This window comes from Benincasa hispida, chromosome 8 (assembly GCF_027475165.1).
Source record: "Benincasa hispida cultivar pf3 chromosome 8, pf3_genome.v1.1, whole genome shotgun sequence".
Classification (NCBI taxonomy): Eukaryota; Viridiplantae; Streptophyta; class Magnoliopsida; order Cucurbitales; family Cucurbitaceae; genus Benincasa; species Benincasa hispida.
The window spans coordinates 62799499-62871587 of NC_143485.1; the positions used below are offsets into that span (position 1 = coordinate 62799499).

The window sequence follows — 72089 nt, forward strand, 5'->3', positions numbered from 1 at the left end:
TACTATCTAAGCAAGACTTTAATCAGATTTGAAATCAAGTACTTTCCTATTGAGTAAACATGCCTTGCTCTCTTTTTTGCTATCAATAAGCTGAGTATGTAGGCCTTCACTGTTCGTCTAATTGCCCTATCTAGGTCAATCATCTGTGAACATTTGGCCAAATGGGCAATCATGCTTCAACAATACAACATTGTTTATGTGCTGCAAAAGGCGATTAAAAGACAAGCGTTGGTCGATTTCTTAGCAGATCATTCAATTTCATCAAATTGGAAGTTAAGTGAAGACTAGCTCGATGATGAAGTTCGTTTCATAGAAATCATGGAGCCTTGGATCATGTTCTTTGGTGGTGTAGCATGAAGGAGTAGTGTGGGGGCATGCATCGTCCTCATTTCACCAGGAAAAACATGTTGCCTTATAGCTTTGCGCTTGCTAAATTGTGCTCGAACAATGTCGCTGAATATCAAGCTTTGATAATCGGCCTTCAAATGGCTTTGGAGATTGAAATATCGTAGATAGAGATTTTTAGTGACTCAAAGTTGATAATCAATCAGCTCATACTCCAATATGATATAAAGCATGATGACTTGAAGCATTACTTCATTTATGTTAGACAGTTGATGGAGAAATTAAAAAACGTGACATTGGAACATGTCTCGAGCATAGATAATAATAAGGTGGATGCCTTGGCGAACTTAGCTATTGACCTGACAATTTTAAACGATGTGTCTCTAAGTATATCACTTTGTCGAAGGTGGGTTATACCTCCGATCGAGACAGCATGTGAAGAAATGAATGTGTTATCAGTCTGCTTAATTAATGAGGAAGATTGGCGGAAACCCATTATAGATTACCTTAAACATGGAAGGCCTCCGGACAACCCCCACCATCAAACCGAGATTCAAAGAAGAGTTGCTTACTTCATTTATTACAAAGGTTTTTTCTTTGATTCCTTGGAAAGGAGGAATCGATGAAGGCTCTGGAAGCAGCATATTCAGGCATCTTTAGTGCGCATCAATCTGGACCAGAGCCTCAGTTCCAACTGAAAAGGATGGGTTACTGCTTATCAGGGATGATTCAAGATTAGATGGGCTCAGTTCCAACTGAAAAAGGATGGGTTACTTCTTATCAGGGATGATTCAAGATTAGATGGGCATGCAAAGAAATGTGAGGTTTGTCAATATTATGCAAACTTCATTCATCAACCGTCCGAGCCTCTGCATCTGACTGTAGCTTCGTGGCTTTTTTAAATGTGGGGACTTGATCTTGTTGGCCTTATAGCACGTAAGTCGTCGGCAAGACATTCTTACATCCTCACAACCACTGATTACTTCTCAAGGTGGCTGAGGCCATTACCTTGAGAAAAGGTAAGAAGGAAAACGTGGTGGACTTTATTCGTACTCACATCATCTATCGATATAGTATCCCTCATCGAATTGCGACAGATAATGAGGAGGCATTTTTCCAACGGCTTGATGGACAGGTTGTGTGAGAAGTTCAAGTTCAAGTAGTACAAGTCATCCATGTACAATGCTGCTACAAATGGATTCACAAAGGCATTCAACAAAACGTTTAGCAACTTGTTGAAGAAAATTGTCTCTAAGTCAAAGAGAGATTGGTAAGAGAAGATTGGTGAGGCACTGTGGGCTTATCAAACCACCTATCGTACCTCTATAGGTTACGCCTTACTCCCTTGTTTAAGAAATGGAAGTTCTCCTCCCTTTGGAAAGAAAAATTCCATAACTATGGATGGCAATGCAGGAAGGATTGACTACAGAGCACAATGCATGTTCCACCTTCAAAAGTTAAAAGCACTTCATGAAAGACAACTAGCAGCTCAACAAGCATTGGAGTGTTACCAAGAGCGAATGTTTAAATCCTTTGATAGGCACGTGAAACCTCGATCTTTTCAAGTCGATCATCTTGTGCTCACTATAAGAAGACCCATTATCACGACGAGGCATACAGGAAATAAGTTCACACCTAAATGGGATGGACCCTACATCGTCAAAGAGGTCTAAAAATGGAGCATATAAGATCGTTCATCAAGACAGATTAAGAATTGGCTCAATCAATGCAAGTTTCTTAAGAAATTTTATGCTTGATAAATGTAAAAAAAAATAAAATAAAATAAAAATAAAAATCTCTTATCGTCAGAGTATAAACTGCATGGTGCTCCTGACCCACATGAGCTTAAAAAGTGAATGACCCAATATAAGAAAAGAACATTCTCTATGAACTACATTAGAACTTGATCCCTGATGTTATAAAGGGCACGTGGCCAGCTTAAAGAAATTTAAGTTCAGTCGCGTGATCAAAAAAAATATAAACTCAAATTTAAGTGCAGTCTCGGAAAAGAAAAAATATATAATTTTATTTAATCAAAATATTTAAGGTTACACGTGCTAGACGATGAGACTAAATCCAAACCAAAAGAAAGAAAGGAAAGGGGAGCCAGTTAAAATCAAAGCTTCCACTTAAAGTCTTTTAATTCTTCGCACGCAGTTTCCATGTTTCTGCGAATTGTAGCCAAAGCCTCAATACCCGCATTAGTTATAATGGGAGTGCTCTCAAAAGTATTGATTTCTTCCTGTATTTTGGCAACTTCAAGTTATTTTTTGGTTATGGCCTCCTTTTTCTCATAGGATAAACTCGACAACTTCTTGGACTTAGCATCTAGACTTTAAAGTTTGGTTTCCAGTTTCTGTTTTTCTAAAGATACTTGGGCAGCTCGCTCTTGAATGACTTTGTCTTCCTCTCATAGCTGGCTTATCGGAGTCGGGGCTTCCTTCATGCGGGATGTTGTTTGGCTCAATCGATGGTCCTTGTCGGCAAAAGGAAATTGTGCGTAATATGAAGATTGCACCGCATTGAAATTATCTACCCTTTTTAGATGACTATTTACAAATTCTTGAAGAGAAGCCAAATTGCTCTTATGAATCTTCGAAATGCCAAAAAATATCATTGTTATTTTCGGTTTAAGGCTTCGTAGTGCTCAAAAGGAGTGCGCACAATCTTGTCTTGAATATCCTCCCACAAAGATAAGGTTACTTGCCGATAGAAGCTTGAAACCACAGCCTCCCCAAAATATAGAGAGGGTTCATGGTGCTTAGTAACCAGTTCACTGTCTGCACGTTGTGTTGGCTCAGAAATCCTGAGGGGACCAGGTAGGGGCATGATTTTTCTCATTTAAGGTACTTCAGAACGACCAACCTCATTAGGAGAATGGTTTAAAGCTTTGACATTTTTGACCCCTACTTTTTGTTTGCCACATCGAATTTCTTCAGAAATGTTAAAGGGTTGTGAGGGTTGTATGGGTGTTTCAACGAATGGCGATTTACAAGCAACGACTTTCTCAATGGATGAATCCAAAGTGTAAGCTCCCACTAATGATTCTTCGCTACACTACTCGGTAAGTTCCTGAAGATGAGTGTTCAATAGTGACTAAAAAAATAGTTTCTAAAGAGGTAAACGGAGAGAACATAAAGGAAAATAGACATAACAATGTTATAGGGCTACTAGGAATTGCTGAGGCACTTGGAATTCTTTCAAAAAAATTCATCACCAAGCGTCTTCACCTTCTTTGTAGGTCTTTTCAAATGATGATCGTTGTTGCTGCTATAACTTTCTTCCTCGTGGATAAAAACGTCTTTCTAAAGGTCGAGAGCTGCCTCTTTGATTAAATGAATTTGCTTGCCACCCTAGTTACTCCCTTTATTCTTGGGTAGCTTAGAATGCAAGGGGAAAGGGATATTGCAGCTCACTAAGTGACATACGCTATCCTAAAAATAACTCTTATATTTTGTCAACCACCGTTTTCTGTATCGTGGAGTAACGTGGATTCATGGATCCAACGTGCGGACTAGCATAAACACTTAAGACGATGATTGACGTCTAGTGTGTTGGGTTTTATGTCCTAAAAATCGTGGTTTGAAAACAATAAACTTATTCTGTAAATCCATAAAGTTGTTATTTAATATATGAATTGTTTATTTCATTTTAGAAATAAATCCAATAAATTAAAAGATCCATAACTATTACATGAGTATTTGAACTTTATAGAGACATAAGAGTGGATCAGGTTCGAGTAAATAGTCAAAATGATCTATAGTATACGAAAAAGGTTGATGCTCTATTCTGGTAACACTATCAGATGCAACCCATTCTATAGTTGTTACAAGAAGTTGTAAAGTGCTACAAATGAAGTGATCCTGATTCATTCATGTGGTGACATAAGAAGTAAGGGCATTATATGTAATGAGTTTACATAAGATCTGTCACACCCCCTCCCAGATTACCCTTCTTAATCCAGAAGTGAATGTGACGACAGTAGTTACCAACCCTTTTGTGGCACTTACTACCTAACTAACATCCTTAACCTGCTTAGATTCCTAGAGTACATATATAACATTCATCAAACTAATGAGACTTTAGAAATAACCTCAGAACACCAGGGATCAACAACAACATAATTACATCATATTAACACATACAGAGTTCAGCGGTCCCAATATATTTTACTAGTCCCTAATATGAGCAACACATGTGTACAGACATTTACAGAGTAAACACTTAAAACTTCTCTCTAGACTTTGGACTTTAAACTGAAGTCCTTGAGTGGCAGAGCAGGATGACAGCCCTCTGGGGAGATGACCACTACCTGGGAAAAAAAAAACATTTGAAAGAATGAGCTACTCGCCCAGTGAGTGACTTAATAAAAACATAAATCTCATGCTTAAACTGAAAGCTAGAAAACATAATACTTGAACTAAAACATGCCAAGCAATGTGTACATAAAACTTTTAAAACCATTGTATTTGAAAACATAGCTAAACTGATTCCCGATTGAGAGTGAACCCTTTTGCTCGATCTCTCAATGTCAGATATCATGTTTAAGAGAGACCCTTTTGTTCGATCTCTCAAACATAAGTCTGGGCAGAGGTGAGAATCCTTTTGTTCAACACTTAAGAGAGAACCCTTTTGTTCAATCTCTCAAACATTAGCCTGGCCTGGGGTGAGAACCCTTTTGTTTAACACCTTTTAGCCAATGCTAAGATTGAACCACGAGAACCCTTGTGGTTCAATCTTATCGTCGGGTATCATGTTTAAGAGAGAACCCTTTTGTTCGATCTCTCAAACATAAGCCTGGGCTGAGGTGAAAACCCTTTTGTTCAGTACCTTACAGCCAATGCTAGGAAAGAACCCTTTTGTTCAATTCTACTGAACTGATTAACTGTTATACGTGCACGTAGAGCAAACTGGATATTGATGTCAAGGATCATAACTGAAGCAGGGTACCACTACTTATCACTAAACTAAGTGAATTATTTTGATACCTTCTCTATGTACTTCAGCATCAGAATCGTAACATAACTGAAACTAGGTAGTACAGCTCGGATACCTTCTCCTTGTACTTTAGTATTGAGCTGAAAATACCTGATAGGAAAACATTTTCAGAAAACATGCTTACTAAAAGCTTGATCTCATAAATCATAGTTTTCATAAGAATATAATTTGCTAAGCATGCTCAACAACATTAAGAGCACATATGCTTTAAAACATAATACAAATACTTGTAACTTAAACACGTTATAAAATCTTCCTTGAGAACTACCATTGTTCAATCATTGTACCAAAGCATATTTCATAAACTTTGTAACTAGCATGCGTTTATAAACTTTAGAGAAATTCATTACTTGGAACTTCTTGTAAAATAACCAACATAAAATAACTGTCAATAAAGCATGGATTATCAAAATATTTATAAACCATTTATAAATCATTTATAGTCACTCATGGGTCCTTCAAGTTTGCTTCCTTAAGGCTTGATAGGCTTTTCCAATGGGAGTTGAACCTACACATATAAGCATACTACTTAGTGTTTACATTAGCCTTCCTTTTAGGTCTACTCAATAAATCAAGCTCACATGCCAAACCATCACATTGTACCTCCTACCATTCACTTTGAGGGTTGGACACTTAGCCAATTTGGAGGGATTGGATGTCAAAAGAATGCACCCTTTGATCGCCCACACTCCCCACACTTAGAAAAATTTTGGAGCATCAAACTGCAGATTATATTCCAATAATTCATAACTAAATTTCTAGAACTGATCTCAAGGAAATTCCTTCTACAAACTTGCTCAGAATCAAGTTAGAAACATTACCTTAAAATTTTAGCTCGAAATTCCACATTTTTTTATCTAGAGATTCAACACTTCTTCATTGGCCCCAATTCAAGCAGTTGCCTGCTTGTTCAACAATTTTCAGTTCAAATTTCAAAAATATATAACTCGATTTCCAGGCCTCATCTTAAAAAGTTTCATTCTACAAAATTGTTTATAACTGAGTTAAAAATATTATCTCAAAAGTTTAGCTCAAAAATCTTCTTGATTCGTCATGGAGCTTCAATTCTTTACTGATGGCCTAGATTCACCTGAGAAATAAACCCTTCGTCTTTATTTTGCTCCTTTGGCCTTATTACGGCAAGTTTTCCTCCAGCAGCACAGCCACAGAAACTAGACACATAAGCTTTCAAATTCCACTGAAATTACACAAATAGCCCAAGTAATTTGTTCAAATCAATTAAATGAAATCGGCCTTCCTGCTTACCACCGCCCAAAATCCTGCATGAAATCTCCTTGGGCCACTTAGCCCACTAATGAAGATTAATGGCTGAGATAATCAAGCCATTTTCCTCCCACTCCATCACAGCACAATTCAGCATTAAATCTCATAGGATAGCATGGTCTCCTCTTGGTTTCCCATACTTAGCCAAAATTTGACCATTCTTTCCTACATAGCCATTCGAGAGTTCTCTTGTTCTTTAGTTTACTTTCTTTCTCCATCAATCCTAACCAAAACCTAATCTCATTACAACTCATTGGAAGACATCACATAACTTATACTTGCTTACTTAAGGTAATTAGGGTTCGGATTTTATAAGATCGACCAAGAAATAAGTCACTCCTACTTTATAACGATGTTTATTGTTTAAGATTGACTATTTCATAGCGATGACCTAGGTAACTTAACCTTAATCCTGAGCTAACTATGAACTCCTGTTTATTCGGGATTATCCTTATATTTGCATAGGTAAGGGTTGGCTCAATAGTGCCGACTCAATAAGTCTCCCATTTCAGGGGTAAGATCGGGTAGATAGCTGGGGACATAGGGTGCAAGATGGAATTCACTTCTACCCGTTTTCAGGGATAGTAGAGAGGTTGTTCCCTTAGGTGTTGATTTCAGGTCTTGAACAAGAGGCTTTACCCTCTCATTGGCCCGAGAGGGACTCGGTTTGATGATCGAATCACAAACCAATTTTTCATTAGAGGATAAGTGGGACTTAAGGAATAAGAGGTAATTTGGGGGGTAAAACAGTCATTTGACCCAGTTGTTATTACAAACAATCACAAAAAGCTCGAGTCACATCATATTTCAACCATACATATATAAAGAAGTCGTAACTGCATCGAACAAACAGATAACATGAAGGGCCCATTCATTTTGATCAACTGCAAACTTTAGCCAATCCCAATAGCAATCGGTAAAGGTAAATTCTCCAGGGACTTTTATAGTGGTCTTCCAACGAGTCTCACTGTCAATTATGCAACGCCCAAGAGTTAACACCCAATCAAAAGTATGAGCTTTGTTCTGAATTGAGGATTGTTATACCCACATTTTCTCCTTGAGTCAAGGGAATTTTTGCTAGTAATTCAAATGAGGTCATGTCGTTGTCCAAATCAGGCCATGCATTTGTGAATGGTCCAACTAATGGCTCCTTCACAAGTAGGCTAAGTCCATTGGTTATAGGTTGATTTCTATCTTCAAGAATTACAAGTTGTTTCTTTCCAGACGAGACATATTTTGTAAAGTGAACCATTTCTCTGCAAAAGAAAAAAATTAAGTGTCACCAAGGAGAAATAAGTTCCAATAGTACAATTTAAAAGAAGCAGGAAGCGAAAGATGGTGAGTTCCATGGGCCTTGGACATATGCTAAGACCGTATGGATAGAGAAGATTGAAGGAGCCTTCTAATGTCACTATCCTTACATGATGCAAGCACGTTTGATGATCGGTCCTCTTTAAGGTTAAGACAATTCGATAGGGTTAGATGATCTGGCCCTTCCTAGGGCAAGATGATCCGACCCTCTCTAAATGTAAGAGGATTCGACAAGGTCAAATGATCCAGGCCTCACTAAAGGCAAGATGATCCGACCCTCTCCAAAAGAAGATGACCAAGCCCTCTCTAAGGGAGGACGATCTAACCTTCATTAAGGGCGACCCTCTCTAAGAGTGAGACAATTCAGAAGGGTTAGATGATTTGGCCCTCACTAAAGGAAAGATGAGACGGTCTTCTCTAGGAGGGATGACCCGACTCTCACTAAGGGCAAGATGATCCGGCCCTCTCTAAAGGTGAGATGATTCGACATGGTGAGATGATTCGGGGCAAGATGATCCGACCCTCTCTAGAAGAAGATGACCCAGGCCTCTCTAAGAGCAAGATGATTCTCTAGGGGAAGATGGCTCGACTCTCCCCTAAGGCCAAGATGATCTGGACCTCTCTAAGGTCGAGATGATCTAGGTCGAGATGATCTAGACTAGATGAGTCAGTCTTCCCTAAGATCAACAAGGGTGGTAGTCGCATATTGAGATATGCGAAAATCAACAAAGCAAAAAAAAGAAAAAAAAACGTGAAATAGAAAAGGGGGTTAATTTGTAAAAAAATGAAAAGAAAAAAAAGAGAGAGAGATAAAAGAAACCAAAAAAAAAGAAGAAAATAAGATTCTCTCTTTGCCTTCTTCCGTCGTCGTTGGTCTTCAGCAGACGCTCACTGCCGTCTTTCTATTCTTCCGTCTGTCGCCCAACCGTTGCGGGCTAGAAGGAATAGGATGTTTTCTTCAATCTCATCCATGTCGGCATTTTTCACCAATCTTCACTAGATCAAAGATCTAAGGGCTACACTCGCCGATTGGAAATGGTTTAGGAAGTCGACGAACGCATCAGAGATTTTCTGGTGATCAAATCACGTTGGATGTAACTGGCCTTCGAAACGTTGACGGATGATGGTGGAAGAAGAAGAATCAAACAAAAGAGAGCGATTTTTTTTTTCAAAAACAAAAAAGAAATTACAAAAGAGTAAATGAATTTGCAACCAAAATTTCGCGCTCATGAAGTGTTCAATTCATGGTGTGTTCACCCAATTTATAGCGTAAGCGTAAATCTTGATTGATTTAGATTTTCCAAATAAAATCTTTTTGAATTAGGAAATCTGATTAGGTTTTAATTTCATTATTTTTTTTATTTAAACTACATTTAAATTTGGTCATATTCTAAAACTTATTTTAATTTTAAATCCTTTGAATTTTTTCCTCACATCTAATTAAATTGTGTAGATAAAACCTCAAATTAAAAAAATTGGCTATATCCCAAATGTTACCTTAAATTCAAATTATCCAATTTTGAGTTTTTATCTTCAAGTCAAAATAAATTGTAGATAAAAATCTCAAGCTATCTCAAATTAAAATTTTAGCATAATTTAAATTTTATCCCAAATTGAAAATAAAAGTTTAGGTCTTATCCTCAACTTAAATTGGATAAAACTTTAAATTCATCATAAATTAAAAATTTGGTCATATTCCAAATTTGATATTAAATTCAAATTTCTAAGCTTTTATCTCCAACTCAAATAAAATTAGGGATAAAATCTGAAATTTTTCATTAGGTTAAAATTTTGGTCATATTCCAAATTTCATACTAAATTCTAATTTCTAAGCTTTTATCTCCAAATTATATTAAATTGTGGATAAAACTTGAAGCTTTTCTTAAATTAAAGTTTGGTCATATCCCAAACTTTATCACAAATTTTAATTAAACTTATAAACTAAATTCATGGTTTGATTAATTTGACATATCGAAGTCAAGAATAAATTATTTGTATTTCGATTCTAATTTCATCTTTTTTTTTCGAGATTCATCTACCTACATCTGTGCATAAATCTCGAAAATGGGGCATCTATTGAAGGAGAAATTTTGAATCAATCACAAATTGTCACGTCATTTACTAAATTAATGACAAAATTACAAGTCATCAAATTTGGGGCCAATTAGGAGTTGACATGTATCCCAAATTGAAGTTGAAGACAAATTCCGATGACGCCACGTGTTTTCATCACAATGGATTGAGTAAAATTAATTTGGCCCTATTTTATATTATAATTTGAGCTATAATCGAGTGAAGCCCAGAAATGAGCTTAATTTGACCCACATGTCAAAGTAGGCCCAAGTCCAACCCAAAAGTCAGCCCCATGGACCAAGCCCAAGCCCACAAGACCCATCAGAGAACTCTATAAACAAAGAAGCTCTCTTCATTTGTGTAGATTGACAATTCTACACTTTAGAGAGCGTAGAGAGAATTCTCTACAATCAAAAGACTCCCTTACTCCTGAAGCTAAACATCCCTTGAAGGCACAAGTCTCTTGAAGATTTAAAGTTTCTTCCAATGCTTCGACTTCAAGAACATTATGCACTCCGCTTCCATAAATCAAGCATATGCATTTAACTGAAAGAGAATAAGGGGATTAAATACTAGAGATCGAACCACATCGCATCAAATCAACATCAACATCAACCAAGTTTAACTCCACGTAATACGTTTCTCGGGAAACCTCATGCGAATAAATTGAAAGGCAATCGGAAACTATATAGTAATTAACAGAAAATGGAAGATAATCAGATGAAAATCAAATGACAATAAAAAAAAAAATTACTTAGTAATTAATTGACAAAGATGATAGGTAATCAAATATCAATCATATGGTTATCAAATGATCAGATAACAAAATATTGGTTTTTGTCAAAAATCACAATCACAATCACAAACTACTTAGTATCAAATAAAAATCACATATAAATTAGATGGGAATCACAAATTACTTAGTATCAAATAATAATCAAATGACAATTAGATAGCAATCACAAAGTACGTGGTATCAAATAACAATCTGTATTAACCAGCAATCAAACAGTAATCAAACAACAATCAAATAATAATTGATATCATTGACAATTAGATGGTAATCAGATGGCAATCAATCAATAATCATATGTTATCATGCTTTTTTAACTATGAAGGCGTTTTGGTCATCCGGATATTTCAATTGGACTGGACTTGTTAATTTTAACATTCCTACAAACTTTAAATTATTGTGCTCTAGATTTAATTTTCATTTTTAGTTTTGCCTTTAGTGCAAGTGTCTTTATAATTAATTGCAGTATTACTACTTCAAAATTTTCTTTACAATTTTTATTATATTTTAATCATCCTCTCTCCCTCTCTTTATTACCATATTTACTCAAACATCCATAAATATTCCACAAATCCTTACAAAATTAAAATAAATAATATTCCACAAGAGAAAAAAAAAGAAGTTACCTTTGAAGATAAATGTTGTGTCTCTATCCATAATGTTCTACACGTGGTAGACATCAAATTAAGTTGGGTCCCACATCGACGGCTGATGATATTATGATTAACCAATCATGGTTCTACATTTAAGCTGAATCGTCCACGTGTAAAACTAATATACATTGAAATAACCCTAAAACTTGAGCGGAACATACATTACATTATCGATTAAAATTATTGTTTGGGAAATTTGACTTGTTTGCTACTTTCTTTTTTTTTCTTTTTTCTTTTTTCTTTTTTCTTTTTTCTTTTTTCTTTTTTCTTTTTTCTTTTTCTTTTGAGAAAAACAATGTATTTTAATTTCTTTTGATGTTTTGTCATCTAAAATAAAAACAATTGTTTTGATTTCCTCTTTGTTGATCTTTGTTGTCCGTTTTCGATTTTTCAACATCAACCAAATTTCACCTATTATTTTTACAGAAAAATATACTTATGGATGACAATGTAGAGAGTGTTACAGGAATGTTTCTAAATTAGAGGTATACGCAAAAAGTGTAGGATTTAAAAGAAAAAAAATAAAGAAAATAGTAGACAGAAATATGAAATTTTAGAAGATCATATTGTCATCTATAAAATAAATACTCTTCGAAACACAAGCTACAAATTCTAGTTGTTATTGAAGATCTAGTCACATATGGTAGAGTAAATTTCACCTATTTATCTTAGAAACTTAATACCAAGTTCTTTTTTATATTGTTTAAAAATGTCAATTGATTTTTTAATGTGAAACTTATTTTATAGGAAGGAAGACAAACGTAGGTTTTTTTTCCTTTTCTTTCACACATGTCCAATAATTGTTTGTTATTATTAATAATTAAAATATAACTTTGATTTAAATGCATTATATTATTTTCAAATTAATAAGAAAAAAAGGGAAGATTTTCAAAAACATAAAAATTTGGAAAAATATTAACACAAATAGAAAATTTTAATTATAGTTGTGATAGACATTGATGTCTATAAAAATTGATAGAAACCGAAAGAAGTCTATCAACGTCTATCAGTGATAAAAACTAATAGAAGTCTATCGATGTTATCAGTGATGAAAATTGATAAAAGTTTATTATTAATAGAGGTTAATAGAAGTCTATCAATGTTTTTTTTTTTTTTACTATTTTTGTAAATAGTTTGACATTTTTTATCTATAAAAATTTCTTAAAAAAAGAGATGTAACAAGAAAAAAAAAAAAATATATATATATATATATATATATAACAAAATAATACTAGAACCTTTATTATTTTTTTAATAGAAAAATTGAAGTATGCAACTTAGATATCATTTGTACAATCTATAAAAATAGATTTTATTTTTATTGTTGGTTGAAACAAACATAAGAATCGAAACGGCAGTTAATGAATTTTGATGTATCAAAAGTGGAATAATCTTAAAGAGAATTCCCCACTCATTACATTAAAGACTATTTCCATTTACTTGTCATCTTGTGATGAGCTGTCATTACTCATTATCTGTTGTGTTTCAACACAATTTTTTTATTAAAGAAAAAAAAAATTAAACTACTTTATCGTTTGTATATATCAAGACAACTTAATTTGATAAACATTAGTTAAGAGTAAATAACAAAAATATCACAAGTTGAAATCTCTTGCCCTTCCATCAAAGAGTTACCGTCTAAGCGAATTCACAATCTTTATAAGGTATATGAGTTACTCCTCTTCATTATCAATTACTTTTAAGATAGACTAGATATATTTATCTAATATGTTATCAAATTTCATGAAACCTAAAAAATTGGCTTTTATAATCCTATGTGCTAGCGAATGTTATATGTGTGTAGTACCTCTTTCAATCTATAAGAATCAAGATTAAGTTAACGTTCATTTCATTTTTTTGTCGAAAGACAATATATTTCTAGTCTTTCAGTAAATAATGCAATGACTAGACATCATCAAGTCGACGATCATACAAGGAAATTATTCAATTGCAGAAAAATTGCTTTCTAGTGTCTCGAAGAATGATGAAGTCAAAGAGATACCATCTTGAGCAGCATGTTGAAGGACTTTCATAATCTTTATAAGGTAGATGGATTATTAACTCTTCTAATTTTCAATTGATTTTGAGATAAAACCCCAAGTTTACCTAACAATAGTTACACTACATATTTAAATTCTCTATCATATATCTTACAGTAATGTGTAAAATGATACCTAGACACCATTTTTGTTGTTTCAATCTCCTCAAATAATTTCGGGACTACCAAAGTGCCCTATTTTCGAGATAATAAGTTCGAGAAAAATTAGAGAGGGTAAGATAGTAATTTGAGTTAACTCAATAATTAGATAGTAATTTGAGTTAATTCAACAATTAGACACATATTCTCAACAAAACCTTATAAAAAGACCTAATCATGCAATGATCCTTTGAAACTCATATCAGACTAGTTATAAAAGGGACAATCCTCTTGGAATCTGTCTCTCAAATCTCTCAACCCTCCTTCCTTTTCTTCTTCTTCAACCCAAAATGTCATCCAATTCAATTTCACCTCAAAATCTATTAGTAGTAGACAATTCATTTCTTCCCTACAACAAACCCAAATCACAATCTAATTATAATAAATATGCAAATGATTACATATTAGCCTTCTTCTCTTCCCTATTATTCCTTCTCTCTATTTTCATTATCTTTATTTCCATCTTCAAAAACCTCTCTTTGCCATCTCTCTTCAACAGCACCATTTTCTGGTTCTTCATTTCCAACACTCTCATCTTTATCATTGCTGTTGATTATGGTGTTTTCTCTCTCCCCCAACACAAAAGTTTCCATCTTTATGAAGATTTCTCACCATCCAACCCAAAGTTAAATCATTTTCGACTTCCAAGCTCTTCACTGGTAGTATTTGATGAAAAGAAAGAAACCACACGTGAGAAACTGGAACTTGTGGTTCAAGGTCGACAACTCGATTCTCCATGGAAGATGACTCCGGCGAGAACTTGCCGGCGGAGGAAGTCGGAGAAACCAAAAGGAATTGTGTCAAAGGAGAGCAACAAAATGATGGGGAAGAGATCAGAAAGTGTAAAGTATGAAGCAAAAGAATTAGAAGAAAATGAGTTTGAAAAGATGACAGATGAAGAATTGAATAGAAGAGTGGAGGAGTTTATTCAAAGATTTAATAGACAGATGAGACTTCAAACTAAAATCAACTGAATTAATGTCTTTTTTAAAAAAAAAGGGCCATGAAGGTTTAGTTTTAGAATAATAATAATAATAATGAGGAGTCGAAATGTTTTGTTGTTTGTGGCCGACCTATATTTTGTTTTTTTAAGTTTTGTTTGTGTCTGTAAATTATAGGCTGTATTGAGACTTCCTTGAGATCTGTCTTTTCTTTTTTTTCCATTGTTCTTTTGCTAAAAGTTAAGAGGCTTTTGACTTGCTTTCTTTTTTGTGTTAAAAATAAAATTTGTTAAATTTGTTGCCCTTTGTATTTATTTATTTATTTGTTTGTTAAATTAAAATTTACTTATCCTTGTAATTATGTCTTCAACTTCAAAGAAATGACAGTTAAAACTACAACGAGATTAAAGACAATTAAAAAAATTAAGTGAATTTTTTCTTTTGTATTTGATAATAAACGAAAATGAGAGATAGAGTTATCAATCTTTAAAATGATCATTGATATCTTATCTAGTTCATATATATATATACTTTGAAAATGCTTTAATTAAACAAATATCTTTTTTTTAATAATTATAAATTTGAATGTATTAATTGATTATCATAATTATAAATTTTTAATTTTTTTGAAAATTTGTTGGTGGAGGAATCCAACTTCTGATCTTAATTTTTTTTTTTTTTTTAAGATAAATTCTAATCTAAAGAGTGATAGTACATACTTCAGATAAATTTATATTTGATCTTTTTGGCCAATAAAGCTAGTTAAAAAGTATCATCTTTCAGTGTTTTTAATAAGTTGCTACTAATAGTTATATATATAACAAATCCACTTCAACTAAAGAAAAAGAAAAGAAAATTGTTTAATTTAAGGGTGTTAATATTATTGCAGATTAAAATATGATTTAATGTATGAAAGCACACCCAAAGAAATTGAGTAAAAAAAGGGGAAAAGTTTCACAAAAAATGTCAAACTATTTATAAAAATAACAAAAAAAACATTAGTAGATATAGATAGACTTCTATCGACGTCTATCAGTGATAGACTTTTATCAACTTCTATTACTGATAGATATTGGTAGCTTCAAGTTAACCTTTTATTTGAGTTAAAAGCCATTTAAAAATTAGACTGAATTATTGCATTAAATTTAGAGATTATGAAACTTTGAATGATTTCCTCATGGTTAAAATAAAAATTAAAGGAAATTATGTCCTAGATAAGTTTTACTTTAAATATTCTAGTACATTGAAACTAATTATGTCCTAGATAAGTTTTACTTTAAATATTCTAGTACATTGAAACTATTCAAATAAAAGCCCATGATTTTATTTTATTTTTTTTGGGTTAAAATTATAGATAGAACTTGACATAGTGGCAACATATCTAAAAGTGAAAACTATATAAATGTCACATTAAGTCAAGTACATCGATTTTATGGTTGATGCGTAAAAATAGATTTTATAGATAATGTTCATGTAACTAGCTAATATCGACAATTAAAGAGAACATAACTCAATTGACATATATATGTGTTAGTAATCGTGGATTCTGTGATTCAAATCCTTCCTTAAGAATGTACTAAAAAAAACACACTAATTCAACAAAAGCATTAAGGAAAAAATAAAATGATAGGTTCCTATTTCCCTTTCTTTTTATAAGTTTGTCTGTCCACTTTGAATGGTAGAAAGAATTTAGAGAAAAATACTTTCTAGTCCTAAGATTTTGAGTCCTAAGTTTTAGAGAAAAATGCTAGCTAATTTTTTTTTATTCCTAAGTTTTAAAATATTAAATTTTTAGTTTTTAAATTTTGAGTTCGAGTTTAATTTAGTTTCAACTTTTTAAATTTTAAAATGTTATCATTTTAATTTTGATATTTGAATTTTATTCTAATTTGGTTCTTAAGTTTCAAGATTATACATTTAACGTTGATTTTTCACTAGATACTCACTTTGAGTCTTTAGTGTTAATGTCTATTAATTAATTTTTAAAAAAATAAAAAGAATTATAATTAATTGATTATCACTCTTGTTTCATCAATATTAAAATTAATTTTAAACTTCGTCACATAATTATGTTAAATAAGTGTAAATCTTGAAACTTAAGAACCAAATTTAAAATAAAATTTAAACCTCAAGGGTAAAATTGAAACATTTTGAAATGTATAGATGAAATTAGAAATCAAATTCAAAACTTAGAGACTAAAAATGTAACATTTTGAAATTTAGGGACCAAATGAAAACTAGAACCAAAATCTAACCACATATTTTTTTTTTCGAGAATTTATTTAGATTGGATGTTTTAAATGTATGTATATATATATAGTAGGTTCAAAAATTTGTGTGGAATATGCAGTTTATCTTACCTTTGAACTTTCAAAAAAAAAAATTAAGTCGTTGAATATAATTGACAATATGTTAGTATTAATTAATTGCAAATCAAGATCTCTAATCTCATCAAGGTTTTGTTAATTTATCTGTTTAAATACTTTTCCTAATCTAAAGTAAGAGAAAAAAAATTGAAGATAAAGTAAGAGAAACTTCATTTCTATCCTCCTAATCCTGATTACATCTTTAATTTTAGTACTTGTAAATTATTTAATTGTATTTAAATTACAAGTTTAGTCCCTACATTTTTATGTTTGTGTCCAATAAGTCCCTAATTTTAAAAAGTGTGTATAAATCTCAAATTTATTTATTATGAAAAAATAAATTATTTGTTTTAAACATAAACTAAAATGAATTATAATTAAATAATTATTTATTAAATAAATAAATAAATATGTAAATTTGAAAAGAAAACTTATTTATTATTTTTAATAAATAATAATAAACATTATTTATAAATACACTCTAAATAATAAACATTATTTATTATTTTTAATAAACTTATTTATTATTTTTATTAAATTATTAGGAAATAACTTATTATTAATTTGAATAATTTATCTATTAATAAATAATTTTAATAAGTTAATAATTTATTTTCAGTTCTGTGTCTACTAGTTTCCTAAATTTTAAAACGTGTATAATAAGTTATTAAACTGAGTTTAGTAAGACTTTGACACATTCGACATTTAAAAAATAATAATAATAAAGAATCAATTTTGCGAGTGTTTAATAGGTTTAAACATTTGTTTTAAAATGTCAAATAGATTTATATGTGTCACAAAATTGGAAGTTTATTGGCCATTAGATACAAGTTAAGAGACCAATTTGGATACTTTTCAAAAATTTTAGAATTTATTAAACACAATAACTAAATTTATTGGTAGAGGTTGGATGATCACATTAGCATAACAAAGAGCATGAGATGAATATAAAGACAACATTGTAACTCCTCTACAAAAACACAAGCAAATAAAATAGGGTTTGTTTTGTTGTATTACTAAAAATGTGGCAGTTAAAAAGTCGTAATAGTTAATGATATAAATGACCATACGAAGATTTGAATTGATCTGGTCGGCTATTTGAATTTCTATTAGGACCCTTGATTTTGTAATATACTGTGTTTTTGGACTCTTGATTCCTAATTTATTATGTCAAATTTTGGTCCAATATCATGTTTTAAACTAAATATTAGATTTATTTTGATCTTTAAATTATAAGTTTAGTCCTTACATTTGGGAATTATGTCTATTTAATCTAAGTCAAATCCTCGAGTTTCGAACCAACCATCCGAGCTAAAGGAATTATATCATTTGGAAAATAATCAAGCCACTAACTATCTTATTTATGTTTAGGTAAACTAAATACTTTCTAAACTTAGGCACTAGAGTGTATTTGACTGGACACTACACCCATGTGATTAAGAAGTGGGCCGCCAAAGAACCCAAAGAGACCCATGTCCAAGTTTGCTGTGCCAACTTTTTTTTTTTTTTTTTTTTTTTTTTTTTTTTTTTGTCAAATAGGTTCTAAAATTTTAAACTTTTTGTCTAATAGGTCATTTACCTATTCAATATTTTTTTAAAAACTCATATACTGGCCACACGAAATTGACAGTTTGAAATTCCAATAAACCTAAAATTTCAATTAGTTAAATTACAAATTTTAGTACCTTTAACTTTGAAGTTTGATGAATTCTAAACTTTTCATATGAAATAATTTGATTTTCTTTTAGAAAATTCAAAAGGTTCAAGAACTAAATTTGTAATCTTGAAAACTCAGATACAAGATTATCCAGATTTACATCTAATAAATAAATTAATTGTCAAAATGACCCTATATTGACGAGCTAGAATATATAGGGATGCTAAGGCAGCTATTTCGATGAAAATCACCCACCATTGTTGATAGTTTAAAGCACATCTTGATTTCTTGAGATAAAAATCCCCCATGTAGTGGTAGAATCAGATTCAATTGAATTTTGAGAATTCTTTGTCAAAAGTTTTGTCGACTCTCTATGTTGCTCATTCTATTATGTTTCTAATTTTTATAAAATTCTTGGAGAAGAAAACAAAACTGTCCGAGTCAAAGATTCGAATCCCTCCAACCTCCATTTGTTAAATTTTTAAATTTTCAGATATATTAGCTGTACAAAAAAATTAAAAGCTCCAAGACCTATTGTACACTTGACCATTCAAGAAAAAATACAAAATTTAAAAGCTAAACTTATATTTTAACCTCTACTAAATAATAATAATAATAAAAACGAAATAAACATTCTATATAACATAACCTTTGAAGTTCTTAAATAATTCATGTAAATCAAAATTTCAATATGAAAATAAATTTTAGATGTAAAATATTCATATTATTATATATATATTTGGATTCGGTTTTACCCATGAGTTGAAAACAAGTCCTAGACTCCTAATAACTTCTATATATATCCTACTACCCAAAGAATTTTGATCAAACTACAATTGGGATCTTTGTTTCAATATATAACCTTCTTTTTGGTGTAAGCTTGATAAGATGATTTCATCAGGTACACAACTTTACCAGAGACATTGAAAGAGATACAAAATTATGCTTTACAATCAACGTCCAACACAAACCAAAAATATGGAAACTAAAATTCTTTCTGTACATTAATCTGACAAAGGGGTCGATCCCGCCCTCCTTCCAACGACCGGAATTTTCAGTGTTGTTTGTGAGGAGAAAAGACTGTTTTAGGCAAGGTAATTGTATATCTGAGGGTTGTTCTTGTCTCGTTCTAAGTACTCTCTATCAATAAGACTTTCAATTCGCTTCTTCAAATCAGCTGGCTTTATAGGAAACTTTAACTGTTCAACACAACACAAAAAATCCAGTTCAATATCATCAACGGTCGATTATATCATACCAATTTAACATAATAACAAGATGAATGCATGGGAAACAAAGAAAAAATTGCCTTGTACCTGTTGGAAGAGTTCAGTTATCAGAAGAGTGTGACTTAGCACTTTTCGGGTTTTCATTATTCGAACAATAGCAGCATCAACCTGAGTGCCACGCAAAACAAGTTTAGGGGTCTATGCATCAGTAATCAACTGTTGATTCTGCTGTTTGGTCAGAAATTATAACAAGCCTTTCAAGCCCATTCTTCATTTTCATTTACATTCCAAGTAACTATATCTAACTGTTTGGTTCTTATTAGTTTGTATTCTCAGTTCAGATTATAGGAGTTTAAAGTCTCGCCCTTCAAAGAAAAAAGGGATAAAAGTTAAAAAGAAAAGTGGCTAACCTGATATTGACGGTCCTGAAAGACTCTTTCAGTGGTGCTCGTATTCTCTTCTACAGTTTCCTTCATCTGAATAGCATTTACCTGCATAGTCCACAACAAAACAATGCAATTTCAGCAACCGTAGGAGGTTGAAGTAACATGATCATTCCAGGTGGGCAAAATGGAAAATGGCATACCTTAAGACGGTAAAGTGGAGCAGTAAATCCATCATTGAACACAAATGAATCATTGTCCTCAACGTCTCTACCTTTTGGTATCTAAATATAAGATGGGGGAGGGAAAGAGAGAGAGGTCAGATTCAAAACCCTTGGGAGTAAATTGATATAACTACTTGTTTCCACCAAGAAAAGACATCAAATGAAAATGTCATCCACCTTTTGTAGTACTCTAACTTTTCCACAGGCAAGTGACTGTAAAGTCCTCCTGAGTTCTTTATCCTCAATTCCAGTAGATTCTCTAATATCTTGAAAACTTAATTTCTCGGCATCGTTGAAAAGCATTAAGACCACGGTCTGAATGACAGTACACAGATTCAGATTAAATCTCTCCACGTGGTAAAAATATATATATAAAATGATTTCCAACACCAGTTCATCCAAGAGATGGACAAGAGGATAAAAGAGAATTGCCTGAAAGATCCCTTAAAACAAGCATTAACGCCCAAGAATTAACTCACCTGAAATAGGGAAACTGCCAACTCCTTTTTACCTTTTGGGAACTCGGCTTTCAGCACACAGTGGCCTAATGAATTATGCCACATTAAACGTCTCCCACTGTACTTGCTCAAATAAAACTCCTTGAAAATGTCCTATAAAACAAAGCAAGGGAATCAAAGGACTACTCCAAGTTACTTGTACATTAAGATGCAAATTATTATCTTGCTGTCAACCTGGTAGACATTCAACTCATGGGGAAGCCTAACATCCATGGGAGGATAAGTTGGCCAGTACCTACAGACAGCCCAGGGATTATTGAATTTTCTGTCAAAAGCCTAAGCAATGAATGAGAGCTAATCAGCAAATAATCACGTTAAATACAACTTACCCAGTAGTCAAGACATGAACACTCATCTCAATCCCCATGGGAAGCTTTGTTCTCGCTTGGGATGATTGCTTGAAAGATTCATTGATCTCTTTAGACAATTCAATGTCCTAATAAATACACCATAAAACAAATTTCAGGAGATAGTCTGAGAAACAATTCAAATACAGCACCACCAACTACACATCTAATTTTTTAAATTCCAACTCAAGACAAGTATAGTAATTAGTAGACGTGTGAAGGAAAAAGACTGAAAATATTTTAAAATTGTTGAAAAATTAAAAGAGAGAGGGAGAGAAGAGGAGAGAGAAAAGAAGAGGAAATATGAGAACTTTAGTTCATCAAAAGGTCCTCCCTCTGAACACTAAATCAACATTGTTGTTCTACCCTTTCCCCTAGCCTCAGATATGCGCACAAGCCCATAGACTCTCTCAAAACTCCATGTTCTACCACCTTACATCTTTGAAGCTTATAATGCATAAGGTGAAGTTCATTATTAGGTCTCACTTGGTCATGAGAAAATCATCTCCATCACATCCAGATGCGGAATATCAAGTTATTTCCCTAATTGCTGTGTTTCCTGCAAGAGACAGCAAAACCGGAAGAACATCTTTGTTCTATGTGAGTTTCTACAATGAAGGTATAGGGTCCATCTTCAATCTATACAACTGCTACAGTGCTCTCCTCCCCAAATCAGCCGATGTCTGCTTTAACTCAAACCAGTCACAGTTTTGAAGGAAGGCTAAGGTCATTGGATTAATGTTGATCACTATTGGGTCCTTTTCACTCGAAAGAAATTACAAGAGAGATTTTGTTGAGGTGGAGGATCTTGAATTTTGAGAAGTTATACGATATTAATCATCTGGGCACAGTATACGATATTCTCCAATTTCTATACAATTCAATTGGTGAGTTTTTAAGATTTGCCGTCACTGTCACCCCCTTCTCCTTTGCAATTGTCTTAAAAAATATTTAGTTTCATTTGTCCAACTTACAAAAATAATAATAATCAATCAAAATCAAAACTTAATTTTTTTTTTTTTTTTTAAAAAAAAGCCATAGGGTAGCAACACTATCCAGTTGAGAAAAGAGAAGAAACGTGTGAGAATTCATAATAGTTTTAATCATATGAAAACAAGCAAACTACCAATTAGGTAACACCTTCAAACTCCAACCAGCACCATACAAAACCAATTTTTATAAGAAAAAATTATTCAATTAAGGCTCAAATGCAGCCTACAAACAAAAACTAGGAGCAAGGATGCCATTTGAAGTCAACTGAAATTAAATCTTCATAACAACTAACCACAATTCACAACTACTGGAGAGATTTTGGAAATAAATTCCAGAAGTACGCACCTTAAACATTCCTTCAAGTTTGTTCGTAAACTGACTACCACACTCGGTCTTCAGCTGTAATAAAGCTAAAAGAACTAGTTAGTTTTATTAAATCACCCGTGAGTTAAAGAATTAGTTAAGAATTTGTTTACATGATTAGTAAACAATGGTTAACAATCACTATTGAAAATTGAATAAGAAAATTTTATCTCTGACTTTGGAAATCATAGACTTCTCTGCATCAATGGAAGCACTCTTTCCTAGAAGTAGACGCTTTGCTAGATCCTTCTTGTAAAAGGCTTCAAACACATCCTTGCCCTGCAATAAACAAAATGAAGCAGGCAATAAGAATTGTTACTCCATGTCAAACATAAATGAGCTTAAGCTATGGCGAAGTGATAAAAATTAAAGAAAATAATTCCAGATCAATTAGATCTCCCCATGACTCTTTCCACTAACAATGATAACCACCTGAATAAACCTGAACAGAACCAACACTTTGTCCAGTGTACCCTCCAATTCTTCTTCAGAAGTACCCTTATTTCCAGCACGAAGCTTCTCATCCAGAAATTTTGCAATCAGTTCAGCGGGACGATTCTACAGAAAAAAGAGAAAATGTTATGTGGTTAGATCACATAATTGAACATAGATGAACTGATAGATAAAAAATGTTAAATGCATTTTAAGACATGAAAAGCGTTTTGGAAGGATAAGACATGAAAAGTTGATGAAGCAGCCGAAAGGTCTTGAAAGTAATATAGATCCGCAGAACTAATTCACACATTGATGCAAGTTAGGTCCATAGTTTTTACATTTAATAAATAAAATGGAAGTCCAAAATTGATCACGTTACATCATCTAAAGAAAAAAGATGTAAGTTAAACTTCTGCTAATCATGCCTATAGCACTTGGCTGATCGAATAGCATTGCTTCTTCCCCTTTATTCTTCACTCAACAAGCTGAAACATTAATTCTCAATTTTTTTTTTCCTCTTAATAAAGAATACGATGGAAGTCCAAAATTGATCACGTTACATAATCTAAAGAAAAAAGATGTAAGTTAAACTCCTGCTAATCATGCCTATAGCACTTGGCTGATCGAATAGCATTGCTTCTTCCCCTTTATTCTTCACTCAACAAGCTGAAACATTAATTCTCAATTTTTTTTTCTCTTAATAAAGGGCGTGTCCTGTCTGACTCTCAACATCACCAGGTATACATTTTTAGACACTAGTAACAAAGTACGCCAGACATAATTTTACCAGTTACAGGCTTATTATTCAATTATGCTGCAGTTTAAGAATGTACGCCCACTTCTTATTTTAATTACGTACAACAATTAATGGGAAAACTCTATTAAAAAAGGAAAACAAAAAAGCAAACATGAAGAGAGTGGTACCTGACGGAGATTAATAAGATGTTCGAATGCATCCTTTATTGTATTGCAAAAAGCTTCATTCTTGGAAAAGCTTTCTTCCCATATTGTATCAAGAGAAGCCTTAAATTCTAAAAGTGATGAGACCATATCTTTGTCCTTCTCATCATCCATGACAATATTTTGCCCAGTTCTTCGTATATACGAGCTAAGGGCTTGTCTTAATGATTCGAGAGCATTGACTCTTGAAATAAGTGTGTACATTCTCAGAAGGTCTCCCATACGGTTCCCATCCATCAGCAATGTAAAACCCTAAAGCCAATGATAATTCTAAATAAATATTGGAGTTATGCTAGAAAACAATATGGAAGAAGAACAAGAACTTATCATAGAATATAAATCTGAGTTCTTAATGGAACCTTATCGAGAATTGCAGATATATGACGTTCAAGGAGTTGTCTTTCTGTAGTTGCTATCAATGGCTTTCTTGTACTTGAATCAAGATAGTGCAAACATCTATCTTGCTCTGCCTGCAACCTTCCCTGAAATAACAGGTCAAGAACTAGAATTAACATAAATGGATGGTTAACATACAGTTATTCAATGGACACAATATGCAATCTCTTTTGTACCAAGGAATCTAGCAAGCCGTTCACATTCACTAATATGTTATTCAACGTTTTATTTCATTAGAGTGGATGCCTTTTTCGTAGGTTGTCTCCCTTTTCTGTGAGCTCTTGATTTTGTACGCCATTGTGTTCTTTTTTTTTTTTTTAATGAAAATTCAGTTGTTCATTAGAAAATAATTTTTTTTTTTAAAAAAAAAAAACAATAACAATAACAATAAAAAAAACAAACAAACAATGACAGACAAAGAATGCACACCTCTGCATGCTTTAAATATTCTGAAACATCTGACTGCTGAATGTGTTTCATGCCTTCAGCAGCATAAAACTCAGAAGTGTATTCAAGGAATGGCTTTTCAAAGCTTTCTGAGTATATTCCTAGTGCGGTAAACATCTTCAAAAGGTGGTTGAGGAGAGTCCGATTAATTGCTTCACCTAGCCTAAAAGACCAATGAAAAATCCATGTTAATCAAATATTTTACATAATAAATAAATAAGATTCTTTTAATATGGAATAATCCAACAAATAAACCGATTTACAACAATAACAAAAAAATCAAAACAAATTTCCGCCATCAGCAAAATTGGCCTGTGTGTTTTATGAAATTCTGAAATTTTTACACACGGTGGAAAAGAGCAAATTACAAAATTCCAATATAAACCAACCTACACATACAGATATGTAATGCCTCGTTTGGATTGCAGGCCATTAACAATTTTGTCAACTTTAAATGATCATAATAATAAAATAAAATAAACAAGCACCAAATAATTTCAATGGACAAGGAGATTCACCGATATCAGGTTGGGTTACTGATATGTAATGAATAATGTATAACAATTGTGTCAACTTAAATAATAATAATAATAAAATAAAATAAACGAGCACCGAATAATTTCAATGGGCAAGGAGATTCACCAATATCAGGATTACTGATAAGTAATGAATATAACAGAAAAATGAAATTTTCAACCATCAAAGATATTTTGGATCATAAACACTTCTCCCATTCAAAAAGTACGGAAAGAAAATATGCCTCCCGTCTCTCTTCCCTGCCATAGACCTATCCTTTTCTAGCTCCAATCACCATGGCCCTCCAACCGCCGATAACCCCTTCTTCTTCCATCACCTGGTTGATTAATATTGATCGGAAAATCTTCTCTCTCACACCGATCTCTCTTTCAGTTTCAAACTTTCTGAACAAACCCAATCCAACATTCATTCGATTTCTATCTCATGGAAATCCCTTGAATGGCTAGCCTCATCCTTCCAAGCTCTATTCAAGGACCCCTGCAACCACAAATTTTTCAGAAAGTTGATTGACGATGGCAATACTCTTTGGATTGAAAAACACAGCAATACGGGTACTTTGCCCAGCTTACCCTTTTAGAGTAATCTGGCCACCGCTCCATTATCCATGTCCCTGCTATGAATGACAAAAGAGGCTGGTTCTCATTCTTTTCTTTGGTTTCAGACTATCCTGGGAAGCCCAAATCACAGAACAGTGCAACTCTTAGCACTATTACACAAACGTATAAAGCAGCAAGTTCAATCAAGAAGCTTTGCAATTTCCAACAATGACATTCCCCCATCGATTCTTGGCAGTCCCAGCTCCTCCCCAGCCCCCCTGCTACCACATTTAAACTGGCAAGACATGGTGAACATGTGGTTGTTCAGAGGTTTGCTTATAATGATTGTTGGCCGAGTACCCAAGATTCCCTCCAAACTTTTCTATCATCTCAACATCTCTGATGACAAAGCCTTGCTACATGTCTATAGTTCGGCAATCTCTCAAAAACTTTGTGCTAATTCGGATTGGACAACCATTGGCCCTTTGAAACTTAAGTTTCTTTCACCATCCATATCTTCTTCTTTCCAACAGCAAATGGTGCATCACGTGGAGGCTGGATTAATGCGCTTCTTACTCATTGGACTGAAGTAATCTTTAAGTACATTGGTGACATATGTGTTGGTTTTGTTCAAATCTCAAATCAAACGGAACGTGGGTTGGATCTTACTTTTGCTCGCTTGAAGAAGATCAAGGAAAACACGTGAGGCCTCATTCCATTTGAAGTACGTCTACTAAAGGAGTTGGCCAACGAGAAACTATTGGTTCAAATTCAATCAGCCGGTGTCAGAGCTCAGGGACAACGCCGCACCTCCTTACCTACACAAGGAAATAGCCTTAAAGGGGTTGCTAAAAATGTGGATCTCATTGATTCTCGATTAAATGAAAAAGGCAAGTCCATATTTTTTTAACCAAATCAATCGGTCCCTCCTCTCCCCCATATCTGCCACCTTTGACTGAATCTCCTACAATTATGGAGAAGATAAATCTCCCTCCTTCCCTCACCATAAATGACCAAACTGTGGGCCCACAATTTGACCCTTTACCTCTTTCCAATTCAACCGAAAACCCTAGCCATAATCCTTTACCCGAGTCAACTCCATCATTTAGTTTCCAAAACCAACCTAGCAGCCCCTCCAATTCATCATCTCCATCCTTCACATAGCCCCCTCTTTCCACAGTTACTTTTAGCGCAGGTCCCACCACTTTACAAGTTGGTACTTTGAGTTCCACCTCAGCCAACAAACCAAACCTTCCTTTTACTAGTTATGATCCTGAAGGTTACCTATCCAACCCTTTCTGAGAAACTGATTTGATTGCTTAACCTCTTGATATGGCCATCTTTGGTGATCAGCCGATTGACACTAACCACCTGCCAATACATATTCTTCCCCCTCCTGCTTCAAACCTTAATCACAAACAAAATCTCTCACTTTCTCCCCCTATCAACCACGAGCCCATTTCCCCTTTCCTTGCCCTTCACCATCAACCAATCAACCAACAACCACCATCCTCTCCTCCCTCCTTACCCATCAGTCTTCATGATTTGGTTTCCCAATTGTCTTTACATGATTTATGTGTTATGGCTATTCCTTCTATCCCTCCTTCTACCTCCAAAACCAAGAAAATTACCAATACCAATAGTAAAAAACCAAAGCTTCACAGGGAATTGCAAGGCCTTTTTTCTTCAGTCTTCTATGAAAGAACTGCCATTTTGATTATTAGGGAGGGCTCATCCAAGCATCCATGAAATTCCTCACATGGAATGTCTGGGGTCTTGATTCGTGAAAGAAACGTGCTTTGGTTAAGAAGCTAATTCAACAACATAACCCTAGTATTGTTCTACTACAAGAAACAAAGTTGTTAGCTGTTGATTCTTCTTTCATTAAATCTATTTGGAGTTCCTCATTCATTGGTTGGACTGTTATGGATGCTATTGATTCGCTTTGGAATGAGCCTGACTTTTCTATCCTTGAGGTTATTCGGGGCCACTTTTCTGCTTCAGTTCATGTATCCTTGTCTGAGGGTTTTTCTTTCTGGCTTTCGGCAGTTTATGGCCATCTGATAATGCTTTTAGATATGATTTCTGGCAAGAGCTTGATGATTTAGCTGGTTCGAGAGGGGAAAATTGGGTCATTGGTGGTGACTTTAATGTCACTAGATGGTCTTGGGAAAAGTCACATGACAGAACAATTTCCTCTAGCATGCATGCCTTCAATCAATGGATTACAGATTATCAATTACAGGATATTCCTCTGTCGAATGGTTGCTTTACATGGTCGAGTTTCAGTCCTACACAATATCTACCTCTACTTGATCGATTTCTACTTACAGAGAATTGTCTACGTAAATTTGGGTCAGTTACTCTCAAATATTTGGATCGCATCACATCTGATCATTTTCCCAAGTATTGATTGGGGTCCTCGCCCTTTCAGATTTGAAAACTCCTGGCTTCAAGTGCCTTCTTTCCATCCCTTGGTGGAGAATTGGTGGAATTGCCACCCGATTACCGATTGACCTGGGCATGGTCTTATGTTGAAGCTTCAGGGTTTGAAAGCTATTATTCGTGATTGGAATACCAATTGGTGCAGTGAGGCTACTAATCTTTGTTCTCTTGTCTCACAGTTAACCAATTTAGATGCCCGAGAAGACAAAGAGGCCCTTAATGAGGAACAACTTAATAGACATTGTATACTTCTTGAACAGATTGAAACCCTGACTATTCAAGATCACATTCATTGGCAGCAGTGTTGCAAGCTGAAATGGCTTCTTGAGGGTGATGAAAACACACGGTTTTTCCATAGAATTGTTGCTGCCCGACGCCATAAGTCCTCTATTACGGAAATTCGCTCCATGGATGGCACTAGGCTTGACTTCTCATAAAATTGAGGCTGAATTCTTGTCATTTTACTCATCTCTCTTCAAAAAAGACATGGGTCAGCATTTTCTTCCAACTAATCTTCAGCAGAATCCTATTTCATCCTCACAAGCCATAGATCTCGAGCGTCCCTTTACTGATGATGAGGTATTTGCTACTGTCTCCTCTCTAAGTGTTAGTAAATCTCCCGGTCCATATGGTTTTACACTTGAATTTTTCAAGTTTTTCTGAACTACTCTTAAATATGATATGATGTTAGTCATTAACGAATTTTACAATTCTGGGATTATTAACGTGAAACTAAATGAGACTTATATCTGTCTGATTCCTAAGAAGTTGACTCGAGATATGTTTCTGATTATAGACTTATTAGTCTCATTCCTTGTGCTTACAAGATTATTGCCCGTGTTTTATCAAATCGTTTAAAGAAGGTTCTTCCTTTTACCATCTCGCCCAATCAGCTTGCTTTTGTGGCTAACAGACAGATTCTTGATGCTTCCTTGATGGCAAATGAGCTCATTGATGATGCTTCCTTTTACCAGCTCGGCATTGGGTCATATTGGTACTCATCCTATTGGTCATTCAGATTTTACTCCGACCCATTTACAGTTTGCTGATGACACTTTATTGTTCTCTACTACTGAGCGATCTGCCATACAGAACTTGTTTGACATTGTCCATATTTTTTAATGTGCTTCAGGCCTTAAAATTAATCTTGCTAAGAGTGAGCTTCTTGGGATACATGTCTCCGACTCTGACTTTGACTGGTTGTTGCATTCTTTTGGTTGCAAACGAGGTTACTAGCCAGCTTCTTATTTAGGGCTTCTTTTTGGTGGTAACTCTAAATCTGTTTTGTTTTGGCAGCCCGTGATTAAGAGGTTTTAGCATAAACTTCATAATTGGAAGTATTCAATATATTTCAAAGGGGGGTCGTCATACACTCATTCAAGCTACACTTTCTAGCCTCCCAACTTATTATTTGTCTTTGTTTAAGGCTCCTTCCTCTGTTATTAATTGCCTGGATAAATTGGTCCAAGATTTCTTTTGGGAGGGCTCTTTTGGTGATGGTGGTGTGCATGATGTGAATTGGATGGTTTCTCAGCGTCCTCAATTATTGGGTGGCCTTGGCATTGGCAATTTTAAACATCGAAATTCTACTCTTCTTGTGAAATGGACCTGCCGTTTTTTAACTGAGCATGACGCTTTATGCAGGAAGCTCATTGTTGCCAAGTATTATTCCTCTAATTGTGTTTGGCCCTCTCCTATCTCTGGTGTTTCTTCTAAAGCACCTTGGAGGTACATCTGTCATTTTACGAGTTGATTGCTAATTGGGTTAGCCGCCGTATTGGTGATGGTTCAACTACGTCCTTCTGGAACGACTCTTGGCTTAGTTGTGGAGTCCTTGCCACCACTTATTCGCGGCTTTTTCGTCTTGTGCAACATCCTAAGGTTACAGTTGCTAATGCTTGGAACTCTTCCATGTCTGCTTGGAATTTGAACCTACGTCGTAATCTTACTGAGTTGGAGATTGCTGAATGGGCTTCATTATCCCTTCATCTAACATCTGTCTGATTGCGTTCCTCCCCTGATACTAGAGGTTGTGGCCGATTGATCTTTCTTTGGGCTTTACTATTAAGTCTCTTATGGTTGATCTAATGGGTGTTCTGGATTCGGATTTGACTGATCTTTACTCAGTGATTTGGAAGGATAGATATCCTAAGAAGATCAAAATCTTTCTTTGGGAACTCACCTGGGGTGCCATTGATCGTTTATAGCCCCGTATGCCTTATATGTCTCTTTCTCCATCTTGGTGTCATATTTGTCACAAACATGTTGAATCATCGGTTCATCTATTTTTTCACTATCCTTTTGCTATTGGCATTTGCAACCTTCTCTTGCCTCTTTTTGGTTGGTCTTTCACTTGTCCTAATGACATTTCTGATGCTTTGGCCTCAGTGTTAGTGGGTCATCCTTTTGGTGGAACTAAGAAGGTCATTTGGTTGGCCTTTATCCGTGCTTTCCTTTGGTGCTTATGGGGTGAAAGGAACAGACGACTTTTTCATGATACATGTTTTTCTACTGCTCGCTTTTTTGAGTTAGTTTTGTCTACTGCTTTTTCTTGGTGTAAATTAAAGCACTCGTTCACTCAGTTCAGCTTATCTTTTTTAGTCAATCATTGGAAATCCCTATTGTAGTTTCATTCATCGGGGTCTTCTCCTTATACATATCAATAAACAGTTTCTTTTACCAAAAAAAAGATATTTGAGATCATTTCAACTAAAATTTAGTCCCCAAACTACTATCCAAGAGTTTAACCCATAGACACATGGGGTCTCAAACAAAAAGGATCATATACAAAAACTTGACCCTGCCAATAAATATTAACTCCATGACTTAGACAAACTCATATTATACTATGATATTTTACAATACAACAAAGAATATCTATTTATTAGAATCTACGGTGAACAAAGATTAGATAAGCATATCGTATCTGGTGTTTGATCCATAAAATTGAAAATTCATGGAAGGAGGAAGAGGCCAAAAGTGAATAACTCAATGAGGAAAAAAAAAATTCACAGAGATATTGACTGATAAGGCATTTCTTTGATCGTTCTGCTAGCACTGATGGCAGCATGTCCAATATTTCCAAGCTCCCAATAGTTTTCAAAATAAAGCAGAAAAATGAGTTTGTAGTTTTCGCAGCTTTAAATTCCACAAATATTTCATTTCAAATACACCCACAAATCAAAGAAAGACCGAAGTCCAAACTAATGTAGAAGCTTAAAAACATTAATCAAAGAATGGAGTAAGTGACCTTTCATTGTTGTGTTTGCACAATGGTGTGATCCAAATATGGGACTATCTAAACATATGTGACTTTCTAATGAGGAAAAAGATTAGGGAAATATACAGAGGAAGGAACTCAATGACATGTGAAGAATAAAGGGAACAAGATTGATTCAGAAAAGTATGGTTCAAAAGCAGAGATGACAACCATCTCCAATTGTAAGGTGCACAATGCTTTTAAGAAAGGGAAAATCTTGTGGCTGAATGCCTTTAAGGCAACGGCTGGTCTATGGCTAGAAAGGAACAACCAAATCATTTGAGGCAAAGACAGAGGTTAGGAGATAGTCATTGGCCTAACCATATTTCCTGTTTCAATGATAATTCTTCTTGAACAGTTCTGGTATTAACTGGAATTGTTGTCCTTGTCTTTTATAAAATTCTCAGTGGCAGGATATCACTTCGTATTCATTTTCACAAAATCAATGAAAAGAGCTTCTTCTTACAATATATATAGATAGGGAGTTAAATATCTTTGAAAAGAAAAGAGTCTCATAATTGCTTATCAATCCTCATTCTGAAGCACAAAAACCTTTATCAGGATCTGCCATAACCATTTTTGTCAATAGCTTATACCATCCAAATAAACCAAAGACTGCTAATAACTTCTTCCAAATACATCCATCTTTGTAGACACCTATATCATGTTTCTTTTGCTAAATCCTTATGGGATTTAATCACGTGGAGTTTTGGTTGGAAGATTGCTCTACCCAACAATAATATGGTCTCTATTAAACATCACTCTACTTTTTTTTATGAAACAACTTTCATTGAGAAAAAAAATGAAAGAATACACAAGCATAACCCACAAAAAAGGGAACTCCCTCTACCATCCTACTTGGACATCCAAAGGAGATTCTTTGGTTCAATTACATTCGAGCTTTCTTATGGTCTCTTTTGATTGATTGGAATTCACCCATCTTTGTAGACACCAACAAGATTTTCAATCTTTTTATTATATGATATAAGATTAAATTCGCCTTCACCCATCAGCTTAAGCTTTTGGATCAATCGGTGATTTAAAATGGTATCAGAGCAGGTGGTCTAGGGAGGTCCTATGTTCAAACCCCCTGCAATGTTACTTCCACTCTAATTAATATTAATTTCCACTTGGGTTTTCTTCATATTTCAAGTCCACAAGTGAGGGAGAATGTTAGATGATACAAGACTAAATTCTCTTCACCCATCAACTTAAGCTTTTGGGTCAATCTATGATTTAAGACTTTTATTTCTTTGGTTATTTTTACAGCTCTTACATGATGTAAATTGGTTTTACCATTTTGTAATTACAGCTTAACAACTCTCTTGTCACATTGGAGTTTTTTTTTTTTTTTTTTTTTTTTTTTTGTAAATATCCAATAGGATTTCTTTAGTATATTTATTTCATCAATTAATGAAAGGAAGTCTATTGCCTGTCCCAAAAAAAAAAAAAAAAACAAATGCATTAGGAATCACAATCCTAGATGAGTTTCCAAAATAATAAATAAATAAAATGCAATACAATGTGCAAATGCAACATCCATTATAATTAAATAAAATTATAGCATCATTAGGATAGAGATTGACCTTTCTTTCTCGATCATTCTTAATAGACCCGTAACAGTTTTGTGCTCAACCTCTGAAGATAAAGATAAATGTTTTCTGAAAAGTTGCAACCCCATGTCCCATAATGAGCACACACTTGGTGTTTGTTTGACATATGTCCTGTCAAGATACAGGGCAATGCCACGAATCATCAACATCTGATCACAAAAATCTTGCCAGCATTTCTCAACATATGCCAAGAAAACCACCAAATCGGGGCTTTGCCCAACCAAAGACTGCAATGCTGCAGATATGTGTACTTCACACTCCTTTTCGATCCGCCGATAAAGGTTTCCACCCATTTTGTGCAAGCAAAGATCGTTAACAGCCTGCATATATTACAGCAATTGGTTGAAAGACCTCAGATATGGATATAGTACAGCAATGTCTTTTTTTGTCAAACATGTGGAAAGGAAAAAAAGAATAAGAATTATAAATTTTACCTGATAAAGCTTCTCCAGATCACAAGAATTAGGTTGCTTCAAGAATATGGCACATATGGCTGATTTCAACTTTGCCCATGTATCCTCCTCAAAATTAGCAGGGAGCGTCGGTTTTGCTTCATGGGGAAAACAGAAAATGAGATATTGTAAACCACTTTTCAACAGGGGATATCAGTTCAACCGAGGCTATATAATTCACATCACATATTCACAACTATTGACAATATCTACACTACACCAGAGTATAGATGTGGCTCACTGTAATAATACCAAGTCGAGAGAATGTTTGCTTACACACTGCACTACCAATTTTTGGCAGATGACTAAAAATCTTCCATCGCCGTTAACTACAAATTGAGAAAATGGTGTGTGAGTGTATATTCCTGACTACACATTCTATCCAAAGATGAATAAATGAACTTTCCCAATTCTATATGCAGAGTCCTCCTCTTAATCTCCCCGTACAGTACAGTACAGTAAATATTATTTCCTAATCCTGGCAGAGCTAATGTAATGACAGTCGCATCAGAAAGTTAGTTATATCATTACTCAGCAGTTCTTCCATGAAATTTCGTAGGACCCACGTGAAAATTTAAATGCCAGTGTACGACCCAGCAATCAGAAAGAAAATCAGCAGAAAACATGTCTAACTAAAGCTCAATTCCAAGTAATCCCGTAAGAATGGTTAAAGAAACATAAGAAATCGAAATAATCCGGAGTGCCCAGGTTCACTTACAGCTTAATTTCCAAGTAATTTCAAAACAAGAACACGAAAACACGAAGGAACGCGAAAACCCCCAAAATGAAAGGCGAAAGCAGTCAGAAAGAACAATAGAATCGATCACGCAAAAAACAAAACCTAACGAGAAAAATCAACAAGAACAGAGGAAATGAATTCGCGTAAACCCCTGGAAGAGGAAGGGAGAAGGAGATCAAAAGAACAGACCTTTGACAAGCTTGATGACGAGTTTCTTGGCAGGCTGAGGGGGAGTGGCTTTCTTACGCGACAAATTGGTTGCAACGGCGCGGCTAGCGCCAATGAGAGGGGAGTCATCGGGCTTGAGATCTTCATCTAGGGCCATGGAGGAAGGGTCGAAATCGGCGTCATCGGGAGTAATGTTGGAAGAAGGGCGGTCGTGGTGGTGGAGGCCGTTCTTGTTGGGGTCAAGTGGTTGGGATTTGGTTTTCTTCATAGGAGGGGAAGAGATGGAGGAGGGGTTGGAAGTGGGTGAAGAAGAGACGACGGAGCTGGCGGCGGCGGTGTTGGTGTTGGTGTTGGTGTTGGCGGTGGTGGTAGCAGAGCGTTTGGTGGGGAGAGACATGAAAGTGATCAAGAGGAGGAGGGCATTGTCCAGTGAAGCAGAAAAGAGGAAATTTTTTGAGCACAAAAACACAATTGAAGATTGATTTCTGTGAGGACGCCCACACCCAACACACTATTTCACAATTCCCCTTCTAAATTATTTACCCTTCAATTTCTTTTTCTTTTCTTTTTTTCTTTTTTTCTTTTTTCTTTTTCCCCTTTTCTTTTTCTTTTCGTGTTATTATCAAAAAAACAAAATTGTACTCAAAATAATAAATAATATACCATTTGGCAACTTCATTACACGAGTTCTTTCATCGTGTTTTTATCATCACTTACATATTTTTTAAAATAACATTTAAAGTCAATCACTCACTTAGCTTTGGAATTCTTATAATTAAGTCATCAAAGAAAAATAAGTATTTTGTTAATACATGGAGTAATTATCTATTCTTAAAATCTCTCTCATTTGAATATGTTCTCGGTTCATTTCATGTAGATTTTTTTTCTTTAATATCTAATTCTTTTTTAGAATTTTCATCATAGATAAGTTGTCAAAAATATTTTTGAATTTAGGGTTTTGGTTTTGCTTATACTCCCAAATATTGAAAAGTTTCATTATAACACTTGAAATTTGAAGTTTATTTCAAAACAACTTTTGTAGACTTTTGTTCTAGGAACAAAAAAAAAAAAAAAGGTTTGTATTTGATTATTTGGAATCATACCTATTGTCAGCTTCATGTCCATGCATTCAATGACAAATATCTTGGTTAAGTGTTTTGAGGAGAAAAACCCACTCTAAACTTCAAGGTTAAAAGAAAATTTTCAAAGTTTGGGTACAAATGAAACTAATCTCATAGTTTAAGAGTATTTTTTATACTTTTAACTTTTTAGGTATAGAACTTCGTAAGGATTGATATCAATCTACAAAACTTTGTTTTTTTCTTTGATTTTTTAAAATTATTATTTTGGTTTATATTTTTATTTTGACTTTAAAAAAAAAGTTAATATGTGAGCGGACGTATGAAGAGTCATAGTGATGAGCATGATAGATCGAAAAACCGAGTCGACCAACCAAAATCGATCGAACCGAAAGCGATCGGTTTGAGAAGAGGATAGGCTAGATCGGTGTCGGTTTGGATTTTTGAAAAAAATTAAAGAATAAAATTTACCAAAACTGACCAATGGTCGATTTACACTATTCGACGATCGAGGTTGGTTTGAACATTTATTAAACCGACCATAGTTGGTTCAGTGGCGATTTGATTAAAAAAAAATTTGACTTTAACCGACCGCTGTACACCCTTATGAAAGACACATATTTGCGTCACGTGGATTAACAATATCAATATATTGGATTAATGAAATTTGATAAGGTGGCAAAATGTTGACAGATAACCAAAATAACCTGAATTAGCTCTTCTAGTAATCCATAAAGATCAATGTAAATAGTAAAGAGTTTGAAATTAAGGAATGAAGTTCAAGTCATGACAACCCAAATATCTAGTTTTTAATATCTCGAGTTTTTTTACAACTAAAAATGAGCAATTATGTATGAGAATAGTCAAGGAGGCTTCAACACTTGCTAATATTAAAATTAATAATAACTAAAATGTTTATATTTAACTTCAAGGTTAAATTTGTTAATTTCGAAAGTGTAGGGATTATAATTTACCTTTTACTCAAATTTATTCAAAATTATAAATTGTCAATTTTATAATGAAACAGATAGAAACAGAAAGTCCTGCCACTAATGGTTTTGTCTTTTTCATTTTCTAAAATTAAGCTTCTGAACAAATTTGTTAGTAATCTTTTCGTTTTATCTAAGTTTTAAAAATAGAAAAACAGGGTAAAAAAGAAGTAGCATGTATATATATTTGTATAGTTTTTAAAAGTTGGTTGTAAGTTCAAAAATATAATTTTGACAAATGAACAAAAATTCTTAAAGATATAATTTTAAATGGAAGAAAAGAGAAGAATTTAAAATATAGTTAAATACTTTCATCATTGTACTTTGGATTTTGATTCATTTTGGTTATTGTATTTTTAAAATGTTTATTTTAGTCTTTATACTTTCAACTTTAATTCATTTTAGTCTTCGTACTTCTAAAATTATCATTTTTGTCTCTTTAAAATGAAAATGAAGATTTTATAATTTCTTTTGAAGTTATAATTCTTTTGAATTAATTAATAGACATAAATATTAAAGATTGAAAGTGAATATTTAGTGAAAATCGAGGTTTGGAATATAGATCATGAAACTTGGGTATCAAATTGAAACTAAATTCAAACTTCAACGGTAAAATTATAACATTTTGAAAGTTAAGAATTAAATTCAAATCATACTCAAAACTTAAAAGGCTAAAAGTGTAATATTTTGAAATTGAGAGACGAAATAAAAATTATATTCAAAATCTAGAGACGAAAAATGACAAATTGGTTATTTTCAAAATATGCAATCCAATAATGCCAAAAAAAAAAAATCTACACCAATTTTATAAATAGTTTCCAGAATGCCCTTTTTTTTCCGCTAATAATATAGTAACAAATACCCAAATCTAACATTTGATCCTCGAAATATGACGACTTTGAGTTCTTTTTATCCATTTTCCCCACTATGGCATACACACGTGCTCAATCTGTTCTTAAGGAGAAATCCCAATATTTTACTATTTTATCGGTGATTTTGGGTCAAACGGTAATATCAACATCTAGCAAGAGCAAATACAACAAAGTCAAGAAAGATAACATGATTCGGGTTGAAAGTGACAACTATGATCAAAGTAGGTCTAGAAAAGAGGCTGACTTGGACCCAAGCCATTGTGTTCAATCTCGACCAAGGCTGAGGCCAAGCCTCACAAGTTATCTAATAGGGCATGCGAGCCAAGGAATCATCATAGGCCCAAAATATAACTAAAAGAAAGTGTACATCTTTGACATTATATTCGTCGAGGTCAACCTTAGCAAACTACCATATAACGCACGCCCTATCACACATCCTAGCTTGATAAGTCAAAGGATAAGCCCAATGCAACTTTGAAACTTTTAAAGGGAATGTTCCAAGTCAACAACACCTATAAAATACATCATGATAGCTCCAAGGCAAATAAGTACTATCTAATACTCAAACTCTCTACTTGCTACACAGTTGCACTATTTGACCTAAGCATCGAAGCTTGTGTGGCAAGCACCACACTAGCGTACAAATCTTTTCATCTTGCAAATCACGTTGTTCTCCAATTTACAAATTTACCATTGTTGTCACGTGAAGGTTATATGCGTTTTCCCCCATCTAGATTTTGGCATCAACACTGTCATTGACGATTTGAGATTCTTGTCGTTATTGAAATAATTGCTATCAACTGTACTTTTAAGAAAATTGATTGTTATGTATAGTAGTATTTGGTAAATTTCAAATTCTAACATAGAAAGTCAATTAAAAATATTACTAAATTCTTATAAAATGTTACAAGGACCAAAATGGAGATAAACTTCAATCAAGCATGAGCTTTATATTAATATTAACTTCAAATTTTGTTTATATGACATCAAATTATTATTTATGTCTTATTTAATAATTTTGATGTAATTTTAGTATTTTTCAATTTTATCCATTTGATGACATATTAAATAGGGATATTTTTGTAATTTTGTTATGAACTATGATGTGACATTAAGATTTGATTGGGAAGCTATATAAAGTATTGTCATTAGGTTGTGTCAAATAGTTTTTGATTTTTGAATTTTGGGAATGATAATTTTCCTGTGTGTTGATGGCGGAGATTCATCACCAACCTTTTGTAACTTTATCTAAGGTTGCATACTTGAACATTCAAGTAAGATTGATCGACTTGGTTGTGGAGTGCTCAAACCTTGAGTAGAGGACTAGTTCTCCATGTCTCTTGGTCTTCGATTAAAAGGTGATCCAACTCTAATCATTCCCTTTGGATTAACGTCAATTAATTTGGGGATTTTAGAATTTATTGTTAGGGTCAACTAAAAGGTTCCTAATTTACAAATTTCTAGGGTTTTCATATCAATTTTTATAAACTTAAAATTACAGATGGTCTTATTTACTTTAGTAAATTTGATAAAACTAATGTTGGAGTTGATGCCCTAAATCTCATAGAGTCCTGTAGTTTGAAAACCTTGTGTGAACATACATTTTCTATGATTAATAATATATGATATTTTATTCACTTATGTCTATGAAATATATGATATTTTAGTTGTATTAACCACAAACCAATAAACTAATATTCATGGTTATCATTGTAACTTAAACAGATATGTGGAGACATACAAGTGGATTGTGTTTAAGTGATAACCTAAATGGTCAGTAGTCTATGGATAAGGTTGGGTACCTTATCCTGGTGACACTACGAGTATAACCAGCTTTGTAGGTGTTACAAATGTCGTAAAGTACTACAAATGGTCTGATCCTGATCATTCATGTATTAGACATGCGAACAGGGATATTCTATACAAAGGAGTTTGTATAAGACTGGACCACGAAATATTTAGTCTTGTTATATAATGTCGTTCATAATAGAGACTTTCATTTCACTAAGATGACCATAGTTAACATGACCTTAATCCTGAATGAGTTGTGAACTCCTGCCTATGAGGGTGGTCCTTTGATTTGCATAGGTGAAAGTGACTAGATAGCCGACTCAACAAGCCTACCATTTTGGGGATTCATCTAATTAGGGAGTTGGGAACTCGGCTACACAAGAAGAAATTCACTCATTCCTCAAAGCAGGGGTAAGTAGATAAATTGCTCATTTAAGAGCTGATTCCAGGCCTTGAGCAATGTGGCACCATACCCTCCCTTGGCACGAGGGAGGTTTAGTCATAATGGGACTATGATCTATTGTTCATTAGAGGAATCAGTGGTACTTAAGGAGTTAGATGTAACTACAGAGGCAAAACGGTAATTTGGCTTAACTATACTTACGAGCGATTTGTGAAGGGTCATCGTACTGTTGATTGGTTATATCCAATGGACACAGAAATATATCTATAGTGCGAAGAGTACAGTTATCGGTCTTTAGTGGAGTGCCCCTCAGTTAATGGATGGTGGATAATGCGATTAAAAAGTTTAATCAGTTATTCACGTACCATTGGAGCTTCAAGCTACAAATTCATAAGGTCCTCTTGGTAGCTCAATAGATTTAAGTTGAGAATTAGTTTTTGGGTTAATTAGAAATGTTCAAATTAATAAGAGAGAATTTGATTATATATGATATAATTAAATTAGTTCAATTATATATGACATAATTAACATAATGTATTTGATACATTATTGTTTAATTGGAGAAACAAATATTTGAATATGATTTATATATATTTTCTATGAATTAGATTCATAGTTATTAGATTTAGTATAAATATGATTTATAATAAATGTCATAAAATAGAAAAAAAGAACTATGGTTTATATATTGTATATGATGCAATATTAAACTATAGGTTATAAATATAATATGATAAGTTAATTATCATATTTATTAATTATATGATATTTATCATTTTTCTCTCTAACCACCCTTACTGAGTAGCTATTTGGTTTTATGGAAAAACTGGGATAAATAAAAATTGGTTTTATTATTCTAAAAAGGAGAAGGATTACTCGATAGAGTGACTACACGCTTTTTGAGAGACTAAACGATCAAGTAGGAAGTCTATGCGATAGACTAATTCGTCTACACGATAGTGTTGTTCACTATACGATCATCTTCCTCCTTAAACTCCAAACTTCCTAAAGGAACTCTCATACAAGAGTGTCTATGAGTAGAAGCGGATCTTTTTTATTTCATTGTGACAGAATTTCCATACACACATTCTAACATACAAATATGCATTGTAAACACTAATTACTGGCACACTTTAAAAGATAAATACAAAAGACCGAGAGACTTACCAGTTGAAAACAGTCTTCACAAGAACTCGGTCTAACGTGAGTGAACTCCTCTCACTCTTTCTCATCCAGCAAGTAATCGCCTAGCACCACCACGATCGTCTACACGATCAACAGCACATGAACAACAAACAACCGGGGATGACACCACCACTCAAAGCCCTCAGTATTCTTAGAGTGAGAATCCAAATGGTGGACTTTGATGGAATTGGTAGAGAAGAGGAGGAAAAGTGATCGTGTACTACGAACAAGAAAGTGGGAGAAAGGGAATGACTATCGTATAGTTGGGTGCTTGGTCATTTAGATCGGGGTACTGATCGTGTAGGTATAGCTAAGCGATCGTCTATCAAAGGTAAGCGAACGTTTAGTTATGCTCGGTGCGCTAAACAATCGTCTAGCAAAGGTAAGCGATCGTTTAAGAAATCACGGGTGATCATTTAGTTACGTGGGTGTGTGATCGTTTAGGAAGGCGGGCACTATCGTATAGGCTCTCAACACTAAGCGATCAAAGGCTTTCACATAGTGAGCGAATTTTCGGATCTCTTGCAAAATGAAAATAATTTTCGTTTTATTCTTCAATTACAAGAACTGAATTCAACTTCCCACTTTCACACGAATCCGGAGAAAACTTCGGCCAATTATCTTATAACCGCCTAATTAATAAATAATGAATATAATCATATTATATTCTTAACCTATAGTTTGATATCATATATCAACTATAGTGTTTTCTCATCTACTTGATATAAATCATATTTATATCCAATTTCCTTCAAAATAATGTATCTCATACATTTAGTCAATCATATCATATATAATTAACAAATTCAATTATATCAATGTAATTGAACTCCCTCTTATCAATTTGAACATTTCAAACTGACCTAAAAACTTATTCTCAACTTTTATCCAAGCTACCAAGGGGACCTTATGAACCTATGGCTTGAAGCTCCAACGATACGTGAATAGCGGACTAAACTCTTTAGCCACGAGATCCACCATCCGTTAACTGCCAGACATTCCACTAAAGATCGATAGCTGAACTCTTCTTACCAGATATATATTTCTGTGTCCATCTGATATAACCAATCATGAGTACGATAACCCTTCACAGATGCTCGTAAGTACTACTAGGCCAATGTACCGTTTTGCCCTTGTAATTACATCTCACTCCTCAAGTATCACTGATCCCTCTAATGAACAATACAACATAGTCCAACTATGTGTGAACTATTGGGAATATCCTAGAACTCACAGTTCGTGTTAAACATTCTATTTATCAATAATATTGACTTGTTGATTTTGCATCTTATTATGAAAATCCAATAAACATATCCATGGCTATAGTCTAAATATTGTAATTTTATGTAGTGACATAAACAGGATCAAGTTGACAGTATGTAGCCTAAATGGTCTAATAAGTATATGGATGAAATTGGGTATCTCATCTTGGTAACACTATTGGATGCGGCCCACTCTGTAGTTGTTACAAGAAGTTGTAAAGTGCTACAAACGATGTGATCCACAAATCGTTTATGTTGAGACATGTGAGTGGAGGCATCCTATGCAATGAGTTTGCATATAGTCTGGACCACGAAAATAGTCACTTTTCTTTATAACGACCATTTATTGTTAAAACTGACTATTTCATTTATCAAATAACCTAGGTTAACTCGATCTTAATCTTGAGCTAGCTATGAACTCCTGTTTGTTCGGGATTATCATTTGATCTGCAAACGATGAGAGTAGTCCAACAACCCTACTCAATAAGCTTCCCATTTTGGGGATAAGACCGAATGAATGGTTGAGGACATAGCCTTGTAAGATGGAATTCACTCTTACCCGATTTAGGGTTAGCAGATAGGTTGCTCTCTTAAGTACTGATTCCAGGTCTTGAACAATCGTGGCCCCTCATTCTCATGATAGAGGAAGGATTTTATTCATATAGATTATGAATCAAAATTGTTCATTAGAGGGTCAGTTGGAACTTAAGGAACAAGATGTATTCACAGAGGTAAAACGATAATTTTGACCTAGCTGTTTACGAACAAACTGTGAAGGATCAACTTACTGATTATGGTTATAAAGTGGACATAGTATATCTACAGTGAGGGGAATTCAACTACGGGCTATAGTGGAGTGTCCCATTAATTAACAAATGGGGGTTAGATCAGTCTAATGAGTTTAGCCAATTAATCTCGAATCGTTGGAGCCCATGATCTGTAGGTTCGCGAGGTCCCCCTACTAGCTCGTAAATGGTTAAACTTTAGAGTAGCTTGAGAAATTAATTGAAATGTTCAAATAAAAATTAAACAGAATAGGAGAATATATATTTGAATATGATTTAAATATATGAAGATGGTTTTGTGCAAAAAAATAATTTAATATTTGATATTAAATTAATTTACGAAAATTAATTTTTCAGTTTTAATATTAAAATGATTTTAAAATCAAGATTTTGGTTTTAAAGATAAAATTTGAAAATAGCATTACATGCACAAATGGAATTTTGAAGTTTTCAATTACCATCTTCTTCATGCTCACACAAAGCCCACTTCCCCTTTTTCATTTAACTCCAAGCATGAGCTACAAGCTATGCACATTCCTTCTTTTGCATGTTCATCTGCAATAAATAAAGAAGAATGGAGTGATATGAAGGGATGCATTACACATAAATTTTTTAGGGAAAATTTCAGCGGGAAGAAAGAGTTCTTCGGTAGTGTGTTGTTGTGAGTTTTTCTCTGTTTTACATTGCTTCAAGTTGTTCTTAAGTCCCACAACTCGATCTTTAGCTCTAAGAGGATAGTGGGGAAGATCTTGAGGTGGTTTACGGTAATCTTTGGTGAAGACTACTGTTGTTTGATCAAGATCTTGAAGAGTTCTACAAAGGTATGATCCAAAACCCTCTTATTTAGATGAGCATGCTTTAATTTCTGCCAAAATTAGTGAATTTGAATGCTTATAGATCCTTGATACTTTCGCTGCATGTTATTACACTCTTACAATTGGTATTAGAGCATCATATAAGCATTCAATTTGGTTTAATTTTGGTGTAGTGGGTGTTTTTCATGAGATATATGAAACTAATGCACTGATATGGTTTTCTGAGTTTTGACATTTTATTTCTCTTTAATTTCTCAATTACATTTTGTAATTGGCTCTTGTTTCATGAGCTTATATGTGTTAGCAAGAGTCCGTAATTTATTTGGAATCATTAGAGTTGAAATTAAGATGTAATTGAAGAAACAAGTCAAGGAGGTCGAGCTGCTGTTCCATTTTTCAGCTTCTGCTCAAAATCGTTGTTGAGGTTCAGTTGCTAAGCGATCGTCTAGTTCCAGGCATTAAATGATGTGAAGAAAAGCTGGACGATCGTATAGCAATGAGCGTTGGTCATTGTGATGTTGGACGCTAAACAATCATGTATTTGTGGGAGCTAAACGATGCGTTCAAATGCTATACGATAGCACTATGCGATCGTTTAGCTTTTGTGTGGGAACTAAACGATACATTGGAGGTGCTATACGATGGCACTACACGATCGTGTAGCTATGGCGCACGTTAACCGATGCGATGAAGTGCTAAACGATCGTCTAGACATGGCGCTAAGAGGAGCGTTGAAGATTCCATGCGATGGAACTAAACGATTGTGTAGCTACGCCGCTGAACAACGCGATGATGTTCTATGCGATGGAGATAGGCGATCGTTTAGCTGCAGCGGTCACTAAATGATGACTTGAAGCACTAGGCGATGGTGTTAAGTGATCGTGTAGTTCTACCTGAGAGTTAAGTGATTGCACTATGCGATAGATAGAAGACACTAAGCGATCGTGTACCTCTTCTCAACAAAAGGCGATGGTGTTAGACGATTACCTTCAGTGATACACGATCGGCCTCAACGAGACTTTGAGGTTGAATCGAGAGCAGCCGGTTCGACCGATTTTCTTAAGGTCCAATCTGGTTCAGCCTCAAAGAGTTTTTGGCTGGTCCGATTCAAACTTTGTTGGTCCGGTTCAGACTCATCCAATCTGGTTCAAGATGCTTGGGTTCGATTTGGAGCGGTTCGAGCGGTTCAAAGATGGTTTTAAAGCTGTTTGTAATAACTAGGCATCTGTTTGCTTGTTTATGCCAAAACGAAACCCATATTAGTTAGTATTGAATCGTTTATACATGTGATGTATGTAATAATTAAATAATTCATGTATATGCATATAGTATGAAATGTAGATTTAAAACGCCACCGTAGGAAGCATGTTACATGCATTGAAAGTATATTATAATTATTATAATATATAATATGCATATTAAGGTTATGTTTAATATAATGGTTATATTATATGACTTTGTTGAATGTTGTGGATATTAAGCATGTCTAAAATTTTGTAAGTTGTTATAAAATTGATTAGACGTTTAAAATCCATAACAAAGAACAATTGCATGCTCACTTAGGTTAACAACTAGTTTTAAACGTTAAAATAGATTGTTACCTTATAAAACGCGGTTACAAACTCATATCCATTCATAAACCTGTCTAATGTTAGGGGTACTTAAGTTGACGGTTTACAGAACACCTCCTACCCGGGGATTATAACCGAACTATTGAGAGTTGTTAACTGATTTTATGAGCTTGCGTAAGCAATGTGAGGTAATAAAATGTTTTATCACCTAGACATTGTAGGTTAAAATCCAATTATAAGAGTTATACTTAGATAAACCACTTAGACTTAGGTTGTATGAAATTAGCCGATATACCTAAGTAAAATACCCAAACATTTAGAACATTTCAGTGGGAGTAACAATATATTTGATATATAGTTATTAATTCTCACGTCCTCAAGAGTTCACACCGTGAGATCCTGCTCGACTTTGTGTCGATTTTACCCCGACTGCTCCATTCAGAAAGTGTTTGCATGGATCAATAACAAGGTTAATGAGGGAGGTAGTTCATAGTAAGTGGGTGAAGGAAATATGTCAACATTGTCCTACGGTCTCCTCCATTAGTTTGTACTATGAGATTCCTATGTTGCGCCTGCTATCGTTTTTAGGCAGCACTAGCTAGTCGTTAACCGCGGCGATCCCCTCGGAGGGTTGTAACATAGAATTCGGAACAACCCAAGCTTCAATAAAATGAATAGAGTCTTATAGTTCCGTCTTAGGTATTGTCTTCTATTTCATAGGCATATTCATACCGTCCTATAAGATCTGAAAATGGCGAGTCACACTTACAAGAATTACTAATTGTTAGTAAAGATCTTGACCGAAAGCGATAACCAAAAGAACTATTGGAATATGAGTTATTTTGGAAATAGTATTTGGTCAAGAATTGTCTTGCTTTTGTGAAGGAATTCTTGACTGTCCCTCAGTAGCAATTGTTCTAAATCACTTAAGTATCGTTGCAAATAAATAAAGATTTATTGGGTACTTTATTAGTTTTGCTAAAAATGGATTTAGATGCATATTTAATAGAGTCTGTTTAAAATGTTTCAGCAATGTCGAACTCAATCATACAATTGCTTACTTCTGATAAATTTAATGGAGAGGGTTATTCGAACTGGAAGTCAAAACATCAATACAATATTAGTAGTAGACGATCTGAGGTTTGTGTTGACAGAGGAGTGTCCTCTAGTTCCCAGTTCAACAGCCACCCGAAATCTTCGGGACGTCTATGATAGGTGGGTGAGGGCGAACGAGAAAGCCCGGGCCTATATCTTGCGAGTATATCTGATGTACTTAACAAGAAGCATGAGGTCATGCCCACAGCCAGTGAGATTATGGCATCATTACAAGAGATGTTCAGGAAACCGTCATCTTCTATTAGACATGAAGCCATCAAATATGTCTATGTGACATGCATGAAAGATGGAACCAACATAAGAGAACGTGTTCTCGACATGATGGTTCAGTTTAATATTGCGGAGGCTCAAGGGGCAGTGATAGATGAGACGAGTTAAGTGAGCATGATACTGGAATCTCTCCAAGAGAGTTATCTGCCGTTCAGGACAAATGCTGTCATGAACAAAATCACTTATAATTTGACGATGTTGTTGAATGAGTTGCAGACTTATCAATCAATGATGAAACTGAAGGAAAAAGAAATAAATGTTATTTTGAAACCAGAAAAGTTTTATAAGGGGTCTACATCAGGTACGAAACCCATTGATGATAAGAAAGTTGGTCCTTCTTCTTCTAAGGATAAAACCGTACAAATGAAGAAGAAAGGAAAAAGGGAAAAAGAAAGTCACTGCAAAGAAAAACAAAAACAAAATTCCCAAAGGAAAATATTTCCATTGCGGAGAAGTTGGGCATTGGAAATGAAACTGCCCAAAATATTTGGCTGAAAAGAAAGCAGAAAAGGCTAAATAAGGTAAATCTGATTTACTAGTTATTGAAACATGTATAGTGAAAATTTCTCACCTTACCTGGATATTGGATTCAAAAGCCATTAATCATGTTTGTACTTTTCTACAGGAAACTAGTTTTTGGAGAAGACTTTCTGAATATAAGATGACTTTCAAGGTGGGAACAGGTGAAGTCATTTTAGCTGAAGCAGTGGGAGATGTAAAGTTGTTTTTTGGAGATTCTTTTATCTTGCTAAAGAATGTGTTCTATGTACCATAGATGAAAAGAAATCTGATCTACATTTCTTGTCTATTAGAAAATATATGCAGTGTATCTTTTGAATGTAATGAAGTGTTTGGTTATTCAAGAGGTGTTCATATTTGTTCTGCTAGACTTGAAAATAACTTATACATATTAAAACCAACTGAAGCTAGAGCCATTTTAAATATAGAGATGTTTAAAACGGGCGAGACTCATAATAAGAAGCGAAAAATTTCTCTTAATGCCTATCTTTGGCACCTCAGGCTTGGTCACATTAATCTCAACAAGATTGAGAGATTGATAAAAAATGGTCATCTAAATCAGTTAGAAGACAGTTCCCTACCTCCATGTGAATCATGTCTAAAAGATCTTTTTCTAACAAAGGTCTTCGTGCCAAAGAACCTCTTGAACTTATACATTTAGACCTATGTGGTCCGATGAATGTTAAAGCTCGAGGAGGATATCAGTACTTCGTCAGTTTTATTGACGATTACTCTCGATATGGCTACATTTACTTAATCAGTCACAAGTCTAAAACTCTTGAAAAGTTCAAAGAATTTAAGGCTGAGACTAAAAATTTGTTAAGTAAAAGAATTAAAACACTTTGATCAGATCAAGGAGGTGAGTATATGGATTTGCAATTCCATAACTATCTAGTAGATTATGGAATTCAATCCCAACTCAAAACATCTGGAACACCACAACAAACGGTGTTGCAGAAAGGAGAAATCGAACCTTGTTGGACATGGTTCGGTCTATGATGAGTTATGCTCAGTTACCTCAATCCTTTTGAGGGTATGCAGTACAAACTGCAGTATTTATTCTGAATGTTGTTCCATCCAAAAGTGTTTCAAAAACACCGTATCAATTATGGAAATGATGCAAAACGAGTTTACGTCATTTTCGTATCTGGGGTTGTCCAGTACATGTGTTGGTATAGAATCTTAAGAAATTAGAGACATGATCGAAATTATGCCTATTTGTAAGATACCTCAAAGAAACAAAAAAAGGATTGTTTTATGATCCCCAAGAAGATAAAGTATTTGTATCAACAAATGCTACGTTCTTGGAAGAGGATCATATTAACAATCATCTACCTCGCAGTAAACTAATATTGCAAGAACTAACTAAAGATACCACATAAAGATCAACAAGAGTTGTTGATCAAGCTGGTCCAACAACAATGGTTGTTGTCCCATCACGTCCATCCCAAGAGTTGGGGATGCTTCGACATAGTGGGAGGATTATTCAACAACCTGAACGTTACTTGGGTTTAATAGAAACTTAGAACATCAATAAGATGATGGTTTAGAGGATCCATTAACCTTTAAAAAGGCAATAGAAGATGTCGACAAGGAACAATGGATAAAAGTCATGGGCGATAAAATGGAGTCTATGTACTTCAACTCTGTCTGGAACTTGTAGATCAACCACATGGGGTTACACCTATAGGTTGTAAATAGATCTACAAGAGAAAACGAGACCAAGCAAACATGCTTTCCATACACCCTTATACTATAACAATTATAATATAAAGATGATGCATGTCAATATTTTTTATGCATGCATAAATATCTCTTATATTATATGATGCATGAGCATGCTCTTACGTAATTTAAATCATGCTTCTCTAAATCATAACATTTATAATAAATAGATGATACATGACCAATGCATAACCTAAGGTGGGATTTTCTATTTGTGCATACCATATGACATATAAATAAACATACATCTCATGTATTATACCAAAGATTAATGGACCGGGATGAACCTTTACAAAACCGGAATGAAAAACTTCTATCTATTACATTTTTCATCTCGCAAACAGGTTCACAGGCAAACCGGGTCTTGAACCATCAGGCGAAGCTCCATCGTTTAGTAAACGCCTCAAGTAAACAATTGCTTAGCGCATACTAGACGATAACACAAAATGCTAAATGATCGATTAGACGACAACGAGGCTGCAAAGCCTGATCGTCTAGACGATCACCTAACACGAGAAGAGGTAAATGATTTACCCCGCCTTTACTCCGCGATTGTATAGTTAGTAACTAAGCGATGAGGCTTGTGGAGCTATACGATCGTCTAGTGCGTGCGTGCGTTAAATGAAATCCGAGCATCCGATACTCAGCGATCGCCTACCCCATCGTCTACACGACTCGACCAACTCTTGATCGTCTTCTTCCTCAAAGAACAACAACCCTTGCTCCAAACTTCTTCACGAACGACTTAAAACTCAAACTAGCTTTGAATTATAGACTCGATAACAATTAATTATGCCCAAAAATGTAGGGGACTTTACAATTAACTGCAAATGTAAAAGAATTAATAAAACTGAGGTTTCATCCCAGAAAACTCCATTAATCCACACATACATAAATGATTTAACAATTAAAACGAAGACAGACATGCTACATCCACCGAGAATGTATATGCAATTCTTTGCATCAATGAAATTGGAATATCAGGAACCTTGCTCTGATACCAATTGAAGGAACTCTCATACAATAGTGCCTATGAGCGGAAGCGGACCTTTCTGATTTCATTGTGACAGAATTTCCCCACACACATTCTAACATACAGATATGCATTGTAACACTTACTGGCATGCTTTAAAAGATAAATACAAAAGATCGAGAGACTTACTAGTTGAAGACATTCTTTACAAGAACTCGGTCCAACATGAGCGAAATCCTCTCACTCTTTCTCATCCAGCAAGTAATCGCCTAATATCACCACGGTCGTCTACACAATCAGTATCACACGGACAACAAACAACTAGGGACGATACCACCACTCGAAGCCCTCAGTATTCTTGGAGTGAGAATCCAAAGAGTGGACTTTGATGGAATTGGTAGAGGGGAGGAGGAAAAGTGATCGTGTACTACAAACAAGCAAGTGGGAGAAAGGGAATGACTATTGTATAGTCAGGTGCTTGGTCATTAAGGTCGGGGTATACGATCGTGTAGGTATAGCTAAGCGATCATCTATCAAAAGGTAAGCAATCGTTTAGTTACGTTCGACCCGCTACGCGATCGTTTAAGAAATCGCGTGCGATCGTTTAGGAAGGCGAGAGCTATCGTTAGGCTCTCAACACTAAGCAATCAAAGGCTTTCACACCGTGGGTGAATTTTCGGATCTCTTGCAAAATGAAAACAATTTTCATTTTATTCTTCAGTTACAAGAACTGAATTCAACTTCCCACTTTCGCATGAATTCGGAGAAAACTTCGGCCAATTTCTTATAACCGCCTAATTAATTAAATAATGAATATAATCATATTATGTTCTTAACCTATAGTTTGATATCATATATCAACTATAATGTTTTCTCCTCTACTTGATATAAATCATATTTATATCCAATTTCCTCCAAAATAATGTATCTCATACATTTAGTCAATCATTTCATATATAATTAACGAGTTTAATTATATCATATATAATTGAACTCCCTCTTGTTAATTTGAACATTTTAAACTGACCCAAAAACTGATTCTCAACTTTTATCCAAGCTATCAAGGGGACCTTATGGACCTATGGCTTGAAGCTCCAACGGTACGTGAATAGCTGACTAAACTCTTTAACCACAAGATCCACCATCCATTAACTGCCAAGCATTCCACTAAAGACCGACAGCTGAACTCTTCTTACTAGGGATATATTTCTGTGTCCATTGGATATAATCAATCATGAGTACGATAACCCTTCACATATGTTTGTAAGTACAGTTGGGCCAATTTACCATTTTGCCCTTGTAGTTACATCTCACTCCTTAAGTACCATTGATCCCTCTAATGAACAATACAACATAGTCTAACTATGTGTAAACACCTCTCGGGCTAGGAGAAGGTGTGTGGCGCCCCATCATTCAAGCCCTGGAATCAGCCCTTAAGGGAGCTATCTATCTACTTGCCCCTACTTTAGAGAATGAGTGAATTCCATCTTGTGTAGCTGAGTTCCCAGCTCCCAAATCAAACGAATCTTCAAAGTGGTAGGTTTGAGTCGGCCGCCTGGCCATTCGCACTCATGCAAATCAATGGAACGCCCTCAATGGCAGGAGTTCCCAACTCACTCAGGATTGAGGTCATGTTACCTATGGTCTTCCTAGTGAAGTGACGTCTCTGTCATGAACGGTATTATATAACGAGACGTTAACACTTCATAGTTAGGTATTATACAAACTTTTTGTATAGAACACCCCCACTCGCATGTCCCCTACACGAATGATCAGGATCAGACTATTTGTGGCAAGTCACAACACTAGTAACTATTCCACAAAGCGGGCCGCATCCGTAGCATTACCAGGATAAGGTTTTCCTCCTATATCCATATACTACAGACCATTTTGATTATCACTTAAGACATGATTCACTTGTATGTCACCACATACATGCTTAAGTTACATAAAGATAACTAGGGATTTTAGTTTATTGGTTTGTGGTAAAGCAAATAAAACATTCAGATGAGCAAAATCAAGAAGTGAAGTAAATATCATATATTATACATCACAAGCGTTCGTACAAACTGTTTACAAACTACAGGATACGAGACTTTAGGGTATCAACCCCAACAATCTCCCACTTGTCCTAAAGCAAAGTGGAGTATACAAAAACAAGTACAAAGTAATAAAATAGGGCATAAAAGCCCAGTACAAGAAAATCTCCCACTTGCCCTAGTCCAGCCGCGGGTGGTCCTGTAGACCCATGCTCTGAAGGTGACCCTCAAACACTGTAGCCATGAGAGCCTTCGTGAACGGGTCAGCAACATTGTGCTCCAAAGCGATCTTCGTGACGATCATGTCCCTTTGATGTACTATCTTGCGGATCAGTTGATACTTCCGCTCTATGTGTTTGCTGCGCCTGTGACTCCTAGGCTCCTTGAAGTTCACTACAACCTCACTATTGTCACAATAGAGGATGATTGGACTAGACATATCTGGAACAACTTCCAGTTCTGTCAAGAACTTCTTGAGCCAAACGACCTTCTTAGCAACTTCGCAAGCCGCTACGTACTCCGCCTCCATAGTGGAGTCAGCGATGCACCCTTGCTTAGTGCTTCACCATACTATAGCTCCTCCGTTAAGAGTAAAGACTGACCCTGTTGTGGACTTGCGAGAGTCCTTATCAATCTGAAAGTCAGAATCTGTTTATCTAATAAGGATCAAATCCCTAGATCCATACATATGCATGTAGTCCCTCGTTCTTCAAAGATACTTGAGGATATTCTTTACTACTCTTCAGTGACCCTGGCCTGGGTTAGACTGATATCTACTAACTATGCCCACAACGTAGCAGATTTCTGGTCTAGTACAGAGCATCGCGTACATCAAACTACCAATGACAGATGCATATGAGACCCATCTCATTTCTTCAACTTCTTGAGGTGTCTTAGGACATATGTCCTTAGACAAAGTGACTCCATGACTGAATGGCAGTAGGCCCCTCTTGGAGTTCTACATCGAGTACTTGAGCAATATCTTATCAATGTACGATACCTAAGACAATGCTAGGATTTTGTTCTTATGATCCCGAAAGATCTATATACCTAGAACAAACTGAGCCTCTCCCAAATATTTTATTTGAAATTAGGTTGCTAGCCAGCTCTTAACTGCAGTCAGTAGACTTACATCATTCCCAATGAGTAGTATATCGACTATATACAACACTAAGAAAACTACTGAAGCGTTAACAATCTTCTTGTAGACATAAGGTTCATCAACGTTCTTGTCAAAGCCATACGGCTTGATCGCAGAATCAAACCATATGTTCCAAGACCTAGACGTCTGTTTCAGCCTATAAATGAACCGATTCAGCTTGCAAACTTTTTTCTCTTGACCTTGGGCTATGAATCCCTCGGGTTGCACCATGTAAAAGGTCTTCTCAAGATTGCTATTTAGAAAGGTCATCTTGACATCCATTTGCCAGATCTCATAATTATAATAAGCTGTTATGGACAAGAGGATGCAGATCGACTTTAACATGGCAACAGGTGAGAAAGTCTTCTCATAGTTGACTCCCTCTACCTAGGTATAACCCTTTGCCACAAGTCAAGCCTTGAAGGTTTGCACCTTCCCATCAGCACCCTGTTTGCACGTATAGATCCATTTACAACCTATAGGTCTTACCCCATCAGGCTAATCTACAAGATTCCATACTGAGTTGAAGCACATCGACTCTATCTCGAGATCCATGGCTTTGAACCATTCATCCCGATCTACGTTCTCCATTGCCTTAAAATAAGACAACTGATCCTCAACGTTGCCATCTGCTACCAGAACAAGGATTTTTGAGAAACCCAGATAGTGGACGGGCGGGTTCGCTACCCTCCCACTGCGTCGAGGTTCCCTCAACCCTTGAGGTGGAATTGACCTACTAAATAAACTATCATCAACAACTCTTGCTGATGAAGCAGGTCTTTCATTAACTGTTGTTGAAGTTTCAGTAGTTTTATTGGGAAGCTCATGCAACACGACTTTACTACGTGGATTGTGCTTCTTGATATGATCCTACTCCAGGAAAGTAGCGTTCGTGGAAACAAACACCCTATTTTTCGACGAATCATAAAAATAACCCCCTCATGTATCTTTGGGTAGCCTACAAAAAGGTATAACCTCGACCGTGGTTTCAACTTCTTGGGATTCGCCTCAAGCACATGTACAAGGAAACCCCAAATGCAGAAATGATAAACTAGCTTTACGCCCGTTCCACAACTCCAGAGGTGTTCTCACAACACTCTCGAAAGGAACACAGTTGAGTATGTATACCGCAGTCTCCACTGCGAAACCCCAAAACGAGTCCGGTAAGGAAGCGTAACTCATCATCTAACAAACCATGTCCAATAAGGTTTTATTTCTCCTCTCTACTACATCATTCTGCTGAGGTGTACCCGACGCTGAGAATTGAGAAATGATTCCATGTTTTCAAAGAGTCCTGGAATGCCGAGTCCAAAAACTCTCCATCTCGATCCGATCGAAGTGTTTTAATTCATCTATCCAATGCGTTTTCAACTTCAGCCTTGAACTCTTTCAACTTTTCAAAGGATTTAAACTTCCGTTGCATTAGATAAACATACTCATACCTAGAGTAATCATCAGTAAAGTTGATAAAATACTCATAACCACCTCGGGCTCGCACATTCATCGGACCACAAAGGTCAGAATGTAGTAACTCAAGAGGCTCTTTGGCTCGATAACCTTTTCCAGTAAAAGGTCTTTTAGTCATTTTACCCTCAAGGCAAGATTCGCACACCGGTAAAGAGTTTTATTCTAACTCACCTAGAAGTCCATTCTTCACCAATCTCTCAATCCTATTGAGATTGATGTGTCCTAATCGAAGGTGTCAAAGTTGGGCATTTTCTTTTGGAAAAATTCGTTGACGTTTAGATTGAGTTACGAAAGTTTTAAAAAACTCTGTGTTATGAAGGGAACTTAAGGCTAACGGTCTTAGCACATACAAGTTACTTTTCAGATAAGTTGTACAAATTTGAACACCATCTTTATGTATAAACACTTTATTCACATTAAAAGAAAGCGTATATTTACATTGTAATAGACATTTTACAAAAATAAGGTTTCTCTTAAATTCAGGAACAACATATACATCATTTGAAACTAGAAACCTATTTTGTTAAGATAATTGGATCCCTCTCACTTCCACACCTGAGACGACGTGCCTGGTGCCTACTCGCATCGTCATCTCACCAGCCTCCAGCTGTCGCTGGGATCTAATCCCCTGAAAAGAAGAACAAACGTGATTAGTGGTGCCCGATCAATTATCCAGGAAGAATCATCATTCTCCACTAAACATGTTTCTAGTACAAGTAAATCATATTTACCTTTATCTGCCTTGGCCTTAACCTTGGCGGCCTTCCTTTCCTTCAGCCAGTGAGGACAATTCCTCTTCCAGTATGTATCCTGATTGTAGTGGAAACATTTTCCTTCAACCAGTGAGGATAATTCCTCTTCCAGTGTCCGTCCTTATTTTATGTAACTTGAACAGTATGTGGTTGACATACATGTGGATCATGTTCAAGTAATAATCTAAATGGTATATGGTATATGGATAAAGTTGGGTGTCTTATTCTGGTGACATTACAAATACAACCCACTGTGTAATTGTTACAACTGATGTGATCCAAATCGTTCATGTGGAGACATGCAAGTAAGGGTATCCTATACAAAGATTTTGTATAAGACTAGATTGTGGAATATTTATGGGGCGTTCAGGGCAAGGAGTTGGTTACTATAGTCCTAGGTTATAATAGTTGGGTTATAATAGTTTGTGTTTAGAGTGTAGATTATTTTAATGTGGGATATAATAGTATGTGTTTAAGGTGTAAACTATTTTAGTTTGAGAAAGAAATAATAAACACTATAGTAGAGCACAAAGAAATGATGAATGTAAAATAGTAAAAATTGTAGCATATAGTAAATACTATAGCAAATAGGGTTTTGAAATAGTGTTGACTGTAGCTAATTGGGGAATACAAAATAATATTTACTGTAGCAAGAGGTGGTTATTATAGTTTTAGGATAATATTTTCCCGAAATACATCCTTAATCTGTCATTATAACATCGCTGATTGAAGCGAGTATTTCATAGGATGACCATATGTGACATCCTAAATTTTCAGATATATATATATATATTTTTTTAATTTGAATATATTGAATTAATGGGTGGATTTTTTGAATTTTTAAGTTAGGATTTAATTATCGGATTGAGAAATTTCAAATTTAAATTTTAGTGATAGAAAGTTTGGAAAAATTGGATTTAAGTGAATTTTGGATTTATTTCCTTTTAGAAGATAATTGATTTGAGTTAAGGTATTAAAAAGGAATTTAAATTTAAATTGATGAATCTAGGTGAAGGAACTGCGAAGTTCCGTAGCAGAAGTGGAGATCGACTCAATTTTTAATTTTCACATAATGAAAAATTTACAAACAAAATGTGCCTTATCACAGAAAAATACTGGCATGCAAGAGAAGGAAAAAATAAATTAGGGTTTAGAAACCTTACCCTTGAAGAATTCACAGCCTTCACGAAATTACTCTTCTCCACGAATAATCTCGAACCCTCGAACCAAAAACTAAAGAATAGGACACTACCACAAATGAGATCTTCATATTCTTTATAGGGGAAGAGAATCATGTGAGTGTGTAGGCTCTAGAAATTTTGGGAAGATGGATTGAGAATTTTTTTAGGAGAGGAAGAGAGGTTTCTGGGAAAAATTTTATAGAGATATATTGATAAACGTAAAAAGTATACCCTTCTATGAAGAAAAAGATCTATCGTTAAAACTGCCCCCACTCACCGCGTTAATTTTAGAGAGAAATAAGGGGAGGGAAGTTATTTCCCTCCCTTTAATTTTGAAAATTAAAATTAAAATAACATATATATATATATATATATATATATATATATATATATATATAGTATGTATGTATGTATGTATGTATGTATGTATGTAATAATTAACTTATTATATGTATATATAACTATATGTTATATCATAGATCACACATAACCTATAGTATCAAATACAATATAACCTATACTTTTATTTCTCTCATACATGCATAGTATTTAATATAAATCACATTTATATTAAATTTAATTATATGAATCTCATCCATATAATTAATATTTGAATCATATTCAAAATTTATTTCCTCTCGAATAAACTTTATATTATAATGTATGAAATACATTATATTAATTATATCATATATAATTAAGTTAAACTAATTATATCACATGTAATTAATTCCCATAATTAATTTGAACAATTCAAATTAATCCAAAATTGTTTCTTAATAATCCCTGTTGAGCTATAGAGGGGACTTTATGAACCTGTAAATTGAAGCTCCAATGGTTCTTGAATAATTAATTAAACTTCTTTAATTAAATTATTCGACATCCATTAACTGTCGGTCACTCCACTAAAAATCGATAACTGCACTCTTCGCACTATAGATATATTTTTGTGTCTAATGGATATAACCAGTTAATAGTGTGATGACCTTTCACAAATTGCTCGTAAGTACAATTGTGCCAAAATTATCGTTTTACCCCTGTAGTTACATCTAACTCCTTAAGTACCATTAATCCCTCTAATGAACAATAAGTCATAGTTCAACTATGACCAAACCCCTCTCAAGCCAAGGGAGGGTATAGCGCCACATCATTACCTCGACCTCGGGGAATGAGTGAATTCCTTCTTGTGTAATTGTGTTCCCAACTCCCCAATCAGACGAATACCCAAAATGGTAGGCTTCTTGAGTCGGCGATCTGGCCACTCTCACCCATACAAATCAAAGAACCGCCCTCACAGATAGGAGTTCATAACTCACTCAGGATTCAGGTCATGTTACCTATGGTCATCCTGGTGAAATGTATGTCTCTATTATGAACGACGTTATATAATGAGACTAAACATTTTATGGTCCAGTCTTATACAAACTCCTTTGTACAAAACCTCCCCGCTCACATGTCTCCACGTGAATGATCAGGATTATATCATCTGTAGCACTTTACAACAATTGTAACACCTACAAAGCAGACCATACTTGATCGAGATAAGATATCCAACCTTATCCATCTACTACAAACCATTTAGGTTATCACTTAAACATGATCCACCCGTATGTCTCTACATACATGTTTAAACTACAAGATAACCCTAGATGTTAGTTTGTTGGTTTGTGGTTAATGAAACTAATTTCGAAATAAAACATTAAATATTTTATTATATAAATAAAATATTTGTACATTACAATTATAAATTATATGACCCTACGAGATTTAGTGCATCAACCCTAACAATCTCCCACTTGACCTAAAGCTAGTGGGGTGTATAGTGTAAAAGTCAAAACTATAATACAAAGCACACAAATCAATAATCTAGGACACAAACCGCCTAGACAAATCTCCCACTTGCTCTAATCTAAATATGGCCTGTCCCATAGACCCATACTCTGCAGCTGACCCTCAAACACCTTAGTCTGAGGGCCTTTGTAAATGGATCAACAACATTGTGCTCCAAAGCTATCTGAATGATGATCACGTTCCCTCGATGCACAATCTTTCGAATGAGATGATACTTTTGCTCAATGTGTTTGCTGCACTTGTAACTCCTAGGATCTCGAGAATTATTCACAGCACCATTATTATCATAATAAAGTGTGATAGGCTTTGACATATCTGGAACGACTTTCAGATCAGTAAAAAACTTCCTAAGCCAAATAGGTTTCTTAGCAGCTTTACAAGCCGCTACATACTTGGCCTCCATAGTGGAGTCGGCAATGCACCCTTGCTTAATGCTCTTCCAAACTAATGCTTATCCATTAAGAGTGAACATTGATCCTGATGTGGATTTCTTAGAATCCTTATCAATCTGAAAATCAGAGTCCATGTATCTAGTAAGGATCAGATCCTTAGGACCATACACGAACTTATAGTGTAGTCCCTCGTTCTCCATAGATACTTGAAGATGTTCTTAATGGCGGTTCAATGATCATATCTTGGATTAGATTGATATCTACTAACTATTTTCACTACATAGCAGATGTCAGGTCTTGTACATAATATCGCATACTTTAGGCTGCCAACAGCCGATGCATAGGGTGAAGAATCTCTTAACAAAGAGCATCCATGAGCTCCTTCGGATCTTTCGAATTTCATTGTGACTGAAATACAACACATACATTCTAACAGATAATTATGCAATTTAACACTAATTAACAACATACTTGGATAAATAAAATACAAGAGAATGAGTTCTCATACCAGTTGAAGACTCTCTTCAAACTTGAACTCAACGCAGCGAAAGAACCTCTACACGAACTTTATTACCCAATAAATCAATCAGCTAAGGCAACACAATCGTCTACATGAACGACAGCAACACAAACAAGCACGAGCAACTAGAAGCAGGGATGACACCACCAGTTGGAGCACTTGGTATTCTCAGAGTGAGAATCCAAAGTGTGGTCTTTCGTGAATTTCGTAGAGGTTAGAGGAAAGGCTGATTGTGTAGACGATAAGCAAGTAGGAGAGAAAGCTATCGTATAGCGGAGTGCTTATCGTTTAGACAAAGCTACACGATCGTGTAGGTTTTACTAAGCGATTGTTTAGTAATAAGTAAATGATCGTTTGGAAAACGCGGCACGCTAGGTGATTATTTAGGAAAGCAAAGCGATCGTTTAGAGAAAGGTGTGCGATCGTTTAGACAATGAGACTTTATCGCATAGGCTCTCGGGTAAGCGATCAAGACGTTTTCACACTGATTGCGGATTTTTTCGAACTTTTGCGAAATGAAACGAATTTTCATTTTATTCTTCAGTTACAATAACCGAATGAGACTTCTCCCACTAACATATGATTGAGGAGAATATTTCGACCAATTATCTCATAATTAACCAATTTAATAATAAATTAATATAATCATATTATATTCTTACCCTATAGTTTGATATCGCATATCTACTACAGTAATTTCTCCTCCACTTGGTATAAATCATATTTATATCTAATTTCCTCCAATAAATAATGTATCTCATACATTTATCTAATTATATCATATATAATTAACCAGTCCAATTATATCATGTATAATCGAACTCCCTTTTGTCAATTTGAACATTTCAAACTGACCCAAACACTGATTCTCGACTTTATTCAAGCTACCTAGGGACCTAATGGACCTGTGGCTCAAAGTGCCAACAGTACGTGAATAGTTGACTTAACTCTTTAGCCACGAGATCCACCATTCGTTAACTGCCAGACATTCCATTAAAGACCAACAGTTGAACTCTTCTTACCACAGATATATTTCTATGTCCATCAAATATAACCAATCATGAGTACGATGACCCTTCACAGATGCTCGTAAGTACAGCTGAGCCAATTTACCGTTTTACCCTTGTAGTTACATTAGAGGAATCAATGGCGCCACATCATTCAAGCCCTGGAATCAGCCCTTAAGGGAGCTATCTATCTACTCGCCTCTGCCTCGGGGAAGGAGTGAATTACATCTTATATAGTTGAGTTCCCAGCTCCTAAATAATATGAATCCCTAAAATGGTAGGTTTGAATTGGCGATCTGACCACTCGCACCCATACAAATCAAAAGACCGCCCTCAATGGCAGGAGTTCCCAACTCACTCAGGATTGAGGTCATGTTACCTATGGTCATCCTAGTGAAGTGAAGTCTCTGTCATGAATGGTGTTATATAACGAAACGTTAACACTTCGTGGTTAGGTCTTATACAAACTCTTTATATAGGACACCCCTGCTCGCATGTCCCCAACACGAATGATCAGGATCAGACCATCTGTGACAAGTCACAATACTTGTGACCGTTCCACAAAGCGGGCTGCATCCGTAGTGTTACCAGGATAAGGTTTCCTTCCTATATCCATATATTACAGACCATATATTATACAACACAAGCATTCATACAAACTGTTTACAAACTACAGGACACGAGACTTTAGGGCATGAACCCCAACATAGGGGACGTCTTATTTCCTCAATCTCTTGAGGTGTCTTAGAACACTGTTCCTTAGACAATATCACTCCATGCCTAAAAGGCAGTAAGCCTCTCTTGGAATTCTGCATCGAATACTGGACAAGAATTTTGTCAATGTATGATGCTTGAGACAGAGCTAGCATTTTGTTCTTTCAATCTCTAAAGACTTGAATTATCAGAACAAACTGTGCCTCTCCCAAATATTTCATTTGGAATTGGGTCGCTAGCCAGTTCTTAACTTCAATTAGTAGACCTACATCATTCCCAATGAGTAGGATATCGTCTACATATAATACTAAAAAAGCTACTGAACTATTGATGATCCTCTTATATACACAAGATTCATCAACATTTTGATCAAAGCCATAAGATTTGATCGCAGTATCAAAACTTATATTCCAATATCGAGAAGCTTACTCCAGTCCATAAATGGACCGATTAAGCCTGCAAACATTTTGCTCTTGACCTTGGGTTATGAATCATTCGGGTTGCTTTATATAGATGGTCTCCTCAAGATTCCCATTCATAAAGGCAGTCTTGACATCCATTTGCCAAATCTCATAGTCATAATATGAAGCAATGGACAGGAGGATCTGAATGGACTTTAACATGGCAACAGGTGAGAAAGTCTCCTCATAGTCGACTCCCCCAACCTGGGTATAACCCTTTGCCACTAGTCTAGCCTTGAAGGTTTGCACCTTTCCATCAGCACCCCGTTTTCTCTTGTAGATCCATTTTCAACCTATAGTTTTAACTCATCAGGTTGATCTACAAGATCCCATATTGAATTGAAGTACATTGACTCCATTTCGAGATCCATAGATTTGATCCACTCATATTTATCAACATCCTTCATTGCCTTTTTCTAAGACAATGGATCCTCAACATCTCCATCAGCTACCATAGCAAGAATTTTAGTTAAACCCATGTAACGGACAGGTGGGTTCGCAACTCTCCCACTGCGTCGAGGTTCTCTCCATACTTAAGGTGGATTTGACCTACGAGATGATCCAATTTCAACAACTCTTGTTGAGGTATTGGGTTCTTCAACAACTCTTGTTGAAGGTTCAGTAAGTTTCTTTGGACAATTCATTCAACACAATTTTTCTATGAGGCTTGTGCTCCCTTATGTGGTATTCTTCAAGAAAAGTAGCATTTGTCAATACAAACACTTTGTTTTCTTTTGGGTCAAAGAAGTAATCACCTCTCATTCCTTTGGGGTAGCCTAAAAATAGGCACAATTTTGAATCATATTCCAATTTCTTAGGATTAGCCTCAAGCACATGTGCTGGGCAACCCCAGATTCTAAAATGATATAAACTAGCTTTACGACCATTCTATAATTCCAAACATATTCTGGTAACACTTTTGGATAGACCACAGTTCAAAATATACGTTGCAGTATTTACTATATAACCCCAAAATGAGTCTGGTAAGGAAATGTAACTCATCATAGACTGGGCCATGTTCAACAGGGTTCGAATTCTCCTTTCTGATACACTATTCTGCTGAGGTGTATCAGAAGCTGAAAGTTGGGATACAATTCCATGTTCTGCCAAATAGTTTTGGAATGGCAGATCGTAAACTCTCCACCTCAATTAGATCGAAAAGTCTTTATTGTTCTATTTAATGCATTTTCAACTTCAGCCTTGAATTATTTGAACTTTTCAAAAGATTCAAACTTATGTTGCATTAAATAAACGTACCCATATCTTGAATGATCATAAATAAAGGTGATAAAATATTTGTAACCTCCCTTAGCTTTTACATTCATCGGACTACAGAGGTCTGAATGTACCAGCTCTAGAGGTTCTTTGGCCCTGTGACCTTTCCCAGTAAGAGGTCTTTTAGTCATTTTATTAGGATTGATATGTTCTAATTCTCCTAGAGTCTCGTAGTCTGTGATCTATACACATTGATTTGAATAAAATAAGAGTTATTTTATCTAGAATTTATTCATATCCAATAAACAAAGCTCCATGGTTATTGTATGTAAACTTAAGCATGTATATGAGATATACAAGTAAATCATGCCTTAAGTGATAACCTAAATAGGTTTGTAGTATAAGGATTAAGGAGGGATTCCTGATCCTAGTGACACTATGGATACGACCCACTTTGTAGATGTTTGCAAGTGTTATGAACTACTACAGATGGTAGATCCTGACCATTCATGTGGAGACATACAAGCGAGCCCTGTGATCTCAATTGGTTTGGCAGCGATTGAACCGCAAAAAGAGAGACCCTTGAGCATATTCTTATAGTGTCCTATCAAAGATTTTGTATAAGATCGGACCACGAGATGATTCATTTTTGTATATAACACCGTTGATACTGGAGACTTACATCTCACCTAAACGACCATAGGTGACATGACCTCAATCCTGAGTGTTTTGAGATCTCTTGCCTTTGAGAGTGGTCCTTTGATTAGTATGGGTGAGAGTGGTTAGATTGCCAACTCAACATGCCTATCTTTTTGGGGACTTATTTGATTTGGTAGCTGGGAACTCAGTTACACAAGATGAAATTCACTCCTTCCCGAAGCAGGGTTAAGTAGATAGATTGCTCCCTTAAGGGTTGATTCCGGGTCTTAAACATAGTGGCCACAACTTCTCTTTGAAAGAGAGAACTCAGTCATAGTAGGACTATGACTTATGTTCCTTAGAGGGATCAGTGGTACTTAAGGAGTTAGATGTAACTACAGGGGCATAACGATTATTGGCCTAGTTGTACTTACGAGCGATATGTGAAGGGTTATCGCACTGTTGATTGGTTGATATGGACACATAATATATCTGTGGTAAGGAGAGTTCAGCTATCGATCTTTAGTGGAGTGCCTGGCAGTTAACGGATGGTGGATCCTGGGACTAAAGAGTTTAGTCAATTATTCACGTACCGTTGGAGCTTCGAGCTACAGGTCCATAAGGTCCTCTTGGTAGCTCAATGGATTCAAGTTGAGAATCAACTCTTGGTGTTGATTTGAAATGTTCAAATTGACAAGAGGTAATTCGATTACATATGATATGATCGGGTGATGTATAAGATACATCAAGTAGAGGATTAATGTAAATGAGATTTATATTAAGGACCACGAAATATAAAAAGAGCTATGGTTTATATGTTTCATGAGATGAAATATTAAAACTATAGGTTATAAATATACTATGGTAAGTTGGTTATCATATATATTTATAATAATATTAACTATTGGATAATTATCTTTTTTTCTCTAATAACCAATTGAGTGGGAGGTTATTGATAGTTTCATGATAGCCGTGAGATAAAAGGAAAAATGTTTTCCTAAATTTAGTAGTTTTATGATTGAAATTTTCTATTCTCGGAATTACTCACAGTGGCTGTCAAGTGAATAAGATTTACTAAACGACAGCTGAAGAGAGACTAGACGACCGTGGAGTGACACTACACAATTGTCACTCAGCTGGCTAATAGCTAAACGATTGTGAAGCTTTTGCTAAGCGATCGTGGAGTTTCTTTTAAGCGATTGGGCGTCATCTATACGATAGACCTCTATCATCTCCCACTTACTCAATCGTTTACACGATTATTCCTCCGGTCTCTTCCTTTAACCAAGTCCATAAAGAGCTCACACTTCTAGATTCTCACACCAAGAAAACCAAGGTAGCCATTGTGGTGGTGTCGTACTCAACTCGACATAGTCGAGGTTTTTGGAGGTCGTTCGCTGTGTCCATGATCCTGGAGTTCGTTGTGTTCATGGTCGCTGTGATCGTGTTGTGTTGCGGTTGTTGTGTATGCGTGTTCGTGTGTTGCAGTCTTGTTGATTGATCGAGCGTTCGTGATTGAGGGATTTTGAAGATGAGTCCTCAAAGGTATGATTCTTTTTCCCTTGATCTTATAGAAAACATGCTGTAATTTCGTTTTATGCATAGCCTATATGTTTCCGTTTCTTGATTGTAATTGTGTATGTTCATATACGAATGAAATTTGGAACGATCATTCTGCTGCTCATGGAAATCCTCAAGTCCAATTTCCTTCAATTTTGCCTTTCAGGCATGACTCACACACAGGTAAAAAAATTTCTTCTAACTTGTTTAGAAGTTCATTCTTCACCAACCTCTCAATCATATTGAGATTGATATGTCCTAACTTCAGGTGCCAAAGTTTGGCATTTTCTTTAGGACAAATTTTAAGTCTTTTATGTTAAGTTACCGCAGTTTTAAAGATTTCAGTGTTATGGAGGGATTTAGTTGCTAACGGTCTTAGCACAGATAAATTATTTTCCAGATCAGCTAAACAAATATTGACACCATTCTTTGAAATAAACACTTTATTTACAGAGAAATGTATACAATATTTTTGTTCAAGTCAACACTTTACAGAAATTAAATTCCTTTTCAAACTAAAAACTACATATATTTTTTCTAACAAAATATATCTATTTTGTAAAGTTAACTGGAGACCTCCCACTACCACTACTAGGACAACGTGCCCAGTTTCAACCCGCATCGTCATCTCACCAGCATCTAGGAACTAATTCCCTGAAATGAAGAATAAACGTGGTTAGTGGCGTTAGAATCTATAATCCAAGCAGAATCATCATTCTCTACTAAACATGTTTCCAAAACAAGCAAATCACATTTACCTTGCTTGGCCTTCTTCTTTTCTGCCACGTACTTGTGACAGTTCCTATTCCAATGTCCTTTCTGGCTGTAATGGAAATAGATTCCCTTTGCAACCTTGACTTTTTTTTTTTTTTTTTTATCAGCTGCTGATGGGTTAGCTTTCCCCTTTTCACCTTTCTTCTTCTTCTACTTTTTGGTGCCGGAGGAAGAAGTTACAGACTTTGTCCCAGAGGTCGAGCCTCTATGAAACTTCTTAGAGGATGAAGCAACATTTGCTTCATCCTTCTGTTCCTTGCTTTTCATCAAGGACTCAAAGGTCTGTAGCTCGTTGAGGAGGGTGGTTAGGTTGTAGTCAATCCTATTCAAAACAACATTGCTATCGAAGTGTAGGAAACTTTCAGGTAAAGATTCCAAAATGAACCTAACCTGGCTAGCCTCATCAATGATAAACCCATTCATCTACGCCACATTAAAGTGGACCATCATTTTGAGAACATGTTCTCGAATAGATGCCCCTTCTTGCATATGGGCATTGAAGATGTGTTTAAGAGCATCAAGCCTGAGTTGTGTGGACAGTTGTCCAAACATTTCCTTTAGGGACTCCATGATCTCACGGGCTGTGAGCATGGGCTCATGCTTCTTGGCCAAGACTTCGGAAATACTCGCCACGATATATGCATATGCCTTTTCGTCGTGTTCAACACTCGTATACTTCTCAAACATTTCGAGCAACATTTGGAGCTGGAATAGGAGGACAATCCTCCATAAGGACAAAACGAAGGTCATTAATTATAAAAATTGTGTTGATCGTGCTTTTCCATGAAGTGTAGTTTTCGCCCATTAATTTTTCAGCGGCAAGTAGATTTAATGTCGCGGAAGTCATATTGCTAAAAGACTGCTGAAACCATATAAATTATTTATTATTAGTTTATTTGCATTAAACCAACAAGACAACTAATCAATTTTAGCAAAATATTCTAATGTACCTTAAGTGACATCTATTTTGCAATGATTTTTCAGCGAGGTAGGACAAAAGTCATTGTAGGGTGATCAAGTGCCCCTTCACTAAAATGAGACATTCTCAACCAATAATCAGAACAACACCTTGTTATTATAACTATCAGTCACCATTGTTCAGTTCCAGAATTTGTTAAGCTCTTTTAACAATTCTTGTAAGTGTAACCCCCCTCATTTTAGGTCTTAAGTTCCGTCCCAATGAGCCAACTGTAGGAAAAAACTGATTGAGACATGAAACTAAAGTAACCCTATCCATTGTTGAAGTTTGAATAAAGCGTCATGCAAAAATGTCATCCTTTAGGGGGACACCCATGGTGCCATGAAGCCATGCATGAAAATTTACTTCAAACTAATGAGAGAGATCGAGGGATGTGTTGTCACACGTCTCTCTCCCACTTACTATAAACACTTTCTCCATTCTTCTTGATATTGATCTATACAAATGCCACCCGTAGGGGGACACACATGGTGCCTCGAGGTCAAGTAAAGATCTCACGATGTGAACTTTAAGGAGAAACGTGAAGATGATGAAATGAAGTATCATATACCCCATTTTCCTCCCACTGAACGTTTTACCTAGGGTTAATTAACTTAGAAAAATCCGACTACTGATTTTATCTAAGTGATTGTTTAATTTACCCAAAAAACAACACTTGCCTTTGGATAGTTAAACAATTTTGATTAAGGTTCATTAAACTCTTTAACAAACTTTAATCAAACATGCATGCTTGTAACAAATCTATCTAATTCACCTTTCCAGGTAAGTTCCCAGGTAAAGGTGTTACGTTTCTGTCAACTTAAATACCTCAGTCTAGACAGAACTAGCCTTAGTCAAAAGGTTCCTTATAGATACATTTGTTACAATATTTAATCTTTTAATTAAGATCAATTTAATCTTATTAAACCGATTAACTTAAAATTTATAATTTCATTAGAAAAGTGATCTTAGGTCTATGTGAATTATATTTTAAAACATTTTAAAAAGATTATTATTAACTTAAGGTTTGCTTGCAACTCTTGATTATTGATTTTAATTTCTAATTTCATTTTGCTATAACAATTACAAACAAAAGAAATAAATTAAAACCATACTTTGCATGCTTTGACATACTTTAGTAAATTATAACATTTATAAATAACCTAAAGTAGTGTCATGCTTCATGCAATTTTATTTCATTACTAACATATATAACAATTATATAATAAAGTAATGAAACATATTAAAGCATACTTCCAGACATAAATTGGATCATATATTATAACAATTATAATATAAATGATGCATGAATATGCTATTAATGCATGCATGCATATATTATAACATTTATACTATATGATGCATGAGCATGCCATATTAATTAAATCATGCATAAACATATATTATAACATTTATAATTTAAACAGTGCATGAAATTAAATGCATAACCTATGATGGGTTTTAATTCTATATGACATACAATATTGACATACAGTATGACATATATATGTATATTAGAAAACACATATCACATGTATATTAAAACAACAGTTGATAGATTGGGATTGGACATCCAATTTTGCAATTTAAAAGCTAACTATTACAAAATAAAATACATCTGGTTCAAAATAGGTAAACCAGACCTTGAACCGGTAAAACTAGACCACAAACAACTCGAACTAGCCATGAACCGATATAGAAGAACCCAACCAACTCAAACTGGAGAGACCACAAACCGAACTGGACGAGCAGACCAAGAACCGTGTCGGATCGGAACTGAACGTGCGTCATCTCCATCTCGGAGCATTGTGACATCATGCCCTAGCATCGCGATGCTACGGAGATGACCTTTCTTCTCTGCTCGTAGCGTCATGACCTTTGTCCTCCGCATCGTAGGTCATGTTACCTTGGTCATCCTGGTGAAATGTAAGTCTCTATTATGAACGACGTTATATAATGAGACTAAACATTTTGTGGTCTGGTCTTATACAAACTTCTTTGTATAGAATATCTCTACTCACATGTCCCCACATGAATGATCAGGATTAGATCATTTGTAGCACTTTAGAACAATTGTAACACCTACAAAGCGAGTCATACTCGTAGTGTCACCATGATAAGGTATCCAGCCTTATCCATCTACTACAGACCATTTAGGTTATCACTTAAACATGATCCACCCATATGTCTCTACATACATGTCTAAGCTACAAGATAACCCTGGATGTTAGTTTATTGGCTTGTGGTTAATGCAACTAATTTTGAAATAAAACATTAAATATTTTATTACATAAATAAAATGTTTGCACATTACAATTACACACTATAGAACCCTGCAAGATTTAGGGTATCAACCCCAAACAGTAAACCCTTTTTGGAGTTTTGCATCAAAAAATTTATAAGTATCTTGTCAATGTATGAAGCCTAAGACAGGGCTAGCATTTTATTCTTTTGATCTCTAAAGATCTAAATGCCCAGAATAAATTGTGCCTCTCCCAAATCTTTCATTTGGAATTGGGTCGCTAGACAATTCTTAATTTCAGCCAGTAGACTTATATCATTCCCAATGAGTAGGATATCGTCTACATACAATACTAGAAAAGCTATTGAACTGTTGATGATTCTCTTGTAAACACAAGAGTCATCAACATTCTGATCAAAGCCATAAGATTTGATTGCATTATCAAATCTTTTTCAACATTCTTCATTACCTTCTTGTAAGACAATGGATCCTCAACATCTCCATCAGCTACAATAGCTAGGATTTGTTGGGTTTTATGTCCTAAAACTCGTGGTTTATAAACAATAAAACTTATTCTGAAATTTCAGTAAGTTGTTATTGAAAATATGTATTGCTTATTTTGTTTTAGAAATCCAATAAACTAAAAGACCCAGGACTATTACATGAGTACTTAAACTTTATGTGGAGATATAAAAGTGGATCAGGTTTGAGTAAATAGTCAAAATGATCTATAGTATATGAATGAGGTTGGGTGCCTTATTCTGGTAACATTATTGGATGCGGCCCACTCTGTAGTTGTTACAAAGAGTTGTAAAGTGCTACAAACGATGTGATCCTAATTTGTACATGTTATGACATGAGGAGTGGGGGCGTCATGTGCAAATGGGTTTGTACAAGATCAGACCACGAAATTAGTCACTCTTACTTTATGACGCTGTTTACTGTTTAAGACTGACTATTTCAAAGCGATGACCTAGGTAACTTGACCTTAATTCTGAGCTAACTATGAACTCCTGTTTATTTAGGATTATTCTTAGATTTGCATAAGTGAGGGTTGAGTCAACATCGCCGGCTCAATAAACCTACATTTCAAAGGTAAGACTGGGTAGATAGCTAGGGACATAGGGTGCAAGATGGAATTCACTCATACCCCCTTTTAGGGATAGTAAAGAGGTTATTCCCTTAAGTGCTGACTCCAGGTCTTGAACAAGGGGCCTCACCTTCTCCTTGGCCTGGGGGGGACTTGGTTTGTCGATTGGATCACAAATCAATTGTTCATTAGAGGATCAGTGCGACTTAAGGAACAAGAGGTAATCTCGCGGGTAAAACAGACATTTGACCCAACCGTTATTATGAACAACCTATGAAAGGCTAACTTACTAATCACAGTTATATCGAGTGGACATAATATATTTACAGTGAGGGGAGTGCAACTATGGACTTTAGTGGAGTGACACATTAGTAATGAATGAGGGTTAATTTGGTGTAAAGAGTTTAGTCAATTAATCTCGGATTGTTGGAGCCCATGATCTGTAGGTCCACAATTTCCCCCTACTAGCTCGTACATGGATTAGCTTTAGAGTAGCGTGATAAGTTAATTTGAAACGTTCAAATTATAAGAGAGTTAGTAATTATATGAGATATAATTACGCGTTTAATTTTAGAATTAAACAAAATTGGAGAATTTGATTAATATTTAAATATGATTTAAATATTAAATTCATGAAGGTGAAATTTGTGTAAAATTAATTTAATATTTGATATTAAAATAATTAGAATTAATTAAATTATTTAATTACTTATTTATTATTAATTTTACAAAATTAATTTTGTAAAATTAATAACAGTTTTCAATTTTGAAATCAAAATTGATTTTGGAAATTAATTTGTAAATTAGAAAATTGGAAAACACAAATTTGTGAAAAGTTTGATTTCTCCACTACATTCACCAAGTAGCTCACAAAAAGTCCACTTGATTTTGCTTCAATCTTCCAAGCATGAGTTGCATCTCATGCAGCCTTCTTCTATGCATGAATGTCCTGCAATAAATAGAGAAGATGGAAGTGGAAATCGGGCATGCAATAGCTGATGAACTTGCTGAAGTTTTGTTGAAAATTTGTAAGGTTGAAGAAGTATTCTTCAAGTTGCATCAGTGAGTTTCTTCTCCAAATTCCCTTCATTCAAGCTTATTTTGAGTCCCACAACTTAATCTAAAGTTCCAAGAGAATAGTGGGAAAGATCTTGAGGTAGTTCACAACAAGTTTTGGAGAAGATTTGCAGTTGAATTCGTGATTCAAAGAGGTTCTACAAAGGTATTACTTGAAACCCTCTTATTATTGTATGAGCATGCTTTATTTACAGCCAAAATTAATGAATTAGAATGCTTATTAATCCTTGTTACTTCCGCTGCATACTGATATACTTCTACATTTGGTATCAGAGCATTATTTAAGCATTCAATTTGGTTTAATTTTGGTGTGGTAGGCGTTTTTTTTCATGAGATATATGAAAATGGTGCACTGATATAGTTTTCTGAGTTTTGGCATTTAATTTCTCATTGATTCCTTGATTAAGTTTGTAATTGGCTCTTGTTTGATGAGCTTATATGTGTGCTTAAGAATCTATAATTTATTTGGAGTCATTAGAGTTGAAATTAAGTTGTAATTGAAGAAAGCAGTGAAGAAGGTTGAGCTACAGTTTCCAGATCGTGAGCTTCTACCCAGGCAACGTTGCAACGCTGCCTTTGAGTGTTATGATGCTGCTAAAAAAATCCAGCGGAAGCAATATTTTCATTCGAAGTTCAAGCGAGATTTCTTCAATTCCAGCAAGATTTGGTGTACAAGCAGCGAGATTTGATCAAGTTTCAAGCGAGATTTCGAGTTCGAGCGAGATTTAGAAATCCGATTCGATTGCTGGTGGTTTTTCTCCCTTCAATCTTTAAACTCTTCATCTTCATCCTTCAGTCCTCACCAGTCACTTCTCATTTCACAATTCTCAATTCTCCCTCGACGGTTCCGATTCCATCTCATCTCCATCTTTATCATCTCCAATTCTCCAACAGCAACAATTCTCCCTCGACACTCGTCAGTTCCGCTTTCGATTCCATCTCAGTTCTCCCTCGAAACTCGACAGTTCTGCTTCCAATTCTATCTCAATTCT

The 72089-nt window shown here is 35.0% G+C and overlaps 2 protein-coding genes across 2 annotated transcripts; one reads left to right on the forward strand and one right to left on the reverse strand.

Moving 5' to 3' along the window:
• The first annotated feature begins 13822 nt into the window (after nt 1-13822).
• On the forward strand, nt 13823-14850 carry LOC120069472 (uncharacterized). The gene has a single exon (XM_039021244.2). The coding sequence runs from the start codon at nt 13945-13947 to the stop codon at nt 14626-14628; it is 684 nt and encodes a 227-aa protein (XP_038877172.1). The 5' UTR covers nt 13823-13944; the 3' UTR covers nt 14629-14850.
• Nucleotides 14851-19462: 4612 nt separating this feature from the next.
• CUL4 (cullin4) lies at nt 19463-35275 on the reverse strand. The gene is made up of 17 exons (XM_090316350.1): nt 34684-35275; nt 33738-33853; nt 33277-33623; nt 24896-25076; nt 24430-24552; nt 24035-24322; nt 23108-23233; nt 22853-22954; nt 22658-22711; nt 21302-21408; nt 21147-21207; nt 20934-21065; nt 20632-20769; nt 20434-20514; nt 20258-20338; nt 19935-20015; nt 19463-19817 (listed from the first exon to the last, which is right to left on the reverse strand). Exons 1-17 carry the CDS (start codon nt 35057-35059, stop codon nt 19704-19706), a joined length of 2508 nt encoding a protein of 835 aa, XP_090172476.1. The 5' UTR covers nt 35060-35275; the 3' UTR covers nt 19463-19703.
• Nucleotides 35276-72089: the final 36814 nt, after the last annotated feature.

Coding starts and splice junctions, on each gene's coding strand:
- LOC120069472 (XM_039021244.2), top strand. CDS start 13,945: ATGTCATCCAATTCAATTTCACCTCAAAATCTATTAGTAGTAGACAAT.
- CUL4 (XM_090316350.1), bottom strand. CDS start 35,059: ATGTCTCTCCCCACCAAACGCTCTGCTACCACCACCGCCAACACCAAC. Junction 25,077..33,276: donor AGAATGATCGAGAAAGAAAG/GTCAATCTCTAT, acceptor TTGGTCTTTTAG/GCTAGGTGAAGCAATTAATC. Junction 23,234..24,034: donor ATCTTATTAATCTCCGTCAG/GTACCACTCTCT, acceptor TTTTTTCTGTAG/AATCGTCCCGCTGAACTGAT.